Raw genomic sequence first — 71,261 nt, forward strand, 5'->3', positions numbered from 1 at the left:
AATAGCATTCTTCAAATCTTCTATATTTTTACTGATTTATTTTTCTGCTTGAACTATAAGCTACTAAGAATGGTGTCTTCAAATCTCCAACTATGATTGCGGATTTATCTTTTTTTTTTCTTTTATTTCTATTAATGTTTGCTTTCTACATCTTGAATATATATTATTCAGTGCATATGAATTTAAGATTGTTATATCTTCTTGTTGAGTTGACCCTTTTATCGATATCAAGTATCCTCTAACTCTAGTAATGTTTTTTGCCATAAATTCTACTTTTTCTGATATTAATATAGCCAAAACAATTTTCCTTTTGTTAGTGTCTGCATGGTGTGGTAGGCAGAATTCTAAATTGGTTCCTAGATTCCCAGCCCCTGGTATACAAGTAGTTCCCAGTTATTCAGTCAAACACTAATCTAGGTGCTTTTGTGAAGGGATTTCACAAATATAATTAAGGTCCCAAATCAGTTGACTGAAAATAGTGCAGTTACCCTCAGTGGCCCAGATCCAATCAGTTGAGACCTTAAAAAGTGTGGGGCTCGTCCTGGTGAGAGAGATTTGGTGTATAAGGGGGACTCAGTGTGAGCGACATTCTTCATTGCTGGTTTTGAAGATAGAGGGGCTGTGTGACAAGGCGTGTAGGCACCCTTTAGGGACTGAGAGAAGTTTGTGACTGACAGCCAACAGGGAAACAGGAGCCTCAGTCCTGCAACTTCAAGGAACTGAATTTTGCTAACAAGTTGACTTCACTTGGAGTTGCTGTTTCCTCAGCCTTCAGACAAGAATTGACCCGTTGACTCCTTGATTTCAGCCTTTGAGACCTGAGCAGAGAACCCAGCCATGCCATGCTTGGACTTCTGAGCCACAGAGCTGTGGGCTAATAAATAGTTGTTGTTTTAAGCTGCTGTTTCCATTAATGTGTTATGTAGCAGTAGAAAACAAATACACATGCTATATGTCTTTTTCCTATTCTTTTACTTTTAACTTAATCTGTGTCCTTACATTTAAAGTGTATCTCCTGTAAGTAGCATATATTTTGGGTCTTATTTTTATCTAGTCTGATAATCTTTGTATTTTAATTGGTGAGTGTAATGCATTTTCATTTAATGTAATTACTAATATATTTGGCTGTAAGTCTCTCTATTTGTTTTGCCTGTTTCTTCTTTTGTTTCTCCTTTCTTGCTTTTCTTCGAAATAATCAAATATGTTTCATTTTCTCATTTTTCTACCTATTCAGTTTAGTTATACATTCATTTATTATTTTGGTTGTTACTGTGGAGCAGCAGAACTATTTTCATAATAATTCTAAGACATTACCTTTTTCATTCTCATTTTTCTCATGAGTATAGATTGCTGTTTTTCAGAAGCTGCATGGCATGTGATATTGCAAAATATTTAATGCAAAAGAAGATCTCAGAATTCAGCTATCTTCTATTGAGCCATTATTATCAACTGAATTACGTCCCTCCTCAAATTCATATGTTGAGACCCTAACTTCCAGTGCCTGAGAATGTGACTGTTTTAGGAGATAGGGCCTTTAAAGAGGTGATAAGTTAAAATGTGGCTGTTAGGGTGACTCCTAATAACTCTGACTGGTGTCCTTATGAGAAGAGAAATTTGGATGCACAGAGAGTCACCAGCGGTGCGTACACACAAAGGGGCAACCATGTGAAGAGGCAGCAAGAGGGTGGCTACCAGCAAGCCAAGGAGAGGGGCCTCAGGAGAAATCAACCTTGCAGACACCTTGATCTTGGACTTCTGCCCTCCAGAACTGTGAGTAAATAAATTCCTGTTGTTTAAGCCACCTAGTCTGTGGCGTTTTTTTATGGCAGCCCTAGCAAACTAATCCAGTGAGACGTTAAAGAGATTTGCAAAAATTTAAAACAGTACCACTCTTTGCACTAATTTTTCTGTTTTGAAGATTTGTTTTTATTAAAAACGTTTTTCAATATCATATAGTAGTTTAATAGTATTATTTTAATAAATTAATAAACATTAAAAATTTTTCCAATTTTAATTTCAAATACATCAAACATCAATAGATGTAACCTACATAAATAAAAGGTCTTTGGTTTCCTCAATAATTTTTAAAATTGTAATGTTGTCCTGATACTGAAATGTCTGAAAATCATTGCCCTTAAAATTTGTTTGGCTCTCCATTGGAGCACTCTTTTTTTTTTTGGTTCTTTTTTCTTGGAGCACTCTTGAAATTAATATTTCAAAGCAATGAAAAAAACTAATGGTTTAATTCCATTTACTCTTTGCCTTTTGTTCAATTGTTGTCAAAGATTTTATTTCTACATGTTTTGAACTCCAAAGGATTTTATTACTATTACTGTTTTCAGCAGTGTTTATTCGTACTTACATATTTACCTATTCCCGTGTTCTTCATTCTTTCCTGACATTCCTTGTTCCAACTGGATCATGTTCCCTTTGCCTGGCTAATTCCTTTGGACATTTATCATAATATTCCAGTAGCTTATCTCAGCTTTTGTCTGAAATATCTTTACTTTGCGTTCATTTAGGAAGGATATTTTCACTGGGATAAGTGTTCTAGTCTGGCATTTGTTTTTCATTGTTGTTGCTGTTTTTTCTTTCCTCACCTAAAATAAAACCTCAGCTTCTGGCTTCCAAAGTTTCTATTAAAAAATCAGCTGTGTTCTGTTCTTGTTTTTATTTTTTCTCCAGCTACTTTTAAATATTTATTTATTTATTTTTGGCTGCGTTGGGTCTTCGTTTCTGTGCGAGGGCTTTCTCTCTAGTTGTGGCAAGCGGAGGCCACTCTTCATCGCGGTGCGCGAGCCTCTCACTATCGCGGCCTCTCCCGTTGCAGAGCACAGGCTCCAGACGCGCAGGCTCAGTAGTTGTGGCTCACGGGCCTAGTTGCTCCGCGGCATGTGGGATCTTCCCAGACCAGGGCTCGAACCCATGTGCCCTGCATTGGCAGGCAGATTCTCAACCGCTGCGCCACCAGGGAAGCCCCTCTCCAGCTACTTTTAAGATTTTATCTTTGCCCTTGGTTTTTGTAAGTTTTAATGTGCCTAGGTGGAGAGGTTTTTTGTTTGTTTTTAAATCATATTTTGAGCGTGTGGAGCTTCTTGAGACTGTGCTGTGATGTCTTTCATCAGTGTGGGGAAACTCTCAGCCACTATTTCTTTAAATATTACCTCTGCCCCATTTCCTCTCTCCCTTATTCTAGGATTCTAATTATCTGTAGATTAGACCTTTCACCATGGTCCAGGTCTCTCTTTAGGTGTTCTGTGTTCCCCATCCCTTTTTTCTCTCTGTGCATCAGACTAGACACTTTCCACTGAATTGCCCTCCCATTAACTAATGCCTATTCTGTTTTCAATCTGCTATTAAACCCACTTTGAATTCTTAATTTTAGTCAGATTTTTTATTTCTGGAATTTTTGTCCTGTCTTTATATGGATTCTAGGTATCTGCTGAAATTCTCCATTCTTTTCTCTTGAATATATTAATAATGTTTATTTTAAAGTCCTGAACAGTTATCTACAGTAGCTGGGTCACTTTTTGGTCTGTTCCTATGTCTGTTGTTTTTCTTGCTATCTGGTCAGCTGATTTTTTTTAGCATGCTTTCTAATATCTCATTTGATGCCAGACATTATAGGTGAAAAAATTCTGGAGATCCTTGGTTTATCTTCCTCTAAAGAGGATCAAGATTTATTTAGCACTATCACAACACTGTTAATCACCTATACTCCAATATAAAATTAAAAGTTTTTTAAAAGTGAACTTATTTACAAAACAGAAACAGACTCACAGACTTAGAGAATGAACTTATGGTTAACAGGGGGGAAGGGTGGGGCAAGGGATAGTTAGGGAGTTTGGGATTGACATGTACACACTGCTATATTTAAAATGGATAACCAACAAGGACCTACTGTATAGCACAGGGAACTCTGCTCAGTATTATGTAACAACCTAAATGGGAAAAGAATTTGAAAAAGAATAGATACATGTATATGTATAACTGAATTTTTGTACATCTGTACTGTACAGATGTACATAACTGTACTTTTTTGTACATCTGCAACTATCACAACACTGTTAATCAACTATACTCCAATATAAAATAAAAAGTTTAAAAAAACAAAGTTTTATTTTAGCAGACAGAGTACTAGTGGAGCACCCTGACCCCATGTGTGATTGGCATTAGGCTGAGTTAAAGCTGGTCTGTTTCAGTTTTGTCCTTTTGTCTGTTTCAGTTTTGTCCAGCATGGTTCTTCTGGAATCTCAGTGGAAACTCCAAGGCGTTTACCAAGCCCCTCTAACTTGCTAGGGCTTGATCTTGAACTGTAATCTCTGTCTTTCCAGTACTAGACAGCTGCTGAGATCTGCTCATCCATTTAACCTCTCAAGTGCTGCTTTCTACAGGGTTTCTCTTACTTTCACCATTCACAGCTTAGAAGTCACCTAAAGGTTTGAGGGGAAATTTTATGCAAGTTGTAGAGCTATCTCCTCTAGGATATCACCCCTTATCTCCCAGCGGCACCCCTAAACTCTGACAGTTTCTGCCTGGAATCCATAAACAGAGGAAATGCCAGGTAAATGTAAGCTCACCTCTTACACTTCATTTCTGTCAAAGATCTCAGTTGAAGTCTGTCAGCTCCTGTTTAGTCACTCAGTGCTGACAACACAAGCACGAATGGAGCAGCCGTGGAGGCATTTGCCCAGCGTCACAGGCTGCCCCTTCCCAAGGCTTATTTACCTGCTGCAACTGCTGTCCGCCTTCCAGCAACACGCTCTTCAGTGCTAAGCCCCCAGTATGGTTACTATCCCACTGGGAGACCAGTCAGATGCTTGGTGGCGAGTTGGCTCCACTGGACCCCTTCCATTCTGGAAGCAACGGCAATTCATGCAACTGAGTCAACCCACACTCTAGGTATTTGCTTGCCTTTCCTGCTTGCCAGACCTCAGACAAAACCACTCACTACCTGGAGATTTATAGAATGTTTGATTCATCCATATGATACCACATCAAACCAAGGAACCTACTGTATAGCAGAGGAGATAGAGGAGTGTGCATATTCTCACGGGATCCACTGGTCATATCACATACCACATCCCCAGAAGCTGCCAGGCTGATAGATGTTGGAGATGGAATGGCCTGTTAAAGGCACACTGTAAGTGCCAGCGTGGAGGCAGTAATTTACAGGGATGGGGCACCATCCTCAGGGTGCAGTTTATGCCTCAAATCAACTACCTTTATATGGTTGTGTTCCTCGTAGATGGAACGTATAGACTGGGCACCAAGGAGTAGAAGCAGGAGAGGCGTGCTTACCTCACTCCCAGTGACTCAATATGTGCTGCTCTTTGCTGCAAGCCTGGGCACTGCAGGCTTAGAGGCTTGATTCCCAAGGCAGAACAGTTCATTCAGGAAACACATCAGTAGTCCTTTTGAGATATAAACTACAGCTGCTGCCAGGGGACCAGCCAGCAACAAGAGGGGTCACCATTGTGACACGGATATTTGGTCCTGATCACTAGGAGGAGGTGGGGCTATTATTACAGTGGGAGAAGGGAGACGTATGTTTGGCACCCAGCTAATTCCCCATAATATTAGAATACCTCTTGGCACTGTCTCACCCATTTAGGTAGTAAATAATGAACCCAGCAGTCTTCACCTGAGAAGCACACGGTGACCAGGGCCTCAGGGATAAGTGTCTGGGTCTGGCCACCGGGAAAGCCACCAAGACCAGTGCAGGTGTTAGCTGAGGTTGAGGAGGGCAACAGTGAATATAATTTGCAGTCCTAAGACCAGCAGCAGGGGGCGAGGAGGCTGTAGTTCTTCCTCCTTGTAAGTTTCTTCCAGGAGAACAGGCCCACCAGAATCCTGGTGTTGCTTCTCCCAAGACTCATATGAAGAAGTGAATCCAGGTGCTGAAATTGTGGGCCACCCCCTCCCCCCTTTCAGAACTGAAGCGTTTACTCTCCGGCCGCTAGAAGTGCTGCTGGCAGGCAGTCCTCAGCTTGAGAGAGTCGCCTTGCCCCAAAGCAGACCCGTTCCTGGGACAGCCCACATCCAATGACTGGTTGACATAGGAGCAAAGACCTGGCCCTTCCGCTTAACTTTGGGACAGTTGTGAATTTGGAGCTCTTCGTGGGGTCAGCTGATGCCTTTACTGAGACTACACAGCAGCTCTCTCCTCTCTCTCCCCAGTCCTGCTTCCTCCTCTTGGGATCCCAAAAGCCTCCATGCAAACGTCCACTCAGACTCAGCTTCCTGGCGAACCCAACCTGGGATAGTCTCCCTCCTGCCTCTCGTATTTCAAAAATCTAGACTCTGCTTATGGAACAGAGCAGCTAAAACTGCTTCTAATTCTTCACTATTATAAACAGAATTTTGATAACCCTACAGGAAAATCATTGCAAACATCCTTAATTGTTTTCCATGGGGTCATAAAAATGGAATTTCTGGGGCAAAGTACACATATTGAAAAAGCCTTTTAATACATGTGCCAAATGCCTTCCAAAAGCTCTGGACTCTCACCAGATGTGTATGAGGGTGCCTCCTGCCCTGACATCTTTGCCAACATTGGGCAATCACGTCCTTTTTAATAATTGCTATTTTGACATTGCCTTCGTTATGTTTGAGAATTTTTGCATCTCATACAAATTGCAAAAGGAGCCTCATTCTTTCCATGTAAAATCACTAGAAGAAGGAAATGAGCTTTCTGAGAACAGCAAAATAACGGAGGAGAGCAGGATCCAAATCTTTGAGAGAGAACTTTCAACTCCTGCCATCCCACCTGCACCAGAAATTTCTCCAAATCCTTCATGTGAGCACAGCACCACACTGTCACTTAAGGTGATATTATCGGCATAGAAAACCCTGATGTTCCACATCCCCAGGCAGTAGATACACCAGGAAACCCAGATATACCCAGAAATGTGAGAAGAGGATTGGTGTGGCAACATCACTGCTCTTTTCCTTTGGTAGGAAACTCCTGGGCAGAGTCTGGACTCGTGTTTCCTGAGGGAAAAGCTGTTGTCTCCCTCACAGTGGCTTTTCTGTGGACCAATGCTCATGGCTTTACAAGGCAGAAGAGAAGGAAGTTACTGTAATCAGGCCAGAGCTTCCAAAATTTATATTTATCACCCACATTGCCCAGAAAAAATCAAAATAAAAAGTTAAATCAACATGCACAAAAGGCTGGGACTTCCCTTGTGGTGCAGTGGTTAAGAATCTGCCTGCCAATGCAGGGGACATGGGTTCGAGCCCTAGTCCGGGAAGAACCCCCATGCTGTGGAGCAGCTAAGCTCATGTGCCACAACTACTGAGCCTGTGCTCTAGAGCCCGCAAGCCACAACTACTGAGCCTGTGTGCCTCAACTACTGAAGCCGGCACACCTAGAGCCCATGCTGCGCAACGAGAGAAGCCACCGCAATGAGAAGCCTGCGCACCGCAATGAAGAGTAGCCCCTGCTCACTGCAATTAGAGAAAGCCCGCACGCAGCAACGAAGACCCAACAAAGCCAAAAAAAATAAGTAAATAAAATTAAAAACATGCACAAAAGGGGGAAAGGTGAGCCATAGTAGAGAGAGAACAGTCAATAAAAACAAATCCAGAAATGATCCAGACTTGGAGTAAGCAGTCAATTGCTATAATTCATATGTTTAAAAAGGTAGAAGGAAAGAGGGTGACAACAGATTTGTTAAAAACATGGGATAGAGTATTTCAAAACAGCATTAAAATCTGCCAAAAATCAAGTGGAAATTTTAGAACTGCAAAATAAAATATTTGAAATTCATTGGATGACTTTAGCAGCAGACTTTGCACAGCAGAAAACAGAACATACTAAACTTGAAAACAAGAAGAAAACAGCTAAACTGAATAACAGAGAGAAATAAGAATAGAAGGAGCAAAAAAGTATAAGAAAGGAGCTTACTTACATGTAATTGCTGTCCAAGAAAGACAGGAGAGAGAGGATGGGCAGATGAAATATTTGCAAAAGTAACATTGAGAACTTTCCAAATTTATTGAAAGATGTCAACTCACAAAGTCAACAAGTTCAGCCATCCCCCAAAAGGTTAATAGAAAGGTCAATATACTTGGCACATAGTGATTTGCTGAAAATAAAAAGACACATTATGTTATCAACTAAAAACTAAGGAAGGTAGAAGAAATAGCAAAGAAATAATATCTTTAAAACATAAAAGAATAAAAAAATTGTCAAGCCAGCATTCTATAGGCAGAGAAAAAATTATTTAAAGGCAGGTGGGTGACATCAGCAAAATGACAGAGTGGGAAGCTCCAAGTTCTCATCCCCTCACAGAAACAGCAAAAACACAAGCAGAACTGCCAGAACCAAATTTGTCAGAGACTCTGGAAAACAGTCAAAGGTTTGCAGCAACCAAGCGAACATTGAATCAAGAAAGGGATGAATTCAAAGCAGTAGGAAAACTTTGTGGCATTTTTACTTGCCCTTGCCCCAACCCATCCCTGGACCACTGAAGTCCCAGGAGCAAAAGCTGGGGAGTTTCTTTGGGAAATTAGGGCATTACAAAGTACTATCTATATGGGGGAGTTTAGAAAGCCTCATGCATGCTGAGAGAAAGACGCACACTCAGAACAGATCTGAGAAGATGCTGAGATTTCACCTCAGGCTCTCCCTAGGCTTAGTGCAACCCTGGCTAAATGTTAAAGGAGGGCCAGCACAGAGCCAATCTGGAAAAAAAAAGGGGGGTTGGGGGTTTGTTGTTATGTTATTGTTGTTGTTTTTAATAAAGTACCTGGAATTCAAGGAAATCTCTGTCAAAAAACTAGCTAAAAACAAACGAAGGAACAGAGACACTTCAGTAACCACAAACAACAAGGAACACAGCCTTTGCAAAAATAATTTGGGAAAGTCACTAAACAAATGGACTGCTACAGCCTTCAACAATCAAGAAAAACAGCAAAACCTGTGAAGGGGGAGAATCTGATTCCTACTCGATGTGAAAAAACCTCCACTTGGTTTTTTGGTAGATTTTCATCCTACCAAATTGATAAAATCTGATATATCCATATGATGGAATATTATTGGGCAATAAAAAGAATGAAGTATTGATACATGCTGCAACATGGATGAACCTTGGAAATATTATGCAAAAACTACAGGACAGTGGTTGAATAGGCTATGCTTACATCCACACCAGGAAGTACTGTGTAGCTGTAAAAAAAAAAAAAAAAAAAAATAGAGAAAGATCTCAATGAGCTGACATGGATTGATTTCCAGGATAAACTGCTGAGGTAAAACGGCAAAGTGCAAAATAGTAATTATAGTGTGCTATCCTTTATCTAAGAAAGAAGGGGGTGTAATAAAATAAACATATACCTGCTCATTTGTGCAAAAGAATGCAGGAAGGATCAACCAGAAACTGAAAAGATTAGTTACCGACAGGGGTAGTTGGGAAGCGGTGGAAAGAAGGGGGCAATGAGTCTGAGTAATAGAGATGACAAGGGAGTGACACAGTTTTTAGTATACCCTTTTATACAGCGCTGGTACTTAGAACTATGGTAATATTTTACAAATGCATAAGTTTAAAGAAAATAATGAAAACTAATCATGAACCTGAAATGGAATATAAAAGTAACAACAGGGGCTTCCCTAGCGGCGCAGTGGTTAAGAATCTGCCTGCCAATGCAGGGCACATGGGTTCAAGCCCTGGTCCAGGAAGATCCCACATGCTGCGGAGCAACTAAGCCCATGCGCCACAACTACTGAGCCTGAGCTTTAGAGCCCGCGAGACACAACTACTGAGCCCGCAAGCCTAGAGCCCGTGCTCCGCAACGAGAGAAGCGACGACGGTGAGAAGCCCACGCACCGCAGCAAAGAGTAGCCCCCACTCACCACAACTAGAGAAAGCCTGCACAACGGAAGACCCAATACAGCTAGAAATAAAAACAAATGAATAAAAGTAACAACCTAACCGTACTACAAATAAATAATATAACCAAAAGTGAAGGCTTGAGGAAGAGAAGAACTAACCTAAATAACTTTGCAAAACAGTATTTTGCCTGTAAAGCTACAGAAAAAAAAAAAACCAAAAACCAAAAAACCCTGTACACATATAAGGTAATCATCTTAGTGAATCTTTTCTTACAGGTGTATGGGTTAGTAATTCTGAAACACACATATATGCACATACATGTATGTATACATATATAAGTGCATATGTTATAGCTAATGAGAGCTACGTTTCTCAGTGTCAAAGAAGCTACAAATAATGAAAAGGGGAATGACAGCCCATTGTAATGATCACATCTAACAACTAGATCTTGATTTCCAAACACCATTCTCTGCAAAAACAGGAAACAGAGCTCCTTGGCGAAATAGTTGATTCCAGGGCTGCTGCAGGGAAACTACAAGATAAGCCTGGAACATCTTGTGCCAGAAACTAAGGAAGTGCTAAAAACAGGATGGCAGATGTCAAAAGGACACATGAGCCAACCTGAAGGAGTTTGTAATAGCCAAAGCTGGGAAATTTTCAGAAACAATATTTTTTGAATGATGTTCTATGGGTTAAACCTATAAAATTAAAAAACATCCATGAATCTGTATTGATGCAAAGAAATAATTGAATATATAATACATAAGTAAACGGAAGAGAAGAACCAGTTCTTTCTCATAGAAGGATTATGTTGATAAATGTAGATGGAAAAGGCGAAAAAGAAAATGACCCTGAGGCAAACACTGCAGTCATAGTTGTTGCAGTCAGGATGGATGCTGAAATTAGTGGGTGCAAGGTTGACGAGAAACAGGATATTTGCATAGCCTGAAAGCGTTTACCCCCGAATATTTATTAATTACCAAGGGGGAAATGGTAGCATACAGTGGAGGACCACGGCAGAAAGCGTGTTAACTAAATGATTTAAGTTAGCATCCGCAGTAACAAGACCCACTGACAACGCGAACTTCCCGAAACCGGTGCTGAGAACGTCGTTTTGTTGGGGCCGGGGGAGGATGTGACGGGAAAGGGTTGGATTAAAAGTGACATATACGTCGGAACGCCACTACAGTGTTTACTGATGCACATTTGGGTGATAAAACTCTAAACAAAAGCAAAGAAGCTCTTTCCGTAGACGTCGGGGTTGGCTGCAGGTGGAGGCGGAAGGCAGATGTTAGGCTCTGCGGGGGCTGGCAGGTCTGGTGGTGGCAAGGGTTTGTGATCCTTCTATTAAATATCTTAGTTTTGTGCCTTTTTCTGTAGCTGCTGTACTTTACAGCAAAGAAGCTTTAACAAACACAGATGGACACTTGTGTATACCTGGGAGGAAGGAAATCTAGAAAGAAATACATCAAAATGCTTTACAGCGGGTGGTGGGATTATTGATTTTAATTTTTCTTACACTCTTCTATAATGTTCGAATGTTCAAAACTGAGCTTTATTAGGGGGCGGGGGAGTCGGGGGGTGGCGGGGGTGGACACATGAGCATCTATTTTTCTGCTAACTTCCGAAGTCACCTCCCAGGTGTGCCCGCAGAGTCCTGGTTTGGTTTCCCCCTTTAACCATGCCGGGGGCGGGAACTCGGTCCTGCACACCCCCTCACCCCGCTTCGCCGGCCCGGGTTCAGGTTTTGCAGCCGCTCCCCCGCCCCGACCCGACGTAGCCGGGTCGGGGCGGAGGTTCCGGGGCTCGCACAGCCGCGCCATCCGCCCGCCTCTCGTTCCTTTTCAGTTTGACCTGAAGTTCACTCGAAAAGCGAAAGATTTATACGGTGAAGCGACCTAGATGCGCGGGAAGAAAGAGCCTTAAAGGATCAAAAGTAAAGTGGCTTCCGTGACCTCGTGGCGCAATGGCAGCGCGTCTGACTCCAGATCAGAAGGTTGCGTGTTCAAGTCACGTCGGGGTCACAGTTACCCCTTTTCCCCCCAAACTAACTGGGGACTTTGGGCCGCTTGGGATTTCATCCTACGGCTCTATTCGGGCCTCCGTGCTCCCTATTCCTCCGCACCGAGTTTCAGAGGACGAGCCTTAGAATTTCTGTTCCGTCATTTTCGTATCTGACGGGGGTGATTTGGGAAACTCCGGGAAGCGTGAAGCCAACCGGCCAATGCCACTTCTCCTTGTCACCCAAAAAGCTACTTTAAAAGAGAGACCAACAGCACAGTAGAAGACAGGATGAAACAGTTATTGGAAAATGAAATGTAAATTATTTTTAAACATATGAAAATAACTTCTTTCATAATAAGAGAAACGCAACTTAGAATTCAATGAATTATTTTTAACCTGTGAGATTGTCTAACCTATGATCAAAAAGCTTACATTAAATCGCATTGCTCACATCCTTAAAGCTACAAAGAACAGGACCAGAGGAAATTAAAATAATTATAAAAGAATACTTTTCAGCCAGTTTAGAGAAGTTTTCAAGTATATTTTTCAATATTGCTTCTGTTCCTTTTGCTCTAGACTTTTTCCAGGAATGCATTCACCCTTCCATATGGTGGATAATTGCCACCAATGGATGGATAATCATGCTTCTGTATCCTCTGCATCTATAATCTTCTCTCAAAACGTTTCCTGTTTTCATATTTTCTCTGCCCTTTGGGTGGTCTTCTCAGGCGTGTCCACCATCTGGGATTCCATATTCTGCAACTTAAGAGAGCCCTGTGATCCTACCATATTGTCATTTCAGTTTCCAGGGTGTCCCCTGTCTTATTCTCCTCTCTTTTAAACTCAGTCAGTTGCCCCATGAGGCTTTTCACACCTCATTTCAAAGAAGCCACATCTTGGAGGAAGCCTCTTACTGTTTCTCTGAAGAAAACAAAATTAAAAATCCTGAAACTTTCCATCATTTTCAGTGGTATGCTTTTCTTCTGTCAGGAGCTACTCTCTTTTTCTAGTTCTGCAAAATTAAAAAGACAAAAACAAAAACAAACAAACAACGACAACAACTTGCTTTTCTCTCTTACTCATACTGTGAAATTACTCTTGCTGATCCTTTAAAATCTGTTCAGACTCAGTGTGAAGCAACAGATGGGGCTGTGCTAACGCTTGGCCCTGCTCTCTGTTCACTGGTGTGGGTCAGATGCCTTCTCGGATCCACTGGCCGGAGGACAGGCTGGGGCACAGCGCCCACCCCGTTCCCAGTGCTCAGGAAGGTGTCCCCTAGGGCTTTGTTGCAGTGACATTTTCTCCTCTCCTGTGAGGTTCCCTTGCTACTGTGAGCCAGTGAAAGCAGTACTTAACCCTAGAGATCCCACATTTCAGCGTGAGTTTCAACTTACATGTCTTAAGTGGATCTTACCTCCTTAGCTAAGGCAGAAAACAACACCTTTCTATTCACTTAAATCTCCTAAAAGTAACATTTTAATTTAATGCCAAACAAATACTCTGAATTCCCTTAGATTCTTCTTCTTTCAAGAATTTTACATTCAATCTAGTTTGCAGATATTCTAGCCTAAGAATTTGTTCTAAGCAAACCTTATTAATTTTAAAGTTTTAATGGTGTCCTTAAAGTTTCTTATGTGAATTGATAAAATTCTCTTTTCATGTATTCATAAGTCAAATTGTAAAAGGTTGTAAAATTGTCAGATAATATTTTACCATACAATCTCATCTTTATTATAAGAGCAGATTTTCAGTCATCAGTTTTAACTCTCAGCTCATTTATTTCAGATGAATAAGCACTTGTCCCCTCAACATTGAGAAAACAAAGGCAGCATACATTTTTAGAAAAACCGGGGCAAGGGTATTTTTTGTGGGTAAAGTATCACTTCTTAGACAGAAAAAGTAGGGATGAAGAGGAAGAAAAAGAAAAATTGCCTTAGACTTAATTTCAAAGGTTTATTCCACCTGCACCAATGCATCAGATATTTTTAAATTTTAAAATTTCCTAGAGATTATTCTGTTCTATTAATCTAGTTGTACATTCCTGCTTCACACCAAGCTGGCTGTATTGCTTTATTTTAAAAGGAAGGTAAAACTTAAAGACAGCACAGACTTGCCACCGATACAGTATTTGATAAATTCTTTTGGCCCATTGTCTCTCCCATTGAGGATGCTTCCTTACCTCAAGCCAGATAGGCCCTGGGACACTGCCCCTGGCCCGAGAGATGCTCTCCTGCAGAGGCTGAGCCAACTTCATGGTCTCCAAGGAATTTGGATTGGAAGCAAATGGGACCTGCTGTTTGTTTCAGAGGGTGTTCTGAACATGTACAAGGTGAGCTGAGATCATACGATGACTTTGTTTCCTATCATCCCTTAAAAAGATATTCAGTTTCTCTCTTTTGTTTTTGTTTTTGTTTTGATGGTTAAAACAATTTGGGTTTATTGTTTTTGCTAAACAATACTAAAAAATTTTCATTTTGAAGGCAGGGCTTGAATTATTTAATTTTGATCCATTTATTTAATTAAAAAAAGAAAAAAAGGAAGGGGAAACAGATCATGGCCAAGAAAAAAAAAAAAAGTAGTTAGGGACTTCCCTTGTGGTCCAGTGGTTAAGACTCCACGCTGCCACTGCAGGGGACACAGTTTTGATCCCTGGTCGCGGAACTAAGATCCAGAATGCCTCATGGTGTGGCAGAAAAACAGGGAACAGAGGGAAAGGAGAGGGGGAGATTTTATTTAACAAAGAAAAAAGAAAAAAAAATAGTCGTTAACTCCCCACCCCTGAAGCTCTAGCCAGTCACATGAGCATCACCCACTTCCCATGATGCCATGATGCCTGATATTCACATGGTAGCACACTCTACCCCACTGGACTGCCTTGAAGGCACAGGGGCAGTAGTTGCCAGTTTAGCAAAGATATTCAGTTTCTAGTTCTCCTTCTCATAGATGAGGGAGCCAAAAGGGGGTGAAGAGAGTGAGGGGCAATTCCATGACTTTTCTGGTCACTTTGTGATAAGAAACACTCCCCCAGGCTGTGAATATGACAAGCATCCTATGTAATAGTCAAGTTTCTGAACATGAATTAAAGTTGGGGTCCCTTCCCTCCTGGTCTTGCACTTCTAGTTTCCATCCACGGCTTGCTAACGGGTGTCTCTGACCCCATCTGAGTCAGAGCAGGGGAGGAAGGATAAACAAGGGTGGAGGGAATGTCTCCACATCAGTAGGTCAGTAGTGTAGTCAGCAGGCGTCCTACTCTCTGGGACTTTGGTGGAATTTTGAGAGACTCCCTCAGTGCTGAGGATCCTTCTGAATTGCACTTAGCCCTGGTGAAGATACTATTTCAGCCGGTTGCTCTCTATTGGGGCAGCATTTAGGACTCTCTTCTAGGAGATGTGATCAGCCCTCCAGGCAGCTATTGTGGATAGCAGCTAAGAGGAACTCCCCTCAACCCCCCACCCCATGCACATGGATCATTTCTAGACCATGGGAAGAATTCATGCATCTTTTGTCCCCAAATTTGTGCTTTGAAAAGTGTGCAGACACCTCTTCCAACTCACCATGAGCAGCTAGTCTGGCCAGCTCTTGCCCCTTAGGTTTCTTGAGCCAAGATATACATCAGGCCACTGAGTCCCCAAACCCCAGGGGGACACATATCAAGCTGTCCAGGTGGCCTGTTAAAACCTCTCACTATGTTTGAACTATGGGACAAGCAATCTCCCCACCATCTTTCCTCTGTGAAGCTCTTTCCAAAACTTCAGAAATCCTCTTCAACCCTTTCTAGGAGCCCTTTGATACTCAGTATAGGTGAGGGGCTTAACAATCCCCTAACAGTTTCTCAGCCAGTACTTTTTTTTTTTTTTTTTTTCCAATTCTGCCTGGTGGCCTGCCTCACAGCTCGCTTCAGGTATCTGATATCTGCTGTCTTAGATTCTTAGCAGAAACCCCCATTTTAACATTTGTTGCACTTAAGCAATGGAAGGGAAGGATGGGGGTGGGCGTGGGGACAGCCCTATTATCCGCACAGGATTGAGGTTGCCCAGGGGTCCTGCCTGCCACACTGCTCTGGGACGGCTCTCCCAGGGTCCTAACTTGTCCACCGCCTCCAACTGTCTCCCGTCTGTCCCTGTGCGGTCAGCACGCCAGGGCCGGCTCCCTCCCCCTGCCTCCAGACTCAAGCTCTGGTCGGGGGGATGTGGACACTTTCTCTTAGGGCGCCTCCTGCCAGGACAGAGGCCGCTGTCCAGACCTCGGTGCTGAAGCACCTCGGTGCTTAAGTTCTCTCCGCCCTTGAAGGAAGTGGAGCTGATCTCGGAGACGCAACAGTGAGTGGTGGCGTGAAGGGAGATCTTAATTCCCTGCCCAGGAACTGAACCTGGGGAGCCTGGATGAAAGCCAGGAATCCTAGCCACCACACCCCCTGGCTCTTGCCCCCAGTGAAAAACGCATTTCTCACGGAGGCAAAACTGTAAAAACAGGTACAAAGTTTATTATTAGAGACATAGCACAACAACAAGTGGGAGAGCTCACAGAGAAATGATTTGTTTAGTTAAGACAGAAGCAAGGCAGAGATGCACACACGGAGAGAAAGGGTGTGGGCGTCCCCCCCAATGAGGAGGAGCGCAGTAGAGAGGCGGTTAAGTCACTTCTATAGAGCAGCTCTTCCGGGTCTCTGTTTACCTCTGGCCAATTATCTGGTTTCTTTTTCCACGCCTGCCCTGCCCTAGGACCCTCTCCAACATGCGTGTGCAACTTTTTTCCAAGATGGATTACAGCCCAGAGACATATGGGACGGCCTTAGCATCACCTATTTTGGGGTGGTGCCCCTTCCTTTTTGACCCCCGAGGAGCCTTTCTGCCCATGTGCAATATCTCCCTTGCCCCAAGGATGGGAAATGTATGACCTCTTGATCTTTTAACAGGGTTTAGTCCCACTCTGTCCCTGCCATAAAAATGTCCATTGTCTGGTTATTTACCCTATTTCTATTGCTGGTTTTTATATCGAGGTGCAGATCTCGAAATATAGACAGGAGTCTGGTCATAAATATGTAGTCCTGGCGTCTGTTTGTCTCTTGCTTAAGGAAATGTAAACAGAGGGCTGGTAATGAATGTCCTGCTGGAGCCCATCTTCTTCTCACCCCAGGAGGTGTGAACAGGAGGCCAGTTGTAAATGTCTAGCCTGGAGCCCATCTGTCTCCTGCCTCAGAGCCTCAGCCTGCAGCAGCCTCCTTCTCCCCGCGGCCCGCCCTCCAGACCCGGCCACGCGGGCTCAATAATGCACTGCCTCAGAGCTTCCGACCATGGACCACCAGGGCTTTGAACCGTCAGCATCTCCGCAGGAGGTCCAGTCTTCCCTAAGGAGGCCTGGAGAGGGCCGGTGGCTTGGCAGATACTCGCAGGTGAGAACGGGAGGAAATCCCAGTCCAATTCCCCAGAATAGGTAGGAAGGCACGCACCTTGGACGTCTTCACCACCGGCTCAGGCCTTTCCTGTGAGTTGTGAGTGGGGGGCTGGCCCCACGGGAGCTCCTCGCACTTTCTAGGGACACAACCCTTTCCAAAGGCCTCAAGAATATCCCTAAATTCCTCGCATGCACATTCCATGCAGTAAAGACACCTCCACATCTAGTCTGGGTGACTCCCAGCTGCGTGGACATTCACACCCCTTGTCCCCAAGCCCAGGCAGGGAGATGCACACAGACATCCCTAATGAAGGGCATCCTTGAGGGAGTAGATGGCAAGCTTGCCCTGGAAGCTTTGCAGAATCTGATAGCAGTGATGTTGGGGAGCATGAAGAAGGGGCAGCGGCCAGTTCAGAAAAGAAGGGCCGATGGGAACCCAGAATGAGCAGCCAGGTGGGCTCTGGTGGCCACGACCCAGGCTCCACTGGACTCACCAGCTCCACAGCCCAGGACCTCCCACCTCCTTAAGCAGTGTAAGGGATCAGTGTGGAAGCAGGTCAGAGAGGTAGACCGGGTCATGTTCAAGGGAAAGGGGTTTGAGAGGGCATCCCAGGGAGACTGCACCTGGCCCTCAGGAACCTGGGCAAGGGTCCTGTCCTGGCAGCCCTGGAGTCTCACGGGGGGCCTTGCCCAGCTCCAACCACTGCTAGTGGCTCTCCAGTTGGAGGCTCCGCCTGGTGTAGAGAGCGGTGCTTCGCAGGCCTCAGGACTGTTGAAGCATCCCAAGATGGTTGGTAAGATAGAGTATCTGCTGACTGCTGATGGGTGTAGCCAGACCCATGCAGCCTGCAGCCTTCTTTTTCCAGCAGACCAGCTGGGATGGGAAGAGGCACTTCAGGAGTCCTAAGTAAGGGAGGCTGACACTAGCCTTCAACGGGCTAAAAGCTAATTCAAGTCTTCACCTCATCTATGGGGACCATGTTCAGGACGCATAGGGGTATAAAAGGGGGCAAGTCCTTTGTGGAAAAACACCTTGATCTTCATCCATTTCCAGATGGTTATTTGAAATATATGATTTTTTTACACCCTAACATAGAACACATTGATGGTACATTTAACAACGTTTTTAAATTTAATTGTTTTTGTTGTTTTTCCCCCTAGCTTCACTGAGGTATAATTGACAAATCATTTAGCAAATTTTTATTTTTATTTTTATTTTTTTTTAATTTTTATTTTTTTATTTATTTATTTATTTTTGGCTGTGTTGGGTCTTCGTTTCTGTGTGAGGGCTTTCTCTAGTTGCGGCAAGTGGGGGCCCCTCTTCATCGCGGTGCGCGGGCCTCTCACTGTTGCGGCCTCTCTTGTTGTGGAGCACAGGCTCCAGACGCGCAGGCTCAGTAGTTGTGGCTCACAGGCCTAGTTGCTCCGCGGCATGTGGGATCTTCCCAGACCAGGACTCGAACCCGTGTCCCCTACATCGGCAGGCAGATTCTCAACCACTGCGCCACCAAGGAAGCCCAGCAAATTTTTAAATAGCAATTTTAGTTACATGCTTGGCCATCGTTACTCAGCAATATAATAGCTCTGAATAATCATAAAATTTAAATAAAATTAACATACAGTAGTAACTCCATCACTGTTTTGTTTCATTTTCCTTGGTTTATGAGAGTCTTACTCTTAGGGTTTAGTTGTTAGGGTAATGGGAATATGGGCAGAATATCTAGAATTGTATTCAATATTGTGATTTAGCTGATGAAAGCAGTAGGAACTCAGGCGAAGACAGACGAGAAACACTCATTCTGACACCAGGTAACATTCAATCTGCTTTGCAGAATTCTTCACTCCCAAATGCAGACAATGGCCCTTGGAATCTCTGATCATATATTCTTTGATGTGTTGTCTTCTTGTGATCACTACACTTGAGAAGAAACATCGTGGGAACTGGATAAGATTTTGTCTTTCTTTTTATGCGGAGTCAACCAGGACAGATATGGATGTATTTTTCTTCCACAGCTCAGAACCATGTTGCAGAAAGAGATAGTTGAGACTAACAGGGAGACTGCCCACCTGAAACACAGGTATGGGATTTTGACATTTTTTTTTCAGGGTGTTTGAAATTTTTAAGGCTAACTTGTTTAGTATCTAGTAAAGGGCTTTGTTTTGTAATTTTTATTCAAGTCATTCTGTCTATATTCAGGAGAATTGGAAATAATTTTTTAGATGACAAGGCTACAAGAGAAATGCTGGATTAAGAAACTAAATCCGGAAAGACACCTCCCCACCCTTCAAGAGGCTGGGAGACTGTGAAGAGCACCACTTTCTTTTCTGGGAAAAATCCACAAAAATTGCTCTCTGGTCCAATGAGCATCATTGTTATGCTGGAAACAAGCCCAAGGATTTACTACAGGGAAAATTGTCTCACAGTGGTGACCAGACACCAGACTGGCTCTTTGGGCCTGTCCCCTGGGAGCTGCGGAGTGTGCCCCCTGTCCTAACAGTGAAAACAGCCCCACACACACCCTGCTGGGCTCAGGGTTACTCTTTTTTTTTTTTTTTTGCTGCAAAAAGCTTTATTGTTTCCCTTTGGTCCAAGGCTTGGGAGAGGGCTCCAGGGTGGTTAAAAAGCTGCCTAGTGGCTGCAGAGAGAGGCTTCACGCAGAAGCCCTGACACCAGAGGAGTTCCTCAAAGACCGCTGGGCTCCAGAGCCTCCTAGTGGTGCTTGAGGCTGAGCCTTTGGAAGAGATACTGGCTTAGCCCAGCCTGGGGACCAGCCAGCCTATGGAGGTTAGTCAGGTGGTCGCCCACCTTCTTGATGAGTTTCACCTGCTCATCTAGGAAGTGGCTCTCCAGGAAGTCACAGAGGTGGAGATCTGCGTGGGTGGGACCCAGGGCATGTAGATCCATAAGGGCCTGGTTTGGGTTCTCCATGAGAATGGTGGCTTCCATAGCATCCTGGGTTTCACCCCACTCATCTCGAGATGGCTTCTGCACGTCCTGGAAGAGGGCGAGGCCGCCGCACTGGTTTTGCATTTTCTAGACACGCTCTGCGCCCTCGCACTTCTCCTTGGCCAATTCGCGGAAAAAGTGGCCTATGCCCTCCAGAGGCACCTCATCGCGGTCGAAATAGAAGCCCAGAGGGAGGTATGTGTAGGAGGCCCGCAGATGCAGGTTGACCAGGCGGTTGACAGCGGCTTCCATCTCGATGGAATAATTCTGACAAATCTGGGAGCTCATGGTTGATCGGTAATAAGGAGTTAAGCTCAAAAAATGGTGTTGGCTGGTCCCAGTGGCCAAGGATAGCTTGAGTGGCTGATTCTGAAGATTGCGACTGGAAAAAATGTTGGAGGGTGGTCGGAAGCTGGAGCAAGGGGCGTCCCTGTGTCTGTTCCATCCAAACACCGTTGAAGCAAGAGACAGATCTGCGGGGACCGCTGAGTGCACAGCTCAGGGTTACTCTTTACGAAGGGACTTGAGTAAGTGTGCCTCCCGGCTTGCAGTAAACTGTTTGAAAGGTTCTTTTTCCTTTATCTGAAAAATCTAACACAGATGTTTTACGAAGTGGGCTGTCTACCCAGAATAATGAAGAAAAGTTTCTTAATTAGTCTTTGGGCATAAACAGCCCACTGCAGTCACGATGGGGTCCTTCAAGAGAGAAAACTGAAATTAATGAACAATTATTTAAGATTGTCACTGGGTCGTGAGAAATTGCCAAACATGTCAATTATCTCAAGTGAAAATGAGATAAGGTAAGAAGCATATTTTTAAAATGTTATTGATGAGCTTGCTTCCAGTAAAGCCAGGAGAGTAGACATATAAGTTTTCCTTTGGTATAAACTAAACATGATGTTTAACACCCCTACTTTCCAATTTTTCAATGTTTTCAAGTGGTTTAACGTTACAGGGAAATCGAAACATTAAAAAATTAATAAAAGCACGTCCAGGGGAGCGCTTGTTTCCCCTCCCACTTCCAGCTCATATTGGGCTCGAAGGGACCAAGATTCTGTCCGTCCCTTCACCCCCGTCTGCGTTTCTTTCTCTGAATTTTATAAAATACTCCCTCACGTTATGAGTACGACGTTCAAACGCCTCAATGAGCGCTATTGTTGTAAAATAGGTCCTGGTACCATGAGAAAGTAAAGAACGAAATACACAGGGGAACTCTAGAAAACGAAAGCTTCTGCAGAAGAAGCCCGGAAGCGCGTTCTTATCTTTTTCCTCCTGGTGGACCAGACGCCGCATTCGCGGCCGGAACACGCATGCGCTCCATGCATGTTCGCGCGCCCTCTTGTGGCCAGAGGTGGGCAGCGCACAGAGGCCGGCCGCCTGCTGAATCACTGGAATTGAATTTTCAGTTTCATCTAAATTACCTAAATTTGTGGGCGTACATTGTTCATAGCACTCTCTTATAATACTTTTCATTTATGTAAAGTCCTCAGCAATGTCTCCACTTTCCATTCTAATTTGATTATATTGTGGTTTTCCTCTGTCTTGGTCAGTAAAGGTAAAGGTTAACCTCAACCTCCGGATCATCCAAGGCTTTATCCCACTGGATTGTATAGACTGAGCACCAGCCTGCCGAGACGCCTTGTTCTGTTAATTGTCCTCATCGCTCTCAGAAGGTAAAGCGCTCCCTCCCCTCTCCCACCCCCCTTCCACTCTGGCCTTACTGCTCACTGAGGACGACTTGTCTCCGAGGTTCAGTGAGCCGAGTTCTGCAATGAACCCCTACCGTCGGCCCCCCCAGAGCTTCTCAGTGATGCTGGTGATCCCTCCCACCAGCACATTCTGTATCTCAACGGAGGGTCTTCCCGGCCTTCCAAAGAAGCAGAGCTGGTACATTTTCTAGCCCTACATCCTCTGCTGCTCTGGATTGCCCACTTCTCTGAGCCTAGCAATTCTGGCATCTCTGCTCAGCAAAGAGCCATCTATTTCTCCAAGCCGCCAAAAGCCCTTCTTGCAGTGTGTTAGCACCACCTCCTGGCATCCTCAGCAGAGCGTGTAAACACTTATCACAGAAGTGTGCTCCTTTCCAGTAAACTCTCCAGCACTCAGCTATATGTTCTACACTCCGTGGTCCAGCATCCTCGGGATCCAGACCCGTACTCTCCTGGTTCCTACAGACACAGATTGGCCAGGCCCACAGCAACTGAATCTTCCTCCCTTATCAAACCCAGCGTTTCCCTGGTCGGGTTTTGTAGACACTTGACCCTAGTTATTGGTCTAGTTATCAGGAGGGGAGGAAAGAGTAGACTGTGAAAGGGGCACCAGTTTTATCACAAAGTAGAGGCCTTGTCTGCATCATCTTCAAACAAGACTGGGAGGCGTGGGTCACATTTGCAGTCCCAGAGGGACTGGTGTTTAAAGGTGTTTGCCCACATCAACCTGAATGTCCCCATCCCAAGTCTCAGGGTTTCCTCCTTTCCAAACAAGGTCCTGACCTTGACATAGCAAACTTTCTGGGATTGAGAATTCAGCTTATCTGAAGTTATGCTACTCTTACATTTTTGCCAACAGGCTTCAAGAAGCCCTCTGATCTTCACACTTTCCCTTTACTTGGTGATTAACCACCCCCCGCCTGTCCTTGTCGATGGCTCCCAGTAATAGCCACTCAATTCCACAGTCTGGAAAATTGCTACCTCCCCCAAACTCCTAAAGATCTAAGATGCAGCACCCACCAGCGGTTCCCTCCCATCAATATCCCATCTTGGTTCAACACCAGGGACAGTTTTAATGATTGTGCCACTACAGCCTGACATGTGCTATCAGTAGTCTATCAATCACAAGTGATAGGGTCCTCATTGCCAGCAAGCGGACAGGTGATGTCTCACGCAAATCCCATCTTAGAGTCTGCCTTCCTAGGACCACGACTGGTACCACTTGTCATAGGGTAAGATTCCATGGAAGCAGACTCTGAGATGGAAATTGCGTGCAGAGGTGTTATTGGATCGTGTTCTCTAGAAAAACACCTATTAAAAAGTGATACCTGGAGGGAAGAGTGGGCGGAGGAAAGAGTTGAACTGCTGTACAATTGCAACAGAGGCCTCATTTGATCCTACAGGGAACTCAAACTAGGATGGCCCTTTGAGAGATTGCAAGCTGAGGCAAGGGGGCAAGGTCTTTGAACCCCTGCAGCGAGTACCACTGGAAGTGGACTGCCTCTGGGGAGAACGTGTGACCTGAGAGAGGCAGCTCCCTTCAGCCAGGACAATTCCCAGGGAGGTATTCCCACACTGGCAGCTGGAGGAATGGGTGCCCCAGCCCTGAAGGGGGACCCTGGCAGCCCATCACAGTGTGCCCTCTCGGGTGTACTAAAGTTTCCAGGTTCAGCTGTTGATTTCTATTTTGCTCTCTGCAGTTATATCAGTTATTGCTTGGCATCTTTTGAGGCATTATTTTTAGAGATATATATTTATGATAGATATATCTTCTCTGTCAAGTTTTATAACTTTTATAAGTAGATGTCATGCTTATCTTTTCCTAATGATTTTTTAAGATTCTATTTTGTCAGACATTAGGCTTATGACTTGCATCAGTCAGGGTTCAGCCAGAGAAGCAGAACCAGTAGGTCATACATACTAGGAGGTTTTTTTTTTTTTTTTGCAAGGAATTGGCTTACTCAATTGTGGAGGCTGATTAGGCAAGTTCAAAATCTGTAGGGCAGTCTGTCAGGAAGGGCAGGCTAGACGCTTTGCCCAGAGTTTCTTCTTCATCTAGGAAGCCTCAATTCTGCTTTGAAGGCCTTTCAACTGATTCATTCAGACCCACCCAACTTATTTCAGATAATCTCCTTTACTTAGTTCATCTGAGTTTATGGGCTTTAGCCACACCTACAAAATACGTTTACAACACCACCTAGGTTAGGGTTTGATTCAACAGTGGGAGACTTAGCCTTGCCAAGTTGACACATCAAAGATCATCAAACTACCCAACTTTCTTGTTGTTCAGATTTGCCTGGTGTGGTAATATTAAGACTCTCTGACACCCCACCCATCATGAGATGGGGTCTACATCAGACTCCACTTGATTCTGCACAGACATATGACTGCTTTGACCAATAGTACAATGGAAGTGATGCTTTGTGACTTCCGAGGTTACATCATAGTCAGCTTTGGAGCTTCTCTCTTGTTCACTAGAACACCTGCTCTTGAAGCCCAGAGCCGCCATCTCAGCTGCCGGCTGAGTCCTTCATGCCGAAAAGGCCACATATAGGCACTCTGGCCATATCCAAGCTGAGCTCATCTTTGAGCCATCTCAGCCAGAAGAGGAGGCATGTGAGTAAAGAAGACATCTTGGAGATGGACCCTCCCTGCCATCAAATCATCTCAACTGAGGTTCCAGACACAGTGGAGCAGAGAAAAGCCACACCCACTGTTCCCCTTCCAGATTCCTGACCCACAGAATCCAGGAGCATAATAAAATGCTTGTTCTTTAACTCCATCAAAGAGTTTTGCCAACATTATCTAATGTTGGTTTGCCAACACAGCATTAGATAATGGGACCCCCTGAATGTTTTTCTGTCCTCGTATTTTCAAGCATTTTATGTAGGCTGTGAGTCTTTCATAAACAACATGACGCTGAATGTTGTTCTTTTTTCCGATCTGAGAGTCTCAGAATCAGATTCCTGCGGAGGGACTCGGAGCCTTTAAGAGTGAATGGTTATGAGCAGTAAAGCCCAAACCAGCACTTCGGGTCTTTCTGCCTTAAGACCCACATCTTCCCTGTCCATCCTTCCTCCGTGAACTCTGCCACCAGGTTTTCTCTGGTTGATTAGCGCGGGGCTCCAACCGTCCCCCGCCCAATCCGCATTCCCTTCCCCCAGATGCTGTAGCTCCCCGACCTTCCTCCCAGTCGTCTACCAGACCTGACTCTGCCCAAGGAAACTTGAAAGTTCCCTCAGAACCCCTGCGGCTAACAATCAAGCCCCAGCAATGGGCGGAGGAGGTTGCCATGGAGACGGGTCCATGGTCCGCAGCTCGGGCGGGGAGGGCCGGGCGCGGCTTCCGATTGGCTCCGAGGGGGCGCGGCGTCCTTCCTGCGCACATGCGCGGTGGCGCCGAGGCGAGGTCACGGCGGAGCCGGGGCGCGGTGGGTTCCGGGCCGGGCTTCCCAGGACCGGGTGCACGGGTGGCTCCGGCCGAGGCGCCGTGCTCTACGGGACGGACGCGGCGGGGCCGAGGCCCCTCCGCAGCGCGGGACCGAGCCCGCCACGCAGGCGCCGCGCCCGCCGCCATTGTTGCCCGGGGCTTCTCGGGCCGCTCGGCTGCGCGTACGCCGGTCCGGCCACAGGTCAGGATGCGGGCGGCCTGCGGGGTCGGGGCTGCGGGGCAGTCCCCCCCGCGCAGCGGCCCGCGGGCCTCAGACTGTGGAGTTAGGGGGACCTCGCGGGGTGGGGAGGCGAGGGGTGCCTCTGCTCCGTAGGCCTGGTGCGCAGCCGGCTTTGGGGGACACGACGGGGTTGAGGGGGGCTCAGAGCTGGAGCCCGTGGACAGGTGGTGTCGGTTCTCCTCCAGGTCAGGCCTGCGGTGAGGTTTTCTGCGGGAATCCTGGTTTCCAATGTATTCCTTAGGAATTGTGTCCTGTAGACGCTCTTCACGGGCTTCAGGTTACACCAGTCTGCTTCTTTCCTGTGCCCAGCCCTCTGGTAGTGAAGGGCTGGAACAGACTGGCATTGATATGCAGAGCGGGTAAACGGCTCGCCCTTTTTCCCCTGACCGTTCCCTTGGGAACCTTGAGCTGTTTAAGGAGAAGTTCTCCTCCCAGTTTTTTCTAAGTAACAGATTTGCTGTTTTTGAGAGGCACTTCAGTCATTACAGCTTCTGTAACATCAGTGACTATAATACTGAAGCTTTTTTTTTTTTCTGTAAAAAAATGTTTGTTTCAACAAGTTAGAAATTTGATCTGTCTTTTTGCTTTGCTTCTATCACCACCCTTTTATGGCAGTCCCAACCCGTGCCCAGGGCAGGTTGCATCTATTTTACAAGTCTAAGGATATCAGGGAGGTAGAGCACGGCAGACTCTCTGTGTTTATTTGTACACTCTGGGTCGCCTGCCTATTACTGTTTGTGCGTATGGCAGAGGCCACCAGGAATTCCTGACCTTGTGTCTGTTCTTGTGTTTCAGGGTCTCTTAGCCATCCCTACAAGTTCTGGGCTCAGAGTTTGTAAGGAAGACTGCTAACTCTACCTTGCCTCTGTCCTGCCCCTGGCTGCAGCAGCCCTTGGTAAATGTCTTTGTGGTTCTAGCATGCGACTTCAAGCATTTGGCTCACTCCTGGAGAAATAAAGGCTGTTGCCAGGTTGACTCTCCTGTGTGTAGACATGTTCTCCCCGAGCAAGAGGACGACCAGTTCGTCACGTGCCCAAGTCCTTCTAACGTGGAAGCCGGACAAGGCTCAGAGTGGACCCCGCAATGCTGAGAAGGAAACCCTCGCCTCAAGACTCCTGCGTGACGCTGAGACCTGTCGGCAGAATTTTAGGAATTTTCCATACCCAGACCTGGCTGGTCCTCGAAAGGCATTGAATCAGCTCCGAGAGCTCTGCCTTAAGTGGCTGAGACCCGAGATTCACTCAAAGGAACAAATCCTGGAGCTGCTGGTCCTGGAGCAATTCCTGAGCATCCTGCCTGGGGAGGTTAGGACTTGGGTGAAGTCCCAGTACCCGAAGAGCAGCGAGGAAGTGGTGACTCTGGTGGAGGATTTGACTCAGATTCTAGAGGAAGAAGGTAAGGCTTGTAAGGGCAGAGAGAGGAGGAGTCCTGGGTGGTCCGAGAAGACAGCCATCACGTCAGAGAGCAGCCCTCTGAGGTGATTAGGAAAACAGAGGTCAGGGAGTGAGTGAGAACAGGCTTCGCTGAGCCCCGTCCTACCTGGCATTCCTCTTCCAACTGCTCGGAACCCAACACACGTTCTGTAAACCCAGAGGACATATCATAAACAGTGGCCAGACACAACCAAATTACCCCCATGTGCGCCCTCAGGAAGTTTCGCTGCAGAGGTTTGAACCATTCTGCCAATAAATCATTTGCTTTGTGAATTGGGTTTTATGGTAACATACTTCCAAATATGTAGAAAAGTGTCCAGAGAATATTTCTTTACTAAGTAAAAAGACAACTCACAAAATTTCTATCATGCAAAGGTTTAGTAGAAAACTGTGAATTTGGTACATATTCTGAAGCATCCCAGAGCAGACTTGTTTTTGAAGCCTGCTCAAAAACAGGATAAGTTTCAGGATAAGTCATTGCCCCTTTCCTCTGGTTCTGTGAAGCAGGGGCGCTGTTTTTGGTTTCCTTCTGATTCCTCGCTTTAAGAAAATATAGGCTTCTATTGGTGAAGAGTTTCCTAGGCTATTCAAACAGGACTGATCTCCACCACGGTCTCTTTCTCTTCCCTAGCTGCTCCTCAGAACTCCACCCTTTCCCAAGAGACCCCAGAGGAAGACCCCAAAGGAAGACAAGCTTTCCAGGCAGGGTGGCTCAATGACTTCGTGACCAAAGTGAGTGTCAGTTTCTTCTGTGATTTTAAAATGCCTTCCTAGTGTGTGAGGACATTTTCTAACCTGGCCCTCTACCTTCTGTGACCCCAGAAGTCCTATGAAGGACCTAAGCCTCAGGTTTTCTCCTTAAGTCACCGTGGCCTGTTAAGGTAGGTGAATGCGTTGTATAGGAAATGGGATCCATTGCTTCCCTTGATATCCCTTTCCTCACTTTTTTACTTTAAAGCAGCGGTAGTGCATAGAGGTTAAGGGATTCACCTCCACAGCCACATGGATCTAGATTTGGTTACTGGTTCTGCCACAACCTGTGATTTGGGGCAAGACACTTAATCACTCATAGCCTGAGTTACTAAGCTCTAATGAATAGAATATTCCTCTTAGATCGTGACAGTTAAATATTATGAGACCTGTTAGCCTGGATTACAGTAAGTGATCAAGAAGGTCACAGGAAGATTAGACAATAGTTATTATTTGTCTTTGTTAACAAGTAATTAAAGGCCATGTATTGTATGATGTTACTGTTTATTACGAATCTGTGTTATTTTAAGGAAGAGCAGCTCAGGCCATCTTAAGAGAAAGGTTTACTGTAAAATATACTGTAAAATATACATGGTCTGAAATTGGTAACCGGAGTAAATTATTATTTATAGATAATATGAATGTTTACCCAAAAAACCTAAGAAAATCAAGGGAAAAACTGTTAGAAACAATAACAGAGAATTTGAGTAAAGTGACCACGACAGAAAATGGCATACAAAAATTAATCACTTTCTTAAATATACATAAAAATCAGATAGATGCTAAAATGAAATAAAGGGTTCCATTCACAGTATTATCCCCACATTTAAGATAACTATGACTAAGCATAGTATAAGCTTTGCAGTCCTGTGTTATTCTGTAGATATGATGAAGCCTTGAAGATTGTAAAACTGCCAGCTCTCCCTAAATTATACACTTATATGTGATTTGAAAAATCCCAATATAGTTTTTTAAAGAAACTTACAGTTTATTTGAAAAACATGAGAGTAAGCAAGAATTTTTTTTTTTTTTTTTTTTTTTTAAACGAAGGAAGAGCAGAGAGATGCTAACTTCACCAGACTGTGAAATGTATCTCCAGGTACAGTAGTTCAGTGTGGTTATTGGTACCAGTTTTATTTTAGAAAGGAAGAAGTGGTGGTCCCTGGTGGTCCAGTGGATAAGAATCTGCCTTCCAATGCAGGGGACGTGGTTTCCATCCCTGGTTGGGGAACTAAGATCCCACATGCCATGGAGCAGCTAAGCCCACATACCGCAGCTACAGAGCCCACGCTCTCTGGAGCCCAAACACCACAACTAGAGAGCCCACACGTCACAACTACTGAGTCTGTGCGCCACAACTAGAGAGAAGCCCGCACGCCACAACAAAGAGGTCACGCACTGCAACGAAAGATCTGCGTACCACAACTAAGTCCCAACGCAGCCAAAAATAGATAGATAGATAGATAGGAGGGAAAAAGGAAGGGCTCTGCATTCCATCATAGAGCACACAAAATATCTTAAAATGTCAAACTGTAACACATTTAATTTATTTGTAAGGCAATGCTTGAAAGTCAAACCATTCTCTCTGTGTCATCTACGTTTAAATCCTTTTATTCTTTAAGATGGAGCCACCAACGCATGCACCGAAACTGATGTATTCTACTTTGTTTTCAGACTTCCCCTCAGGCCATTCAGGTCTGCTTATCCATACATTGGGTAAAGGTATTGACTAGGTAATTTTTAGGGTCCTACCAACGCTCAAGACTCTGTGGTTTCCCCCACCACACACGCACCTGTGCTGTCGCCGTCCCCTTCCTCCTAGTTCCTGAACCAAGTTGAGTCACGTTTGATGTTTCAGGAATCCATGACATTCACAGATGTGGCCGTGGATATCACCCGGGAGGACTGGGAGCGCATGCGTCCTGTGCAGAAGGAGCTGTACAAGACGGTGACGCTGCAGAACTACTGGAACATGGTTTCTCTGGGTGAGCGTCGTCTGCGCCCGGCCCTCCTCCCTGCATACGTGCCCGAGTCTTTCTCCCCTCAGCTGTCAAAAATGGTCGGGCCCAGAGGGGAGCGTGCTTGTCCGTTCAGGCACAGAAATGGCAAAGTTCTGCTCCCTTTTCCCAAAGGAAAGGTTTCTAAGTGAAGGGTCATCAGGAGGTACGACACACAGCCTCCCAGGGCCACCACCCGACGCCGCGCCCTGCCCAGCGCCTCCTTCCCCATGATCTCCAGCCGTGCATCCTCCAGGGTGCAGGAAGTTTTTGTCCCAGCTCCGAAAAGGACAGTGACCTCATTCATGAGGTCATGTCCGTGAACCATTCTTTTCCTGTAGAGATCTGTCCTCATGGGTAAGAAGTCAGGCAGTAAAACTTGAACAACTGTTTATCTCCAGGGTAAAACTCACTCTGTTCCTCCTGAACAGGACTTACAGTGTACAGACCAACCGTGATTCCCATATTGGAAGAACCATGGATGGTGATAAAAGAAATTTTAGAAGGCCCTAGTCCAGGTGAGAGAACCACCAGCCGATGAGATGCTTTGTGCTTCAGAGCCTGTACTATCCTAAGTGTGGTGAGATGTGTTTTTACATGTGGCCAAGTCACTTTGCACGAAGACATCCCACGCTGTTGAGAACACTGGGCTGCTTGGCGTTGCTTCCTTACAGAGGCCATCTTTGGAAGAGATTTTCCCGGTATCATTTTTTCAACCGCCCCCAACCCCCCTCTTATTTTGTGCTTCTCCATGACCCCTGGGTTCCCTCTCTTAGAGTTTTGTCTGGGGCTTTCCGTGTGTTCCCTCCCTCTATTTTTAAGCATGCATGAATGTCCCCTAAAATCTCAAATTTCAAACCTTCTCACCTTCTTTTTGAGTTTCTCTTATTCTGTTTATTGACGAAACCCTGTAGCCCCCTGCCTCCACTCTCCTCATTCCTTTCTTTTTTATGTTCTAATTATTGAAAAAGATAACATGTTTGCAAGATCAAAAATTGTAAAAATATATAAAGCCAGATCTATGCAGACAGAAGTCCCCACCTATTTGCCGCATTCATCCGGTTCCTGCATCTGTGTCGTCACCTGTGGCTCGACACCTAGAGGTCACGTGACTGTTCTATTCCCTGATGACCTTCCAGTTAAGGTTCTCAGCATCCACTGTGGATCCTTGCTTTATTACATTGCTGGTTGCAAAATGGTGATTTTCTAATTCCACCATCTCCTCTAAATGATTAATCTGAAAAGAATACCTGTCCCTCCCACCCCATTTTTATGTGTATATCTCACTATGGACTAGTGGAATTTTTAAAAATTCAATGTATTGTTAGTCCATTAATTCCAGTTTGGAGGGGCGGGTATTTGTTTTTGATGCTCAATTGTCCCAAATTTCGGCGATGGGAGCCTTTCAGATCAAGTCCTTTTGAGACGTCCCCATTAGTCTTTGAGCGTTTCCTTGCTTTCTGGCAGAGAATGGTCTGGGCTCACTTCATGCCTACCTTAGACCTGGAATTTCTCTAAGGAACAGTGGTTCATCTTAGTGGGGATTAGTGATGAGAGGCCAGCATCTGGGCAGTGAGTGCGCTCACTACTCTGGGTACCATTGCTTCTAGATTTGTTCAGTAGATAGAGCTGTGAAGTGTGTGTGTGTGTGTGTGTGTGTGTGTGTGTGTGTGTGTGTGTGTGTAGGTTTTTTGAATCCTGAGTTCATACTGGTGACCTTAATTCAAATCTAGCACCACAAGGGCAGTCTATCTTGTGCCTCCCCATATCTGTTTTCTACTTCCTTTCCCACAGAATGAGTCATCTGGTTCCCAATATCAGTATATCTGCTCATTTGCTCTATCATATAATCACACAAAAATGGTTTCAGAAGTATATCATTATCTCTCAGAAAACAAACTGCTCAGGTAACGTTCAAAATTCCTTCATGTCCTTAGAATATATTCCACTAAAGATATAGAGGATACTGGGTTCAAAGGTACTTGAATTCTTCCTTTCTGGTTATCTTAACAGTTTGATACACAGTTAAACTTGTTTGATTACATTTGTGTTCAAGTTTAGTATTCTCTTGTTTCTTGATTCTTTTTTATTTAATTTTACATTTTTGAGTATGTAAAAACATTAACGCAGTTCAGAAGTCAAAACTATAGAAAGGTGTACACTCCCATCCCTTCTGCCCTGTTCCCGTCCACTTCCTGTAGGTTATAGGGCTCACTTATCTCTCATTTATCCTTCCTGTGTTTCTCTTTGCAGAGATAAATTATAAATATAGTCTTAGCTCTCCTTTTGTATACAAAAGAAGTACACTGTACTCTTTTGCATTTTGCTTTCCTATTCCCTTTTTTTTTTTTTAATTTAAGCCACTGCCTTCTAGTATGTCTACCAGTATTGATGCTGGAATCCAGCATTAACAGCAAATTAAACAATAAACAAATTAAACAAAAAAATATAATACGCTACTTTAGAGTGAATTGCTTAACTTTTTTAAAAAAGTTAACTTTATCTGGTCATCTGGTATTTTGAGGGTCCTACTACTTGAAAAGCTAATTCTTCTCATAATTTATGGCCTATTTGCTTTAGTTGGCAGAATGACCCAAAATATACACTGAATTCTTTAGGGAGTGAGTTCAGCACACACTCGACACTGAGAAAACCCGTGGCAAGATGGAGCTAGGCCTTTGCTGGAGTCAGGACCGTCTTATGGGAGGTGCTGCCCATCTGGGACCACTTGAGGTTTTTAGGTGATTCAGGTTGAATTAAGGCTGTAAACCCACAAGAGGGGCAGTTTATGATTATGTATTTTGGGGGGAGATTTTGCTCCCACCAAAGAGCACAAAACTGAGAAAGGCAAGGTCCTCTTTTCCTTCTGTAGAGGTGAGGTGTTTGGGTTTTGTTTGTTTTTCTAGCCTGTCCTTATACAGGGTGTAGCACAGAGTGTGCAGACTCCTGCCAGCTGCCCCAGGTTGGCTGCAGGCTTTGTCTTCTGGCCCCCGAGCCCCTTGCACCTTCAAGGGGAAGCTGAAGGTCATCAGCAGGATGGAGGAGTGTCTCAGGAAGCCAGCTTCAACTTTCGCTGACTTCTGGTCTTCCTGCTCTCACTTGATTTTTGGCTTTGAGGATTTCACTTTCTTATCAGCTCAGAGACGTATAAGTTGAACCTTTGGTTAGGGCATCTCATCAGTCATACCTGAGGGAATGGAAACTTCGATGATTCACAAATCGAGCAGTAGTGTTGGCTGTTCCTGTCTCAGAACTTTATGGTCTTTACATCATACAGGACCCAGCCATTCTTTCAGGTTCAGCCCAAACCAGATCTCCCCTAAAAGTGTTCCTTCATTACCTGGTCAACACTGATCTCTTCTGCTAGAAATATTACACCACTGTAATCAGTCCTTTCCAGTTTGTTATATACACATATTTAAGCCCTGCTTAATGATCTTAATTTCTGAATTACCAGTAAACTGACTGGTTTAAAAATGTATGCTTATAGTAGTGATTTTTTTCATGGCCATCATTCAGACTTGTTACTTTAAACCTGTTAATTATAACTTTAGTACTTCCTTCTCAGGTGTATGGAACAGTCTGTCACAGACTGATTCTGATTACATAGGCACTAAACTCAGCTTCTGGACTATCTCATTGTTTTTGTGTATATACACACCTATCCATGCAGTCCATTCTAGTTCTAATGAGTTTTCATGCTAGTTACGGTATTCTTTTTTTCATTTAACATTACTCTTAAGCATTTTCTAGTGTCTAATTTTTGTATTTGAATCAAGATAATAAAAGTAGTTTGTAAATTCAAGCAGCACAAGGAAGCATAATGAAGTATGTGTCTCCCTCCCCTCACCTAGCTATGTACACAGACCTGCCGGGAGTGCTGATCTCAGGGGAGAAGGCCCTGGTTTTGGGGTTGGAAGGGTTGGAGACACACATCTTTACACAGATGGAATCTTTCTGTGTGTACCGTTTTATCCCTCTCTCTCTCTTATTTTCACTTAATATTTCCTGCACACCTTTTCATATCGATGTACCTATTTTTATCAGTTATCAGTATTCCATTATCTCCTATTCTAACTAGTCCTTTACTGATGGATGAGTCTATTGAATGTATATATTTGTAAAGTTATTATACTTTGATCTGCATTTTAGAAAGTTTCTGGACTATCCAGCACCATTTTTGCTATATTATAAACTCCGTATTTCATTATATTTCATATATATAATTCTTAACATTTGCAAGTTATATGTTTCTTATCTGATTTCAAAGGAGAAAGGTATTGCAACTTAAATTTGTTTTAAACCATCATAATAGAAACATAATAGGCATCAACAAATGTGTATTTGATGGCTTTGCAGTCAGGTTTGGGGGTCCAGGTCTGTGTGTGTGTGTGTGTGTGTGTGTGTGTGTGTGTGTGTACGCTTTCATTTGAGTTCACCTTTTTACAACAAGGTATTGTCATTTATTTTACCAATTCCATTCAGTGGCCTTTATATCCAGAGTCTTGGGCCATTTTCTGAAGAAAATGTAAAAGAAGCATAAGCCATTTCCAGAGTTTGCATCTGAGTTGGAAATACAAGAAACACACAAAACTGTGAAATAATAATATAAAGCCAAGTTCTGCCATGGGCCCAATATTTTATTAGGTTGTACCGTATGAAACTGCTGATATTCAGCCAGATTGACCTACAAAAAAGGCAGTTTCATATCATTCAACCTAATCTGTACTTTAGGATTCTAAGAAGGAGGAGAGAAACATGAGCTGGGCCATAAGCATCTTTTTCAGTAGGTGGAGAAGGTGTCATAAGAGAAGCCTGGAGTCTGGAATTAGTGGCACCTTTAGAAGATTATAAGGACATAGTTCTAAGTTATGTGGATAACTTTGAACTTTAAGCTGAATATGAGTTGTGATAGAGGAGGGAGTACAGTAGAAAAGGCTAGATTATTTGGGGTCTGAGTACTGAGTGGAGGTATTTTAACTTTTCTTTCTTTAACTTTTATCCTTTAAGCCGCTGATCCTGAAACTTCAGTGTGATTCAAACCTCCTGGAGGGCTCAGCCCCACCCCCGTTTTCTGACTCAGTATGTCTGGGAGGGGCCCAGTCACTTGACATATTTCAGGTGACAGTGATGCTCACGCCACTGGTCTGGGGATTGTACCCCTGAGAACCATGGCTTCAGGCTGTAAGAGTTACTAGACGTATTAAAACACGGAACACACACCGTGAAACTGCCTCCAGAATATTACGTACAGTGTGCAGGGTAGATTGGAAGGAGGGGTGGTGACAGTCAGCCTGCTTTATGACCCATTATGTAAATTACAGCTTATATGATTATAAATGTTTGTGTAATAAAAGTCATCCCAGGTCGTCCCACAGTTTATCGTCTGTTTTCACTTCTTAGCTCTGTCGCCTGACCTAACCTATTCTATTAACTCCACGCCCATGTTGAATAGGGAGGAGCCTCTCCTTCTTCAACAATTTAGTCCTGTTTTCTGCCCTTTTATTCTCCTTTCCTGAGCATTAAGGACCATGTTATGAGGTTGTCAGAGCCATAGTCTTTTTAGGCATTTTATTTATGTTCATTATTTTGTTTCTGCTTTGGCAGTTTCCTTTCTCCAAATAGAGGAAGACTTTTTATGTACTTTTTTAATTTCAGGATGGGAAACAGAAGCCCAAGAGGGTACTCCAGTGGAAAATGTTTCTAAACTCACAAAGGATGGAACCAAGACCATCAAGCTGGAAGAACCCTATGACTATGATGACAGATTGGAAGGGCAAGCAACAGAGACCTTCAGGAGAATTCCCACCAATGAGAGAGATTTTGGTTTGAAGTCAGTCCTTTCAGAAGAAGATGATCGTGCAGAAGACTATAAATATGATATATATAAAAGTAATTTTGAAAAGCATTCAAACCTAATGATACAGTTTGATACCCAATCAGATGATAAAACTTCTGTGTACGACGAAGGCAAGGCCACCTTCAGTCATGTCTCTTACGGTATCGTACACAGGAAAATATATCCCGGAGAGAAGCCTTATAAGTGTAATGTGTGTGGGAAGAAGTTCAGAAAGTACCCATCCCTCATCAAACACCAAAGTAGCCATGCCAAAGAGAAGTCTTATGAATGTGAAGAATGTGGGAAAGAGTTTAGACACGTCTCATCCCTCATTGCACATCAGAGGATGCACACTGGAGAGAAGCCCTACGAATGCCACCAGTGCGGGAAAGCCTTCAGCCAACGCGCACACCTCACCATCCACCAGCGGATCCACACGGGAGAGAAACCCTACAAGTGCGACGACTGCGGGAAAGACTTCAGCCAGCGCGCACACCTCACCATCCACCAGAGGACACACACGGGAGAGAAACCCTACAAGTGCTTGGAGTGTGGCAAAACCTTCAGCCACAGTTCATCGCTGATTAATCACCAGAGAGTTCATACCGGAGAAAAACCTTACATATGCAACGAGTGTGGGAAAACGTTCAGCCAGAGCACACACCTCCTTCAGCATCAAAAGATACACACAGGAAAGAAACCATATAAATGCAATGAGTGTTGGAAAGTGTTCAGTCAGAGCACTTACCTTATCCGACATCAGAGGATTCATTCTGGAGAGAAGTGTTATAAATGCAACGAATGTGGAAAAGCCTTCGCTCACTCCTCCACTCTTATTCAGCATCAGACCACTCACACTGGAGAGAAATCCTATATATGCAATATATGTGGGAAAGCCTTCAGCCAGAGTGCAAACCTTACCCAACATCACAGAACACATACCGGAGAGAAACCCTATAAGTGCAGTGTGTGTGGGAAGGCCTTCAGCCAGAGTGTACACCTTACTCAACACCAGAGGATTCACAACGGAGAAAAACCCTTTAAATGCAATATATGTGGGAAAGCATATAGACAGGGTGCAAATCTTACTCAGCATCAAAGGATCCATACCGGAGAGAAACCCTACAAATGCAATGAATGTGGGAAAGCGTTTATTTATTCGTCATCACTTAATCAGCATCAGAGAACTCATACTGGTGAAAGACCCTATAAGTGTAACGAATGTGACAAAGATTTTAGCCAGAGAACATGCCTTATTCAGCACCAGAGAATTCACACAGGAGAGAAGCCCTATGCATGCCGTATATGTGGTAAAACCTTCACCCAGAGTACAAACCTCATTCAGCATCAGCGTGTTCATACAGGTGCCAAACATCGTAATTAATGCATATGGGAGACTTCATTTAGGTTATAAAACTTAACCATTTAAAATTCTATTTTGTATTTTGTGTTAAAAACATTATTCAAGAGAAGTGCAATATGGGTTAGATTATCACTCAGCAGAAGTATCAGAATTAGTGACGTGGATATAACCTATTTAAATGTACTGTGAAATTTAAGAAGAAAACATTCACTTCTTAACCTTTATTTGATACCAGTTTAATTCATTCCAGAAAGAAACCCTAGGAAAGTAAGAGTACTCAAAAACCTGTAACTCATCAACTCTTACCATGTTTCAAGTATTTCTTAAGGAGGCCTTACGAATGTAACTTGGGAAAGCTTCCATCCAGTAGAGCTTTCACACCAGAGAGTAATCCTGGGGTAACAGAAAAAAAGCTGCTTTCAGGCCTTTAGTTCTTCTCAGCTTTGAAGCCTTAAATATGTAAAGGTCCCTTCCCCCTTTTTACTTCCCTTTTCCTATTATGCCATAACTGCCATGTGGAGCCAGTAGGTTTGCAAAAAAAAAAAAAAAAAGTTGAAAGTATCCTAACGATTTCTATGTGACCACAGTTTAGTTACGCTTTCCTTTAAATACTGAAACATTAAAGAGAAGCTTAATGAAAGATGATCTGTTAGGAGAAACTAATGTGTCTATAATCCTTAGACATGTGTACAAATTTACAGGCAAAGATTAAACCCCCAAGCTTAATATTTAAAACATATTAGCCTTAGTTTCACTAGCTTTTGACAACTGTCATTCAGAAGGAAAAAAACAAGAATACAATTCTTTTTTTTTTTTTCCACCTGACTCCAAAATTCATACCTTAAAGTTCCCCTGTGACTTACTGTAGAAAGTCTGTTTCTTCCTTTGAAACACGTTTCTTGAGTGCCTACTGTGCTCAGGGCCCAAACATCCTAACTGGATTCTTCCAGGGCTTAAATGCCGAAAACCACAGCTGATTTAAGCAATAGAAAGCTTTCTAAAGTAATGAAAGATAAAGTCAAGGACATGATCTTAACCAGTACGTTATGGAATGAACCTAAGAAACCTGCTAAAATGGGTTGCCAGATGCAACCCCGTTATCTTAAGGAAGTAATGAAAGCAGCTATTTAAATAGTATGAGGAAAAAATAGTGGAAAATAGGTTTGAGTTCAGTGCAGAAAGTGGGTCAGGGGGAAAAATTGAAGACGTAGGGGTGAGGAAAGAGAATACAGAGGCAACTGTTACAACTGAAGTGTTGCTGGACTTGGTTTACCTAAGAAAATGAGTGACTACTTGAATAAAAAAGCAAAATTCAGCCTGTTTATAAGAAGAAACTGAAATGACTGATTTCAAAAGGATAATTGAAATGGGTACTTCTTGTACGTGTAAGTAAAATAGGGATTACTCTTAAAATAACAGGGAAAGTTTCATTGGAAAAAGCATTGATGCAGAAACTATCATTGATGCAGTAATCATTCAACAATAATAACTGAGTTTGTGGGGTCCCAAACAGCATAAAAGGAAAACTGGTAGAAACGCAAATAGAAACGGGTGAAAATGCTATTGTATTTACTATCCACAGCATTGCACTCAGAATTTAAGACCACGTCCTGAGAGCTGACCTTTCCTCTTGCTCTTGTTTCTTTCTTCAGTGCCTTGCATATGGTAGGTGGTCAAGTTATGTTGGTTGAATTAATGAATAAATAAGTAGTCAAGTTAGACTTGAGTAATAAGGTAGAAGTAACTGATATGGAGTGAAATTGGCAAAATTTTAAATAATTCTTGGTGCATACATGCAAAGAAATATTTAACAAATATTGGTCATTTGTTAGTGACAGGAACTACTTAAAAATGAAGAATGAGAATCCCCAAATCTTAACAATGGGGATATTCCTAAAAAATCATGGGACATCTTTGCACAGGAAGTTTTCCTGAGCTAGGTGAGGAAAACCTGATATAAATTCTGGTGTCATAAATACCAATTTAAGCATGTGTTGACCATGCAGCTTCATTTGGACGTTGGAAAAACCTGGTTGGCCGGTGGGGGGGGGGGGGGGGCGGGGGGGGCAGTGGCGAAGGACCTGGGGTACCAGCATCTTCAAGTCTTTTTTGTTGAGTGTTTTCTTCAAGAAGTTGCTTTCCCCTTGTCCTCCTAATAGTTAACCTTGATGTCACGGAATCATCCTTCACGAAGTGCAGATTTTCTCCAGGTTGCATAATACTCAAATTATGCTTATGCCATAGTTATCATGTTAAAAAATAACCATTGTATTTAAGATGCAATTTTTATAATAGCACTTCATACCTTACGCGACGCTGTTTTCTCCTGGAATGAATATGTGGAATGTTACAGTCCATAGCGCCTTTCTTTGCATTAATTTGTATTTCTTACCTTCGTGTGTTTTATGTAAATAATGCATTTATAAGGTCTTCCACTGAAACACTGAGGCAGTTGATGCTCTTATAAAATAACAATAATAATAGTAATAGTGGAGAATCCGAGATCTTTGTGTTTTTCCCACTTTTACAGTTGTCTGATCCACGCTTTGAAGTTTTTTTTTTTAACAGGTAGTCTTATTTTCCACAACTTTTTATTATGAAAATGTGCAAATATACAGAAAAGTTTAATAATAAAACAAATTGTATATCCACCTAGATTTAAAAATTAACATTTTGCCATATTTTTTACTGAATAGTTTGAAAGTAACTTACAGACATTTCACCTCTAAACACTTTATCTTGTTCCTGTAGTTTCTGTAAATTTGCAGTTAGGGCCAAAGGCTTGGTGTATTCAGGTTACAAATTTTTGACATTAACACCTCACAGATGTATTTAATATTGCATCACAACAAAAGTCTCATTAATATCTGGTTGACTCACTGTCTGTGATGCAGAATTTGATCACCACATCTTCCCAACGTAAGGTATGTTTTTGCTGTTGCAGTTAATAGATAACCTGTGCACTGACACCAGCAGTGCATGGATAGCCCGTTTACCAACAACCTTTTATCTGGTGGTTTTGGGATTCAATGATGATGATCCTTGCCAGAATCAGTCATTTCGTCAAGATTTGCAAAATGGCGATTTTCTTTATTTTTTTTGGTCGCGCCACGTGGCATGCGGAATCTTAGTTCCCGACCAGGGATCAAACCCGCGACCCCTGCAGTGGAAGCGAGGAGTCTTAACCACTGAACCATCAGGGAATTCCCCCTGCAAAATGGCAATTTTCTATCATTCTTTTTACAGTTACTGACTGGCATTCTTTAAGGAAGAGCTTTCCTTCGTCAGCTGGGAATGCACGTAGGGTCATGCTCAAGTCTTTCCTTAAATTACCAGTTTTCAGAGTCAGGAGTCACTGGCAGTGATGACAAGTGATTCAGTGTGTCACAATTATGATCATTGTTTCTGATGCTCTCATTATCCCAGATTTGGCCAGTTAGAGCCCTTCAAGTAGCCCTTTTGTCCTTTGACGTTACCCCTCCAATCTCTGGGCACTTAGTGGCCTTTTTTTTTTTATAAATGTATTTATTTATTTTTGGCTGCGTTGGGTCTTCGTTGCTGTGCGCGGGCTTTCTCTAGTTGCGACAAGGGGGCTACTCTTTGTTGCGATGCGCGGGCTTATAGCGGTGGCTTCTCTTGTTGCAGAGCTCAGGCTCTAGGTGCGCGGGCTCAGTAGTTGTGGCACGTGGGCTCAGTAGTTGTGGCTCGCGGGCTGTAGAGCACAGGCTCAGTAGTTGTGGCGCACCGGCTTAGTTGCTCCACGGCACGTGGGATCTTCCTGGACCAGGGTTTGAATCCGTGTCCCCTGCATTGGCAGGCGGATTCTTAACCACTGTGCCACCAGGGAAGTCCTGGGCACTTAATGGCCTTTTGACAAAGCCATCTCAGGTTCACCTTGCACTTTAAATACCCCAGGTATGACATGAGCCATTTCTCCAGGAATCCCTGGCTCTTTTTAATAGGCAGCAATTTAGAAACCAGATCTGGGCAGTGGGCAGGCTCACTGCTACTGGGCGCGCTTAGCAAGTGGGCTGAGCCCTTCCAACCATTGAGTCTGCATAAAGGCAACTCTGCCCTCAGTTTCATCAGTTACATAATATCTATGTAATGGGAGACATAAGTACCTCCTGGACAAAGGACTCTGGGAGCAAACAAGTCTTGTTGAGCAAACTAAACTGGAGAGAACACAAGTGTTACGCTTACTAGGAAAGCAGCAAACTTAACCACAAGAGGTCTTTTGCCAAGGCCGTCAGCAGCGTGTTTCCAGAGGACGGGAGCTTGTCAGTCAACCTGGCAAGTGGGTTAAGTAGAGGGCAGTTAAGAGCAACGAAGTGAAGGACACCAACTGTGTTGTGTTTTAACTATGAAGTGTCTTGTTGATTTACTGTGTTGATAAGCTAATCACACTCCTTTCCCATCACATTTCCTTAAGGCAGGTTTCTGATCTAAATTTGAATTCTGAGGGTCTATTTCATGCAAAGTACTAGTTTTTCTTGCTAAACTTTTATTTGGTCTTTGAAACTTAAAGCCATTAGTTTTCACTCGACACTCTATCTTCGGGTATGAATTCACTTGCATGTGCCTGTAAATGTACTTCCAGCCCTCTATTTTCGTTACTCTCCTCATGGCACTCTATTTCACTATAATTATCCCACCTCAGAACACTATAACCATTGAATATGGCAAGCATGTGCACTGCGGTGATATGTATACATGTGTGTGTAAGCCTGTCAGCAGCATTGAGTCTGCTGTGTGGACAGGGAAAGTGAAGCCCAGGATGCTGACCTGAGGTCACGTACACATAGTGACAGAACAAGGGTTGGAACCCATGGCTCCAGCACTTAGTTGAGTTCTTCCTGTAAAATATTGTTAAGTGAAAACTCAGAACACAGAAAGTATGTACCTAATTATGTATTTTGATGAGATTAGAGCATTGAAAGTTTTTTGTCTCCCTTCCCGTGGAGTTTTTTAAATTCAAATCTTTATATGAGAAGAGCCCAAAAAAACGATGCACTCCCCTCCCCCTTCCAATTCTGGTCTCCCACCCAGATCTTTTCCCCACTCGGCAACCATCTGGTCAATGACCACCTGGACCATCGGGTTTGGGCTTTACCCCTCCATGTTCCAGTTCATTCTTCTCTATCCCAACAGCCACTACCTCATTTCAGGCCTTTCATCAGCTCTTGTTTATCTTGTAGCCAGCCAGGTAAGTGTTCACCCTACCCCAGATCTTGCACCTCTCACTGTATCTGCCACATTTGCCAAAGTGAAGACATCTAACCAGGACCACCACATGCAGCTGTGCAGGTTGAGGAGTGCATGTGACTGTGTCACCATTTGCTGAAAAACCCTCAGCATCTCACCATCAGCAGCACTGGCTCTCACTCTTAGCTGAACGTTAGAATGACCTGAGCAGCTGATTGACTTCATTTGGGATGGGGCCTGGATCTCAGCATTTCACTGCCCAGGTGATCCTAATGTTCCAAAGCGGAGCAAGGGCAGAAGCAGCGAAGCCAGTGAGGAAGGTGTGTTTACAAGTGATTCAGAGGAGAACTCGTGGTCGCAGTAGAGGTGCTGAGAAGTGACCCAGCGCTGGGTGTGTTTTGCAGGTAGAGTACAGGACTTGCTGATGAGTTGGACTGGGGTGTGAGGCAGAGAGGAGTCAAGGACGGCTGTCTTTGCTCCCAAGAGGAGAGACTGGCGTATTCATTTCTGTATCTCCTACACCAAGCACAGTGCCGGGCACATGGCCCTCAATAAATGTTTGATGAATGCATCTCTGCAGGAACCTCTGCACAATAAACAAGATTGCTTCCTCAGAAAAAAAAAATCATTTTACATGTCCGTCCAGAACTGCAAAGGGTCTGGGATTTTACTTGACTTCCAAGATAATAAACTAGCCTGTTATTTTCATGGGTGCTGGCACAAGACATGCGACTCCTGGGTCAAAGACAAAGAACTTTATTACTCATGGCAAGAGCAGTAGCCAGACTTCACATCCGAGCCAGTTACCCTTGCCTTCCCTCATCCCCACCCCAATCACAGGAGGGTGACCGGTGGGCCTAGCTGGAGGGACTGCATCACAGGAAAGCAACATCTGGGGAAATCACTCCTTTTATAGTGAACGGCAAGCAAGCATGCTCTGTCCTGGGACGCGCTGCTCGCTGTAAACACAAGCCTGGGAAGTGGCGCAGGTGAAGATACCAGTACAAACGTGTAGGGATACTCAGGGCCGTGGCCTTACTGCCTCTCCCAAGAATGCCCTTTGTAGTGTATACGACTGGAAACCTCCCACTGAGAAGGGGGTCGTTCTTGCCTACAGGTAAGAAGAGAGGAAGCAAAATGAAGTTGCCGGTTCCAAGCCTACGGACTAGAGGTCTTTTCCTGAAGAAAAATCTTAGGTCACACTAGATCAGACCTACACCCAGAAGTTGAAAAGTAATGATCTCACTACACTGTACACTGATTTAAAACTGCACCTGGAATACTTGATCTCATTTTTGAGCATCATGCTTTACACTAGAGTGTAATACATCACATGAAACTTAAATGGTTGAAAAAAATTAGACTATCTCGACACATGAAATTCAAATTTCAGCGTCAATAAATAGTTTTATTGGAACACAGACACACTTATTCCTCTAAATATTGTCTATGGCTGCTTTCCTGACAAAGTCGTGGACCATCAAAAGATCTGAACTATTTACCATCTGACTCTTCACAGAACAAATCAGCCGACTCTGCGTCTGCACAACAGGGTGCGGGCTGAGGTCTACCGGCTAAGCGAACACCAGGCGAATTAGCAAAAGGAGCAACACTCGGGGTGTGCAGAGGAGCAACACTCGGGGTGTGCAGAGGAGGGCGAGAGCGCTAGGACAGAAAAGTCAACCGGGAGGGCCCCGGAGCACGGAAGCGAAGGGGTACAGACGCGCACAACCGGCAGTCCGGGCTAACACAGGAGGGGCGGCCGGCTGCCCACGAAGCGAGAAGCCAGGCCTGCTGAGACCCCCGCCCGAGCCATGCCGCCCCTGCCGACCACTCCCCGCCTGGCGCCCACGAGCCTCGTCCCCCTCCGAGCGGAGGCCCGCGGGTCGTCAGAGGTCCTCCCTCCCCGGAGCGGCCGGGGTCACGGACTCGCTTTCCAGTCTTGCGGAAGGAGACGTGGGTGAACTCGGCACCCTCTCCTCTAGTTATTCAGCCGTTCACTCAGTACACAAGCGGGGAGGTGGCTCCGCGGCACTGCGCCCTGCTCCCACTCTGACTGAGAAACTCTCAGTAAGCCCCTCCGCCCGATGCCCACCTTCCGCACGCCCCGAGCGGGGTAAGTCCACCCAGAGACGGGGGACCCTCGCCCGCTCCGGACGGCCCGCCATCAGGCTGAGGGGAGAGAACGGCCAGAGACCGCGCTCACCCTCTACAGGGAGGGGCTCGGACCAGAGCCGCCCCCCCCGGGACCACGGCCGCGGAGCCCTCGGGACGCACAGCGCGGCCGCCCCGACAGCCCCCGAGAACACCCAGCTTCCGGCCTGCAGACGATTCTCGGATGCTGGGCGGGGCCAGGCGCGCGGGCGTTCCTGGGAAATGCGGGCGGCACCTCCCTGCGCAGGCGCACCGCCTGTCGTCGTGGCTCCTCCCGTCGCCGCCTATTCCTCTGCGCGGCGCGAGAGCACCTGGTGGCGCGCTGCGGCCAGGCAGGCAGGGCTGGAGGGAGCGGGGGCGTCCCCGGGGCGGCCTGGCCGCGCACCCCGACACCTCCTGCGAGCTGCCGCCTGAGCTCTGCCCTCAGGGGCGGAGGAGATTGTTGGTGCGGATATTCAAACAGCCCCTTCTAGCCGCTCCCATCGCCTCCCTCCAAGAGTGCAGCAGCCGCTCTGGTCTCCAGAGGTGACCCTCACGTACCTGTCCACCTGCTTGGACAGTCAGCCGGTCTCGCTTCCAACACTCACCGCCCCTTATCTGGAACCAGATCTCAGCATCATATTATTTTACCTGTAAACATTTCAGTGTACTTTTTTTTTTAAGCAGGTTTTTTTTTAAAATTTATTTATTTATTTATTTTTGGCTGCGTTGGGTCTTCGTTGCTGCCCGCAGGCTTTCTCGGCGAGCGGGTAGGCTTCTCATTGCGCTGGCTTCTCTTGTTGCAGAGCAGGGGCTCTAGGCGCTCAGGCTTCAGTAGTTGTGGCACGTGGGCTCTGGAGCGCGGGCTCAGTAGTTGTGGCGCACGGGCTTAGCTGTTCCGCGGCATGTGGGATCTTCCTGGACCAGGGCTCGAACCCGTGTCCCCTGCATTGGCAGGCGGATGCTTAACCACTGCGCCACCAGGGAAACCCCCCGCCCCCCCCCCCCCCACAGCATCTTTTAAAGTTATATTCCCTTTGCATTATTTTAATTAGAAATCTCAATCCTATTAAAAAGTAAAGTGAAGTACTGAAGTACATAACCAACACCAATGTTCACTCTGTCTTGTCCATTCTTAACCTGCCTCATTTGTCTGATTTCTTATTTTGTTGTTAAGAAATAAAACATTTGAAGTAGGCTCTCTCTTCCCACTGATTGCAGGCTGGCAGCCAATTTGACTCCTCTTAAAATTGTGGGGGGACTAGTGAGGCCCAAGACAAGAGAACTTAAGGCTGCAGGATTGTCCAGTTGTCACCGACCCTCCCGAGTCGGGTCCCAACAAGGGTCTTCCTGCCCGGTGTCATTCGAGCCAATAGGAGACCAGGCTGGGGTGAGAAGCAAAGGAACGCTTTACTCTCCGATCAGAAGGTGGCGAGGACAAGCGCTCCCGACAAGTCGAACAGGCCATGGTGGGGCTGCTTTATAGGGTCTCGGGGGCGGGGAGGGGGCGGGGTTCTGGGCGGGCGGCCCGAGAGCTCAGTGTCGGGCGCAGCGTCTCTGCGCACGGCCCGCCGCCGCCATCTTGGACTGAGTGTCGTGCGCAGCGCTTCTGCGCACGGCCCCGAGCTGAGGTGCAGGTGCAGCCGTTTCCCGCCGGGAACTCCAGGCTGAAGGGCCGGGTGCGAGCCCTGTGCCCGCGGCCCCCTGTGAGCGAGAGAGACTGGACTCAGCACAGAGGAGAAGAAAGGTTAGACTTTGTTTTATTACCCAGATTCTATGTTTATCTCCCGGAATTGTTCGTGGGCTTTGCGGGTGGCACGAAGCGTGGAGGGTGGTAGAAGCATCCCCTTGTCGACAATGAACAATCTGTGATAGGAATGGGAAAGAGGTTTATCTGAGCCAACCTGAGGACTGTGGCCCAGGAGACGGCCTCTCAGTAGCTCTGCGGATCTGCTCTGGAGAGGCAGGGCTTTCAGCGCGGTTTTAAATCTTGTCAGAACAAAGGTCAAACGAGTCAGGGATACACTCCTTCAAGGTTTCCAAAAAGACCGGCTCGGACGCGGCGGGACAGTATGGCCTTGGCGCCTGGGAGGGCAGTGTTTTCATCGACGGGGTCCCAGGGAGGGCGGCATCTCATCTTTATTGTTAACACGGACGTTCCTTACTTCTGGTCAGTGTGCCCTTTTCTTTAATGGTTAAAGCAGGCGTACGATGCATGTCATAGGCCACACGCAGGCTGTTCTAGTTAACATGGAATTCGAGTTAACTCATGTATAAGCGGAATAACTTCCCCACACCTGAGTATGCGAAAACTTCTTCCCTAGTCTTCTCACCAAAGAAGAGTGGGGTCAGGAAGAGGCGTTTTTCTCTTAAGGATGGTGACGAACTTCTAAGCAGGATATTGGCTGCAATTAAGAGGAAAGGAGTGACCTGGGGTCTTAGACCATGGCTGCTCCCCGCTGACTCAAAGTGTTGAAAAGAACCATCCAGAGAACCTCCTTCTAGGGGCTGCAGGAGAGGCAGCCTGTGACTCAAAGGAGAGTCCGGTCAGAAGTGTGAAGTCAGTCTTTAGTGCTGGGCAACAGCTTCCCGGCAGCACGCTGTTGGCAGCAGGACTGAAGGCAGGTGTCCACAGGTGACAGATGTTGCCCGCAGTGTGACCGGGCTGACCCCAGTTCCCTCTCATCTTCCTTATCCACCCGTGTCATGCCAGGCTCCAGCCCCTGCGCCACCAGCACCGCGGCCCACACTCAGCAAAGGGAGAATTAGCTCTGCATTTGTAGTTCCTACAGATTTCAGCCCAACATGCCAACCGGATACTTTACAAGTACTTTTAAAAAAAACAACCCTCCACGGACATCTCAAGCGAGCAGAGACCCTCCACCCACCCCAGCAAGCCCGATCCTTTGAGGATGTCCCCGGGGAGGAGGGCCAGTCACTGCCCAGCTGGGAAGGGCTCCTGGCTCTCTAGAATCTAATTCCTCTGGAGTTCTTTGCATCCCTGCCTCACCTGTGTGTCCTTAAAAATGTCATTCTTAAAGTTTATTCCACCTTTCTGTGTGCTGTCGTGGGCGCGCTGGTCTGTTGCAACCTTGTACATCAGACCAGAAGCCGTGCAAGAGCCATTATTATGTGAAAAGGTGAATCTTGGAAGCAGAGGACTTGAGAGTGGGCAGGAAGCCAACTACAGGGAAATAGCGGCATTTCCAGGCGCGCTGGTTTGAGTCTTTCGATCGTGCGTTTAAAGTGAGGCAAACTTCACACAACGGTGTAATCTTTCTTTGAAACAAGCAGTCATTTAAATGTAGGCCTGGAGAAGGAGGCCACCTGAGCTCATCTAAAATGTGGGTTTTATAGTTAAATAAGGCTTTTGTGAGGAAGTTGGGGGCATTGCAAGGAAGTAAGTGTCGTGACCAGCTTGCCAGTAGGTGTCGTGGATGGAGCGCTCCCAGAGGTCCAAGGGTCTGAGCATCGCAGGTTCTTGCAAGCTGACATACCCGTGGGGGGAGAGAATGGGGCTCTGAAATGGAATATTCCAGAGGGAGCAGGTTCCTGGTGGTGGTGGGGCCTGTGGGGTGCAGCCTCAGCATGAGGGCTCATGGGGGCGGCGAGGAGATATTCCAACGGCAGTGTGTCTGGGTGGGGGTCAGTTATCCTGTGGACGCACGCGCTGAGCAGGAAGCTAAGACTTGGGGTGGAGAGGGGGTTTGTGGGCAGAGGTCTTCAGTAAAGAGGCCGGAGGTGGGTGACCAGCAGGTTTGCAGGAAACGAAAACACAGTGAGCATGAAGCTGTCTCCTGGGTGCCGTGAGGTTTAAAGGAAAATAAAGCAAATAATTGAAATCTGGTTAAGCCTTCTAATCATGCTGTCCTGTGCTCTATGTATTTTTCTCATGAAGATAAGAGAAATGGAGAGTCTAGGACATATTTACGTGCAATGAAGGTAGATATTGGCCATCTTTCACATATCGGAGATCTTAAGCTTGTAAGAAAGTGAAGAGAATGTTTAAAATGTAATTTTTTGTATTGTGAAAATGGTTATATCCTGGAGAATTAGAGTGGAATCGCCGTTTCACCAATCACTCCTCATCTAAGAGAAAAGCGTACCTTTAAGTCTGTAGAAATCTTTTTAGCAAGTTAAGCACAGGGCATTCTGGGAAGATGTCTCTGACAACTTTAAAAAGTAAAAAGCAAATAAAAATCAGTGGTGTTCAAAGGAGCGGCTTTGCTCAAGTCTTTTACACTGAGTGGGTAAAAATCCCACAGCTCTAATGCTGCTGCTAAATTGTAAAAGACAGTAGGGAATATAGTTCATTTTATTATTGATTTAGAAATTAATTTTACCTCATTTCCAGGGTTTGAGAGTATTGTTACTGAACGGACTTGGGTCCGCTCGCCCACCGCACAGCAAAGCCAATTTGCTGGCACCGGGTTTTGGTGAAGGAAGGTCCAGTGTTTAGTTGCAGGGCACCAAGCAAGGAGTCTGGGTGGCTCGTGCTCAAAAGACCCAAACTCCCAGGTGGCTCTCAGGGAAGGGTTTTTTTTTTATTTATTTATTTATTTTATTTATTTATGGCTGTGTTGGGTCTTCGTTTCTGTGCGAGGGCTTTCTCTAGTTGTGGCAAGTGGGGGCCACTCTTCATCACGGTGCACGGGCCTCTCACTATCGCGGCCTCTCTTGTTGCGGAGCACAGGCTCCGGACGCGCAGGCTCAGTAATTGTGGCTCACGGGCCCAGTTGCTCCGCGGCATGTGGGATCTTCCCAGACCAGGGCTCGACCCCGTGTCCCCTGCATTGGCAGGCAGATTCTCAACCACTGCGCCACCAGGGAAGCCCCAGGGAAGGGTTTTTAAAGGCAACATTTGGGGGAAGGCTGCTGGGTGACTTTCTTCTAGTTTGTTGGAGGTGAGATAACAGGGTGGTGTTTCAGGAATTTTAATCATCAACCTTCTGATTCCAACCAGTCTGGGGTCTACGAGCTGGTGGAGAGCATCAACCTGGGGGTGGGGGGTGATCTTAGTTCCTGCAGAATACTCTAAGGTATGCATCAGATTGTTATGTATATCCCTTGGGAGGAACCAGGACTCTGTTTTACCACTGACCTATTGAAGTTACCAGAGTTTTCACACCTGTATTTGGAGGTTTTTCTCTCACCAAGATGTATTTTGGAAATATCCTGGACGGCGCTATTTGCACTGCTGAAGCTGCAAGATTAGGGAAGGACTAATGCGGCCCCATAACATGTGGATGTGAAAACAGCTAGAAGTGGGTTAAGCTCAGACCCAGACAGAGGTCAGCAGAGATGGCCCGAGTGGACTCCTCATTATGTACATGTACTTCCTGAGGAAACTGTGGCCTGAATCCAAGGGGGCTGTTCTGGGAGAGGGTGGTGGTCCTGAGCCCTGAGAGGCTTTCCTAGGAATTGAGCAGGAATGCTGACCCCAATACCGATTGCCTAGCAGAAGAGAAAGTGATCTGAGCAGGGAGTCGTCCACGGGGCCAGTGACAAGCAGATCACGTGCGCGGGCTGTCGATTTTTCCCCAAAAATAGATGCAACTGATCTCCTTGTGCTTCATTTTTAGTTTGTCTCTCTTTCCATTCACTGATTTTCTCTTTGAGTCTGTCCAGTATCAAGCTTATCCCATATGTAGAGTAATTTTAAAAAATTCCAGTGACTCTCTTTCCAAGATTTGAAGATTTCAATTTGTTTCTTTTTAACATCACCTGTTGCTGCTTTATTTCTGATTGCTTTTTAAAAATTTTTCTTGTTCTTTTTTAAAATGGAAGTTATCCCTTTTTGTATCTCTCTGAGCATGCCACGTATACTTATTTTGAAGTCTTTATCAGTCTGTTGCAAAGTGTGAATTTGGAGTGGATTCACCTTCCAATTTTTTATTTTCTTGGAAAGCTTTTTTTTTCTCTCTCTCTCTCTTACCCTGGGCTCATACTTCCCTGCCTAGTGGGTTTTTTAAATAAAAAATTATTAAAATAATAATAAATTAAATAATTTATTTTTAATAAATTATTAATTTATAAATAAATTAAATTAAATTTATTTATTTAAAATAATAAATTCATTCATTCATTTATTTATTTTTGGCTGTGTTGGGTCTTTGTTGCTGCACACCGGCTTTCTCTAGTTGCAGCAAGTGGGGGCTACTCTTCGTTGCGGTGCGTGGGCTTCTCACTGTGGTGGCTTCTCTTGTTGTGCAGCACGGGCTCTAGGCATGCATGCTTCAGTAGTTGCAGCACGCAGGCTCAGTAGTTGTGGCTCGCGGGCTCTAGAATGCAGGCTCAGTAGTTGTGGCGCATGGGCTTAGTTGCTCCGCCCTGCCTAGTGGTTTTATGGTTGCTTGCACCTGACCCCTGGCTAAGCCATAGTCCTACAATGACATTTTAGGCCTCCCCTGTCCCACGGTGGTTTCAGAGTCACGCCGAACCAGGAAGTATACCAACTGGAGGCTTGGTTGTGAGGCTCATCTCTGTGTCCCTACCTCTCCAGTCTCACGGTCTAGGAAATGCCATCTCCCCAGGTGGCGATCAGCAATAGTTGTTTATTTTTTCCCAACTTCCTTTCATGACCTACTCTGCCTCTCACTTCCAGCGGTGAGCCTTGTGTGGAACATTTTTAGCTCTCTTTATCCCATAGGATCAAACTTACAGTCAGTTCTGCTGACTTCTGGTCAGAGCACAGCACGCCCCAGGCTGCCGTCTGCTCTGTTGTGCATTTCTGCAAAGGGAGTATTTATCTCTTTTCTGCTGGATCTTTTCTATCTTCAGATACTCATCTTATCCTTGAGTTTATCTAGGTATACATATCTAGGTTTTCTATTTCAATATTTTATCTGTCACTGCTGTATGTTTGGAACAGAGAAGGTACATCAAAGCATGAACTCTCCGTCTTATCCCTGGCCTTTCTTCTCTGCCCCAAGTCTTTACATCCAGTGGCTACTAAGCAAGGGAATTTTTGTGTCTATTGATGCAGTGATGTATATGGGTATGAGCTGACCACAATTTACCAAATAATCAGCTTTGATGAGACAGATGGGGAAAGTTCATTGCAGGTAGATTATTTCTGAATGATTTAGTAAATTATGAACCAACTCTCTCTTTCATGCCTGAACCACTAAAAGAGAGGTTGGATTACAAAATCTGAGAGATCTGTTCCGGATTCAAATGACCTCTTATCCATATTAAGTCATCACTTAAGAGGAATACACAACAACCAGGTTGTTTTTGAGAGTTGAATCAGTGAATTTGTAATTACCACACTTGAGTATGAGCTCATTAGCCGGTCTCATCCTAGGATGTATAACACCAGAGGACATGTTACAGCCTCATGACAGAATATCCAAGCCTGTGAAGGACTGGGGTAAAGCTGGACACATCTAACCTCGGTGACCACCTACAAGCAGGATGCCTCTTATTTAGGAAGGTCCTTTCCCTCAACCCAAGGCAGGTCCTTCGCCCATCAGAGTGAGGGAGCCCCCCACCCTTCTGGAAGAAAGCAAATATGGGTTTGGGCTCAAAAGCATGGGTTTTGGAATTTGTGAGCCTCAGTCCCAGCTCTGCCACTGGTTGACTATGAAATTGGCAAGTTAACGCCCTCTGCCTTCATTTCCTCATCTGTTGAGAAAGGAATAATAGTTGTCTTCCCTCCCAGAACTACCATGAGCACTAAATGAAATAATGAGTGTAAAGTGCTAGCCTGGAATAGCATGTATGTTCCTCCCAAAATTAATAAACACAGAATCACCATATAATCTAGCAATCTGGGTATATACTCGAAAGAACTGAAAGCAGGGACTCGGACAGGTATTTGTACTTCCACGTTTACAGCAGCATTATTCACAGTAGCCAAGAGGTGGAGCCAACCCAGGTGTCCATCGATAGATGAGTAAATAAACAAAATCTGATCTGTCCACAAAATGCAATATTATCCAGTCTTAAAAAAGGAAGGAAATTTTGACTCATGCTGCAACATGGATGAATCTTGAGGACACATAATGTGAAATAAGCCAGACACGAAAGGACAAATAGTGTATGATTCCACTTATATGAGGTCCCTAAAATGTGGATCTGTCAAATTCATAGAGACAGAAAGTAGAAGGGTGGGTGCCAGGGGCTGGGGGAGGGGGAGTGGGGAGTTAGTGCTTAGTGGGTAGACTTTCAGTTTGGGAAGATGGAAAAGTTCTGGACATGCGTGATAGTTGGTTGCACAACACTGTGAATGCACTTAACACTTCTGAGCTGTACACTTAAAAATGGTGAAGATGGTAAATTTTATGTTATGTGTATCTTACCACAATTTTTTTTTTTTTTTGCTGTAGAAAGGGATTTTATTTTCCACCAACCCTTGCACAGAAATCACAGATACCAGGGTTTTACCCCTCTACTTCCATCTTTGCCCAAATAGCAAAAATACAATCAGGATAATTACTTTTTTTAGACAATCTAATTACAAAGTTGTTTCCCGCCCAGTAACCAACCAAACACATCAGAGGTATCTTATGTTTAGGTTCAAACCAAATAACATGAATTGACTTGAGAAATTCTGTGACTTCTCCTTCTAAACATGTTTACTAGTGTTGCTTCTAAGTCCCCATCACTTATCAGCAGTTTGGATTCCAGACGATATTTTCAGACCTTTCAGTATTCAGCTCACCATCCACAAGACTGTTTCTCCTGTTGGTGGCCTGGTATTTAGATGTGCTGTGATTTCTTCCTTCCTCAGGGCAATTAAGAAACAGTTTCATTTTCACGAGGAGTGAGGGCTTCAGGAAAGTCGTCCCACGTGGCCCCTGGAAATGAAACGTGAATCTGTTCATGGCTGGGGTGGTTCCCATGTTAAATTCGGCCACTGGTGCTCCCCGGGCAGACACCTGGGGGGCAAACATGGCGGCAGGGTAGACCACAGAGGAAGTTCCCTCCACCAGACACAAGTCACAGAGGGCCAGCTCCCTGTCAGCCTCCACCAGGATGGCAGGGTCCAGGTTTTCTCCAAACCACCCCACGTGAGGTCGCAGCAGGCCCACACATCCTGCCTCTTTACACCGGCGAAGTTTCTCCACTGGGATTCTGGCATCTTGAGTTTCAGGTTCTGGAGCCCCTTTTCCTGATAAAACTGGACAAATTGGACTCTTGTAATTCTCAGCCACAACTCCACAAGAGGTACATCAAGTTTTAAATAAGCTACCATGGATTTCCAGAAGGTTCTTGGTGCCAGCCATGTGGTGCAGCTCATTGATGTTCTGGGTGACAACCACAACCCGTTGGCCCTGCCGGTCCAGCCGGGCCTCACACTCGGTGATGGCCAGGTGCCGGGCGTTGGGCTCCTTACTCTGCACCACCTCCCGCCGGTAGTGGTAGAACTCCGACACCTGGGACGGGTTTCAGGCAAAGGCCTGAGGCGTGGCCAGATCCTGAGCTTGCCATTTTCTCCAGTAACCTTCCGCTCCTCTGCAGGTCGGAACCCCACTCTCAGCACTGACGCCAGCCCCTGAAATGATGACTGTGTGCTTGGCTTTTGCAAAAAACTTCCAGAAGCCCGGCCGTATTTGAACTTGGACGAGCTATTGTTAGGCAGATCTTGGTTTGTGCAGAGGCTGGAGAGATCAATCCGCAATACAGCTGGGAAAGTAATTGGCTTGGGACAATCCGGAGAGGTGACATCAGGTTTTCTGTGTCGCACTAATTATTGAGATGGGCTTGTTTCCTGCCTCCCGCCTTGTCTCTCGGGCCGCAGCTGCCCCAGCGCTGTGCCGGGAACACACCGGGCCTCAGGCCTCTGCACATGCGGTCTTACCACAATTTTTAAAACAAGAAGAGCCACGTGACAGCCTCTGCACCTGCTGCATAATTACTGTTCATTGCTTTGTTCGATCATTCATATTGAACAGGCCTTCTCCAGATCCTGTGTTAGGACTGCTGCTCCCAAGGGGAATGAGACACAGGCTCTGCCCTCAGAGCTCGTGGTCGAACAGGGGCGAGGCATCCACACAGTGTGGGGAGTAAAGTGCTCTAAAGTGCCCTGGGTGATAAAGGCCTGTCGATGGCATGAGGGGCACTGGGCAGTGACTGGCCAGCTCTTCTTGAGAGACCAGTGGAAGTCAGGAAGCCTTTCTGGAAGGTGTAACACGTGACCTGAATCCCGACACCCGGCAAAGTGGTCATCGAGCTCTGGAGTTTGCTGGGGAGAGAATCTGGGCAGTGCAGGGCCTGGCATGTCCTGCTGCATTGGTAGCCATGAGGAGGCCGGGGCCAGCAGCAGCCAGGGCTCGAGAAGGAGGCAAGGGCCAGACCCCAGAGGGCTCTGGGCTTGTGAGAACCATCCCTCAGCAACACCAGATTGGTTAGCCTGTTTTTCATTGTTATTTCCAGACTAAATAGCAACTGGTAAAAAGCCAGAAAAGCCTAGTGTTTTCAAGCCTGCTCAGAGAGAGTGCTCCACATGGGTCTGTGAGGCATCGAATGCTTATTCAGACCCAAACTGCTCATCATCCGAAGGAGTGCTTAGCTATTTGCACACAAACCTCAGGCTGACATAAACCTGCTACTTTGTGCAACTCCAGCAGCAGAGAAAACGTCTCTATTCGTTTTTCTCAGCAGTGTTTCAAACTGAGCTTTATTGATTATGACCTTGTATTCATTTCAAATAAAAGACTTATGTAACCAGTTTTATTTAATATTCAAGAGCCTTGCGTATTCCCAGTGAATCAGGAAACTAATACGTTTGTACTGGCAGCTACACACAAGCCTAGGCTCATTGTTGCGGACGACAACGCACAGCCTGAAGCGTGTCCCAGAGTTCTCCGTGGAATGTGAAGGAATCCCCGTCCGCTACAGCCAGAAGACTGTTTCCTGTGAAGTCAGCACAGCACTGCTGGGTCTCTAGGAGATAAAGCATACCATTGACGTCCTCATGCTTTGCTGGATGGCAGCACTTCTGGTTTCCAGCAGGCTGCAAGGAATTCTCACTGATATTCCAGGGCAGCCCATTTCCTGCAAACAGATATGTTCTTAGGGGTCTGCCCTAGTTCACCACGTCCATCCAGAGCAAGAACTCACCAGGGGCTTACAAATATGGCCTCCTGTTAGAGAAGGTATCAAAAAAATCTTATTTCTCGCATCAATTTCAGGGAATCAGCACCAAATAATTCAGAAAGCCTGTTCTTTGCAAACAAGCCAGTGCCATTTTGGGCTTTGTATTGAGTGAAAAGACTTAGAGCATGTCTTTGCATGCTGCCCTGCCTGTGACGGGCATCTGCAGAATCTCCTAACATCGTTCTCATCACGTGCTCAGGAGTCTCGGGGCTGGGGTTCGTATCGTTCACTCCTCTGTGAAACTTCAAGTCGGCACCTCAGCTGATCTGTCTGTCAGCCTCGTGAGCACAGACCAGCAGCCACGCCGTGAGATTCCCGAGTGACAGTGAGAGCAGGTAATTTCACTGCGTTTCCTCCCTGGTTGACAGAGTCTGACATTGCTCTCAGTGTCTAGAGCAGTGATTCTCAATCCGTGGTGACTTTGTGCCCCAGGGGCTTTGGCAATGCGTGGAGGCATTTTTGATGTCATGACTGGGACTAAGGGGGAGTGGGGGGAGGGATGCTACAGCCATCAGGTGAGTAGAGGCCAGGGATGCTGGTGAACATCCTACAATGCACAGGGCAGCCTCCCTCCCACCCTCAAAGAACTGTCCAGTTAAAACATCCAGAGTGTCAAGATTAAGAACACCTGAGTGCCTCCATTTAGTCCTCTCAAAGTCAAACTTTTCTGCCCAACAAAATCTTCTCCCTTTGTAGCAATGGGGGTTATAGCAAGGTGCGAGGCTGGACTACATTTCCCAGCCTCCTTTGCAGTTCAGTGTGGTCGTGTGACCAGTTCTCACCAATAGAATGTGACCTGAAGTGATGTGTGTCCCCTACTGCTGGCAAGATGTAGATGACAGCTAGGCTGTGGTAGCGCCACATGTTGGATCCTGGATCCCTGAATCATCCCATGGGACAGAGCCACCATCAGCTAAAAGCACATGCTGCAGTCTGGCATGTGAATGAGAAATAAACTTCTGTTGTGTTTGAGCCAATAAGCATCTTTGGGTCTGTTTGTCACAGCAGCTTAGCTCATCCCAGCTAAAAACAGACATTCCCCCAAAAGCCCATTTTGGCCCTAGGAGCCTTAGGAAGCTGAGACCTGTGAGTGAGGCAACCATGGCGGGAATCTTTGCCCTGGGATTAGCATGAGGACCCCTCCCCTAACTGTCAAAGCCCACTGCCAGGGACCCTGCTTTGCTCAGCATAACCTCGACTCCAGAACACGTTGTGATATGATTCCCAGCTCTGTGTGACCTCGGCCGCATCGTAAGGATTGGGGCGCTTGAGTTGCCAATGACAGAATTTCAACGGGGACCAGCTTAGGCAACAAAAGGAAGAGGCTGAGGAAACCAAACCACAGTGAAAGCAGCAGGGTGGACCTGCCCCAGAGACGGCTGGAGCAGCGGGGCTCCCCTCCTCCACCTCTCGCCTCCACTGTTCTGAGGGTGTTGGCTTCGTTCTGGATTTCTGTGGTCAAGCCTCTTCACACAGGAGGGAAAAGGCATCTTCATCCTTGAGCACATATCCTCACTTCGAGAAACTCCGGGAAGGACTTGGGTTGAGCATTCCTGCTGTGGCTGGAGTGGGGTGTGCTCGGGGAGCAGTAAGGAACAGGGCTGTCCCCGCATGAACAGTGAACGTACACACATTCTACTCGGTGGAGATCTGCTCGCCTGCCCAGCGACCCATCTTTTCCCCAGCCCTGCTGCTCTGAGCCAGGGGGTCGGGCTGTAGCCTCGGGGAGCACGTCACAGAATTGTTTTCCGCACGGCCTCTACCCCAGCTCCTACCACTGCCAGTGAGTGCTGTCTGAAATGTGACAGGAGAAAATTCTAACTGTGCAAGGTGTGATCAGTCATAAAATACGATGGCACGTGAAGTCTGCTCTGTGACTGAGAGCTGGAAATTTTTCAGCAAGATAAACCGACTACCATCTATCTCACTTAACGCTCTCCTGTTTCTCCTGGCTCATCCTAGTTTATTTCATCCATAGCATTTATTGCATTCTGTGATTACTTGGTTTATCTGTTTACTTGTTTATTGTCCATCCCTCCTATTAGAATGCAAGCCCCCTGAGGGCCGGGATCTTGTCTGTCTTAGTCCCTGCAGTGTCCTCACTGAGCCTGGTGCCTAGCATGGCCCTGGCGTGACGTGTGCAAGAGAGCATTGCTTCTGCCGAAGCTCGGGCGTGTGGGGCTTTGCTGAGGGCTATTCCACTTGTCCTCTGTGTGTGATGACCTAAATGTCTTCAGGCTCTTAATGGAATCTGCTCGTTTGCATCACCCCTTGTAGAAGTTCCTTCAAGTCTCTGAGAACTGAACATGTGTTTTCTCCTAATTTCGAGTGTAATTTCCCACTCCTTTGTAATCCCCTTTTATTTCTTTCACTGATCACCGGGAAGAAGGGGATTTCTGGTACAAACAGAAGAGTCAAAATGAGAAGGGCATGAACCCATGAGACAGTGATCGCCCTTTGGAGATGGTGTTCAGAGTCTCACCTCCCAAGTCGTTCCCATTCGTTCCATAAATATTTATTTCTTGTCAGGGGCTCAGTTCACTCTCTTGAACCCAAATTCCCAAGTCCTTGCGGGGACCTGTCTGCAGCATTTGCCACCATTGACTGCTCTTTCTGGAACTTTCTCCACCCTTGGCTTCCACAACAGTGGTCCAAAACCCTCTTTCTTCCTCCTTTGCTGTCTTCCTCTGACCTCACCTCCAAGTTCTTTTCAGAGGCTCACCCCCGTCCCCTCCAGCATGTTAAACGACGCAGTGCCCACTGATCTGCCCGTCCGCGTCTTCATCCCGACCTCATCACTCACTTGGGTTCAGTCACTTCTAAATGTGGTGCTTCTCGACCTCACATGTCTAGTTAGGTCCTGCGCTCTCTCAATATGCATCTCAGACCCCACGTGTGCGGGACAGAAGTCATTTTCTCCCCACACTCTCACTCCTCTAGGTGCTTCTCTCTCCCTCGGCATTTTCCCGTCCCTCATCCAACTTGTAACCACAGCCTGTCCGTCCTGCGTCCTCAGCGTCCCTCTCTGACCCTGCGTGTCCTGCCTCTGTTCCAGCTGCACCCCTGTTCACACCCGCTCGTGCGGCCTCCTCTCCTCACCTCCAGCCCTGCCCTCCTACTGGCTCCCTCCACACGTGTCCTCCAGAGTACACACAGCACAGCCCTGTCCCAGCGCTCTCTCTGACCTGAGCTCTTCAACCCTTCGATACCCTGAAGGCAGGATTAAGCCCCACGCCCCGGTCACCTAAGGCCCTCCATGGCCAGACCCCTGCCGCCCTTTCCAGCCTCCCCTCCAGCCCTGGCACCCGCTACTCCAACTCTGTGGAACCACTTGCCGGTGCCCCATGTGCCTGGCTACAGCACGCTGCTTCCTCTTTGCAGAAGGCCTCCCCTTAGACAACCTCGAAAATGCCACCGCCTTTAATAACTAGTTTATCGGGACGCCGCCTCAGGGCCGTCTTCCTCCTTCATGACTCTGTCCCCAACCCTGTGTTTATCTCCATCACACGCCCTATTACACTTTGCTTCATTTATGTGACTACAAGTCTGTCTTCCCTGCCAGGCTATAAACTTCACGACACATCGGAGGCTTTCGGTATGTTCCCTGAGTGAATATCAGACACACATAAACTCCATGAAAGGGGCACTTTACTTCGTCACGGCTGTATCCTCAGAGCCTGCTTCGTAGCAGATATTCAACAAATATTTGCTGACCCTGTGAGTGAACACAAATAAAAAATATACACACCAAATGTATATCGTATGCGCATATTCCAGAGGCCGAGGTTCTGGGAGTCTGTGAGTCTGTGGAATTTCTCTTCAAAGCCCAAGGAGGCATCACCACTCCTCCTGTCCCTCAGCGGCCAGCTACCCGCCGAGCAGCCGTGGCCTCCGGCTGACTCACGGGACGGCTTTTTCTTGGGGAGGAGTGGGAGGAGATGAGGGCTAACAAAAATAACCACAGACGCTGGGGGTCATCCAGCCTGTGTCTGTGGCGTGGACGGCAGGAGCGCATCCCAGGCTCCCCCGGGCAGGGCCAGGCCGGTGTCTGTCCCCTCCGGCCCCGGTGGGGCTCAAGCGTGCACGTAGTCCGGGAGTCAGCCAGACTTACGGTCGATGCAGTAAAACAGCCGCTGCTCCTAAGGCACCCGCTGCAGCGTTATGTGCAAACGTTCCTTGTAGGTTGTGAAGGAAACACACACGGGTGGAGTGATGATTAAACGTTAAGTTGATCATTCCCTCTGTGTGTCTTTTTTATTCTTTACAAAGGGCTTTATCTCACTTGATGGTAACATCAACCAGGAAAGAAGGGCAATTTCACAGGTGAAGAAAAGACTCAGAGAATCAGTAACTTGCTTAGAGCCTGATTCTCAAAGTGGTCCAAGGACTGACAGCATCGGCATCACCTGGGAACTTCATCAACATGCAAGTTCTGCGCCCCACTCAGATCTCCTGAATCAGACGCCCTGGCATGAGGCCCACCTGTGCATCGTCACAAGCCCCCTCCAGGTGGCTCAAGTGCATGCCCAAGTTCGGGAAGCCCTGACCTAGAGTTGTGCAGGTGGCAGTTTACAGACCTCGGAGAACCCAAGGATGTCCTTAGGCGCTGTCCTTCGTGGAGCTACTTGCATGTTAGTAGCTAATAGTTTCCTGAGCCTACTTGCTCCAGGAAGCCGTGCACACACCTGTTCCAGCTACGCCTCCCCCTCCCTCCATGCCACTCTCCCCCGGCCCCCACCAGCCTCCTGTGTTCCTCAGACGTGCCCAGCTCTTTTCTGCCCCAGGACCTTCGCACAAACTGTTTCCTCTGCCTGGAGTGCCATCCCTCCTGGCTCCATTCTCCTCACATTGAGTCTCAAGGCAAGCGTTCTCTCCTCAGAAGGACCTCCTCAGGGCACCTCCATGACTCTGTCATATCCCTCTGTTTATTTTCATCACAGCATTTGACACCTTCTGAAGTTTACCTTGTGTGCTGGCTGGGAAGTAAACTCCCTGAGGCAAGGTGCTGTCCTTCTCGTTTACTGTCACATCTCCACAGCCCACCACAGCGCTTAGCACACGGCACACACTCAAACACTGATTGCATAAGTAAACCACAAACTAGAGGCAACTCGGAAGAAGGAAAAGGCAATTTCCTTCTCCTGTGAGAAGGGCCCGTCTAGTCTCTCCTTTGGGGAGCGGGGCAGGGAGAGCAGTTTACGGTTTCTTTGAATATCGGGGGCACCTGATGGAAGCTTCCACGCAGGACTTGGTTCCCAAGGAGAAGCAGATCAATGAGTTAAGCTTCAGTTTCCAGAGAGGGGGGTGGGGAGGGAAGGTGGTTCTAGATGGGATGAGTGGAGTGGTGGGACCCAGGGGAGGGCGTGGCTGCCCTAAGACTGGGAAGGGACAGCGCTTTCTTTTATTACTAATATTTGTGGTTAAAAAAAATACCATGAAATGCGCCTGCTTAACAAATATTTAAGTGTATAGTACAGTGCTGTTACTATACATACATTGTTGTACAGCAAATCTCTTGCACATTTTATCTTGCAGGGCTGAAACTATTATTCATTAAACAACAACTGCTCACTTCCCCCTCTCCCCTCCCCCGGCAACCACTGCTCTACCTCCTGTTTCTATGAGTTTGACCCCTCTAGGTACCTCATATAGGTAGAATCATATAGTATTTGGCTTTGTGTGGCTGGCTTATTTCACTCAGCAGAATGTCCTCAAGATTCATTCATGTTGAAGCACATGACAGGATTTCTTCCTTTTTTAAGGCTGAATAATATTCTACTGCATGTATAGGTTTCATTTACTTTATCCATCCAGCCATTAACAGACATTTAGGTTGTTTCCACCTCCTGGCTATTGTGAATAATGATGATCTGAACATGAGAGTGCAAATATTTCTTTGAGAGCCTGTTTTCGATTCTTTTGGGTAAATACCCTGAAGGGCAATTACTGGGTCATATGATAGCTCTATTTTTAGTTTTTTGAGGGACCTCCATACTGTTCTCCATAGTGGTTGCACCATTTCACATCCCCACCAACAGTGCACGAGGGCTCCAAAGTCTCCACACCCTTGACAACACTTGCCATTTTCTGGTTTTTTTGGCCATTCTAACCATGTTAACAGGTTGAGGTGATATTCCATGGCTTTGATTTGTATTTCTCTGATGATTAGTGATGTTGAGCATTTTTACACACACCTGCTGGTCATTTGTCTTCTTTGGAGAAATGTCTGTTGAAGTCCTTGGAAGGGACAGCTCTTTTTTGTTTTGCTTTGTTTTTAGAAATTTATTTATTTATTTATTTGTTTGTTTGTTTAGGCTGTGTTGGGTCTTCGTTGCTGCACACGGCCTTTCTCTAGTTGCGGCGAGCAGGGCCTACTCTTGGTTGCGGTGTGCGGGCTTCTCATGGCAGTGGCTTCTCTTGTTGCAGAGCAGGGGCTCTAGGCGCGCGGGCTTCAGTAGTTGTGGCACTCAGGCTCAGTAGTTGTGGCTCGCAGGCTCTAGAGCGCAGGCTCAGTAGCTGTGGCGCACGGGCTTAGCTGTTCCGCGGCATGTGGGATCTTCCCGGACCAGGGCCCGAACCCGTGTCCCCTGCATTTGCGGGTGGATTCTCAACCGCTGCGCCACCAGGGGAGCCCCGACGGCTGTGTTTTGGAAGGAAGTTCTGCAAGAGGCGGAGACCCATCGGTGCCCTTACATGGAGCGCTCTGCACTGGGGCCCGCACGCAAGCTAGACAGAGGGTGAGAGGCGGAGACTCACCGGTGCCCTCCTGTATCCAGAGGGGCCACGCAGGCCACAGCAGCTGCTGAGGTGCTGTGGTGCTTACGCCATGTTCTGGACTGTGGAGACCCCTGGGTTCCAGAACAATCTTAAGGCACGCACTGTCCTGAATGTGACAAAACTCCTGTGTCTGTCTAGTTTTGTTTAAATTGTGATAAAATTCACAGAACTTAAAATTTACCATCTTGGCCAGTTTTTTTTTTTTTTTTTTTTAAGTATTTATTTATTTATTTATGGCTGTGTTGAGTCTTCGTTTCTTTGCGAGGGCTTTCTCCAGTTGCGGCAAGCGGGGGCCACTCTTCATCGCGGTGCGCGGGCCTCTCACTATCGCGGCCTCTCTTGTTGCGGAGCACAGGCTCCAGACGCGCAGGCTCAGTAATTGTGCCTCACGGGCCCAGTTGCTCCGCGGCACGTGGGATCTTCCCAGACCAGGGCTCGAACCCGTGTGTCCTGCATTAGCAGGCAGATTCTCAACCACTGCGCCACCGGGGAAGCCCTTGGCCAGTTTTAAGTGTAAAGTTCAGTGGCATTTTAAGTAGATTATGGTGCATCCATCTATAGAACTTTTTCTTTTTGCGGAACTGAAACTCTGTATCCATTACACGCTAATTCTCCCATCCCTCTCCTTCCCGGCCCCTGGAAACTACCCTTCTGCTTTCTGCCTCTATGAAGTGGCCGACTCTAGGGACCTAAGGTGTGTGGAATCATATAGTCTTTTCGTGTCTGGCTTATTTCACTCAGCCTAATGTCCTCAAGGTCCATCCATGCTTTAGCACGTATCAGAATTTCCTTCTTTGTTTTCTTCCAGCTTTACTGAGATATAATTGACATACAGCGCTGTGTAAGTTTAAGGTGGACAGCATAGTGATCTGACTGGCACACATCATGAAATGATTGTCACAGGAAGTTTAATGAGCATTCATCATCTCATAGAGATACAAAATTAAAGAAATAGAAACAAGTTTTCCTGTGACGAGAGCTCTTAGGGTTTACTCTCTGAATAACTTCCCTGTCTAACGCACAGCAGGGTTAATGATCTTGATCATGTTGTGCATGCCATCCCTAGCATTTTGTTTTTTAAATACTGTATGACTCTGTAGCTTTTTGTTTTTTAATTTTTATTTATTTATTTATTTATTCTTGGCTGTGTTGGGTCTTCACTTCTGTGCGAGGGCTTTCTCCAGTTGCGGTGAGCGGGGGCCACTCTTCATCGCGGTGCGCGGGCCTCTCACTATCGTGGCCTCTCTTGTTGCGGGGCACAGGCTCCAGACGCGCAGGCTCAGTAGTTGCGGCCCACGGGCCTAGCTGCTCCGCGGCATGTGGGATCCTCCCAGACCAGGGCTCGAACCCGTGTCCCCTGCATCGGCAGGCAGACTGTCAACCACTGCGCCACCAGGGAAGCCCCCTAGCATTTATTTATCTTATAACTGGAAGTTTGTTCCTTTTGACAGCTTTCATCCAGTTCCCCTTTCCCCCCTCCCCCTGCCTCTGGTTACCACGACTCTGATCTCTTTTTCTATGAGTTTATTTGTTTGTTTTTGAGGTGTAATTGACCTGCAACACTATGTTAGTTCCTGTTCCACAACATAGTCATCAGATATTTCTATACATTTAAAAATGATCACCACAATAAGTCTACTTACCATCTGTCACAATACAGACATTGCATAATTATTGACTCTTTTCCCCACACTGTACATTTCATACCCTTGACTCATTTATTTTGCAACTGAAACTTTGTACCTCTTAATCTCCCTCACCTATATCTCTCCTCCCTCCACCCCCTCCCCTCTGGCAACCACTTGTTTGTTCTCTGTTTCTATGACTCTGCTTCTGTTTTGTTAAAATCTCCTTCTTGTTGAAGGCTGAATAATATTGCATTGTATGTAGAGACCACAGTTTGTTTAGCCGTTCATTCATCAGTGGACACCTGGGTTGCTTCCACCTTTCAACTATTATGAATAATGCTGCTATGGACATGGGTGTATAAATATCTGTTTTAATTCTTTTGGGTATATACTTGGAAGTGGAATGCTGGATCATGTGATAGTTCTATGTTCAATTTTTTGAGGAACCACCATACTTTTTCCCATTATGTTGGCTGCGCCATTTTACATTCCCACCAACAGTGCACAAAGGTTCCAGTTTCTCCACATCCTCCCTGAAACTTCACCTATTTTTTGTTTTTGTTTTTGATAGTAGCTATCCTAATGGGCATAAGGTGGTATCTCATTGTGGCTTTGATCTGCATTTCCCTAATGACTGGTGATGTCGAGCATCTTCTCATTACCCATTCATGCATCTTCTTTGGAGACACATCTATTCAAGTCCTTTGCCCATTTTTAAATCAGGTTGTTTGTTTTTGTAGTCATCTATTAAACTTTCTATCTGCCATTCATGAAGTGTAGTATATGTCATGGATTATGTAAGCCAGTAACACACACGATCTCATTTTATCCTCATAATAACCTTGAAATGCAGGTACAATCAATATTCGCCTTTTATAGAAGAGGCATCAAGGCCCAGAGAGGTTAAACCACCTGCCCAAGGTCACACAGCTGTAAGTGGTTGAGCACAGACTTAGACCAAGCCTGTGTGATTCTAAGCCCTGCCCCGTGACCCTGCAGCTCTCACCATGTGGCAGTTGATAGGGGAGGCTAGAACCAGGCCCCCTCACAAGTCACCTGGGTCTCTCCCCTAAAGCCCGGCATCCTAGGAAGAACCCCAGATTGGGGGTTAGGAGCATGGGATATGCTAGTCTCAGCGCTGAGATGGGAAGCTTCCAGCACAGTCACCCCATTGCACTCGGCCTGTGACAGCGTCAGAGCCAAGGGAGAGTGTGGATGGGAAAGCGCTTTGGAAAATATAACATGTCGGGAAGAAGTGAAGCACAGTCAGGACACAGGAGGCAGGTATGTCTCCTGGCACCTGGGAACCTGGACCATCCCGTGGCCCGTGGCTCAGAGGGTCTGCGGTGGCGGGGGCTTGCTCTCTCCCCAGACACCTACAGGGGCCCGGTGGAGAGGGTGCGGAGCAGGTGCAGCCAGCGCTGGCCTCCACGTGGGACTGGCCTCTGCTCCTCCATCCTGGTCAGGGCTCTTCTCACATCAGCCATGAAAAAGGCACGGGCACAAGCGTGGCAGGCAGAGCAGTGGTCCGCAGCGATGTCCACGCCCTAATCCCCAGAACCACTGAGTATGTTGGCTTCCATGGCAAAGGGGACTTTGCAGATATGACCAAGTGAAGGATCTTGAGATGGGAGATGATGCTGGAACTTCTGGGCAGGGGGCAATGTCATCTCCAGGTCTTTACGAGGGAGGCAGGAGGGTCAGAGAGAGCAGAGATGTGACAACAGAGTCAGAGGTCAGAGTGATGTGATTGCTGAAGGGGAACACGAGCCACGTCACACAGGTGCCTCTAGACGCTGGAAAGGGGCAGGAACAGATTCTCCCCTAGAGCCTGCAGGAGGAGCGCAGCTCTGCCAGCACCTTGATCTTACCCAGTAACACCCATGTCAGACTTCTGACTCCAGAACTGTAACTTAATAAAATTATGTTCTTTTGAGCCACCAAGTTTGTGGGGATGTGTTATAGCGACAGTAGAAAACAAATTCAACAACCCAATTGAAAATGGACAAAAGAGGTGAACAGGCATTTAACGGAAAAGGAGATGCACGGGCCAGTAAGCAGGTGAAGAGCTATCCAGCATCACTGGTTGTCCTAGTTGGCTGCCATAACAAAATGCCATAGACTGGGGGGCTTAGAATGGACATTCCCATTCCCAAAGGGGGAAACAGGAAAGAAGGGGGGGGGGGGTGACAAGTCCCTAGCAAGTCCAAACCCTAATCTATGGTATTTTGTTTGGCAGCCTAAGCTAAGACACCAGTTATTGAGGAAATGCAAATTAAGGCCCCAATGACATTCCACTGGGTTAGCCAAAAAGTTCGTCCGCGTTTTTCCATAAGATGTGACAGAAAACCCCGAACGAACTTTTTGGCCAGCCCAATACTTTAATTGGCAGAGTAATCGGAAAAAATTAATAAGCCTGTCAATAACCAGCATTAGGGAGAAGAGGATGTGGATGGGGGAGGGGTCTCTCATACAGTCTTGAGGGTGGGGCAGTACTTTGGTGGAAAACAACCCCCTGTTAATCCTAAAGCCAAACCTTTCCACTTCTAGAGCTCTACCAGGGGTACGACAAGAACGTCAAAGAATAATCATAAGAGCACTCTTCCCAGTAGCAAAAGGCTGGAAACAACTTGAATGGCCGTCAGCGGGAGGGTGGAGAAATAAACCAAGGTACATTCATACAGTGTACCATGACACACCAACCAAAGGGACAGACTACAGTGACAGGTGGCAACTGGCATGATTCTTACCAACACAGTACTAAGTGAAAACAGTAGCTCTGAAAAAATTACACAGAGCAAGATATTCTTTGATATATCATTATATAGATTGATATATATATATATATAAATTATATATTTATTTATTTATTTGATACCAAACTAAAAATAGATACCCTTTAGGATCACATTAATGCAATACAACTACCTAAAGAACGTGGAAACAGAGAAAATGGGTAAAACAAGAGTCGGGCATGATTTGAAAAGTTAAAATCTGGACAAGGACATGTGGATTCACTAGTCTCTCCAGCTTTGGGTGTGTTTGATGTTTCCATTATATAGAGAAATGTTAAAATAATATAAAGAGAAAGGCCAGGGGGTCAGGGTGATGGGATACAGGGAACCCTACGATGAAATGTCAGCTGTTGTCATAGGTCTGGCTTGGCTTGTTTTGTTTTGGACGGTGAGTTCATGGGCACTTGTTACATAACTAACTAAATAACCAAATTAAAGCAAGTCACGCATGGAGCAACGAAGAAACAATTTGGGAAGTGGAGGGAAATCTTGCAGTCAGCCTTGTGTGCACTTCTCAGTGGCACTGGGCCGATGGATCCCAGGACGGTCCTTCTGGAGCTCCATCTGCAAGGGGAGCCTTGGAACTTGTGGAGTCCTGGCTGCTCGCTCGTTCTCCTGCCCTTGCCAGCCCTTCTCCCCGCCCAGGCCACTTCTCTAAATCCTCTCCAGCAAAGACCTGGGCCAGCTGTCCTGGGGCTTCGAGCTTCCTGATGAGAGCTGGTCCCATGTTTGGGACGTCACAGGTGATCTGCTTGCACTTCGGGACAAACTCAGGGGTTCACATTCATCCCCGGCACAGGGCAGCATTCAGGGGCCCTGAAGAAGGGACCACGTGTGGGAGTAGCTGCTGGGAGAGAAGTAGGCGGGGGTGGGGTGGGGGGAGGGGGAAGCACCCTGCAAGGGGGAGGGGGTCTTCCTTTGAGAAGAAAATGGACTAAGAGACAGGACCCCTGCATCGCGTGTGCCTGTGCACCTATGCGCGTGTGTCTTTAGTGTTTGCTCGGGGCCAGTTCTTCAGGGATGTCTTGAATTCCTCCGAGCCCAGGACTGGCCTGGCCCCTTGGCAACCTTAATGAGCAAAAACTCTTGCTCACTGCTTCCCCACACCCAGCTCTTCCGGCTCTTCTCTAAGTGTGGTCCCCTAACCCTAACCCTGTCTCCCGTCTCCCGCCTGCAGAAGGTTCTGGACGTGCCCGTCCTGCCTGACCTCCCCTCCAGCTGCCTGGCAGCGCCCTCTCCCTCCCCCCTCAGTGGAGGCCCCATCGCACCTCTCTGCACAGGCCCCTGCCCTGCCTTCCTGGCGTTTTAGCAGGTAGTTACTCCCCTAGTTTCTCTTCCATCTGCAAACTTATTTGTGTCTTTCCTCCTCCTTTCCCACATCTGTGCTGGCGTCTCCCTGAGGCTTGTCTGAAGCTCATCCCTCCAGCAATGTTCTGGACCACCTCCCAGCACCTGGGCGGGGGCCTACCTCTCCTGACCTGCTCCCGGCCAAGTCCTCTCCCCGCATGCAAAGATGAGCAGCACCAACAGAACATTTTCTTTTTTTTAAATTTATTTATTTATTTATTTATTCATCTTTGGCTGTGTTGGGTCTTCGTTTCTGTGCGAGGGCTTTCTCTAGTTGTGGCAAGCGGGGGCCACTCTTCATCGCGGTGCGCGGGCCTCTCACTATCGCGGCCTCTCTTGTTGTGGAGCACGGGCTCCAGACGCGCAGGCTCAGTAATTGTGGCTCACGGGCCCAGTTGCTCCGCGGCATGTGGGATCTTCCCAGATCAGGGCTCGAACCCGTGTCCCCTGCATTGGCAGGCAGATTCTCAACCACTGCGCCACCAGGGAAGCCCAAACATAACATTTTCAATCAAAAAATTTTTAATTATGTTGAGCATTTATATTTTCTAAAGCAGTGCAGACCTGGTTTTGAATTCCAGCTCTCAAGGAAGCATTGGCCAAACTCTTTACTTTTTTCTAAACATTGGTTTCTTCTGCTGTAAAAAGGGCTATCAAAACATTTTTGCATGATTATTAAGAAAAGGGTTCAATATTATCAGTGTGAAATGTATTGCAGCAAATCAAAACTACAATGAGGTATCACCTCACACCGGTCAGAATGGCCATCATCAAAAAATCTACAAACAATAAATGCTGGAGAGGGTGTGGAGAAAAGGGAACCCTCTTGCACTGTCGGTGGGAATGTAAATTGATACAGCCACTATGGAGAACAGTATGGAGGTTCCTTAAAAAACTAAAAATAGAACTACCGTACGACCCAGCAATCCCACTACTGGGCATATACCCTGAGAAAACCATAATTCAAAAAGAGTCATGTACCACAATGTTCATTGCAGCTCTGTTTACAATATCCAGGATATGGAAGCAACCTAAGTGTCCATCAACAGATGAATGGATAAAGAAGATGTGGCACATATATACAATGGAATATTACTCAGCCATAAAAAGAAACGAAATTGAGTTATTTGTAGTGAGGTGGATGGACCTAGAGTCTGTCATACAGAGTGAAATATGTCAGAAAGAGAAAACAAATACCGTATGCTAACACATATATATGGAATCTAAAAAAAAAAGAAAATGGTTCTGAAGAACCTAGGGGCAGGATAGGAATAAAGACGCAGACGTAGAGAATGGACTTGAGGACATGGCGAGGGGGAAAGGTAAGCTGGGACAAAGTGAGAGAGTGGCATGGACATATACACACTACCAAATGTAAAATAGATAGCTCGTGGGAAGCAGCCACATAGCACAGGGAGATCAGCTCAGTGCTTTGTGACCCTCTAGAGGGGTGGGATAGGGAGGGTGGGAGGGAGACGCAAGAGGGAGGAGATATGGGGATATATGTATATGTATAGCTGATTCACTTTGTTATACAACAGAAACTAACACACCATTGTAAAGCAATTATACTCCAATAAAAATGCTAAAAAATAAAATTAAAAAAATAAAATAAAATGTATTGCAGCAATAAGAGCTTGAATCGTGGATAAAAATATTTAGTGTTTGATCCATGCATTAGATGTTTTTACATAAGCATTTATATAATCTGAAAGAGCTTTAATTTTCACTAGGCATCTTATACTTCAAATTCTTACAACAGGAGAAGAAACTGAAGTGAGTGTTCAAAGAAAAATCATGATGAGAATTCCGTAATTCCAGGTTTGATGGTGAGAAAAGGCCAGTGCTTCTCATGTTACAAAAATTACCTGCTTAAAAGAGAATGACCGAAAGGATAAATTCCCTCTAAATAAATGATCCATCTCCCTTGTAACAAACCACCAACAAGGAACAGCAGCAGCCTCTCTGCCCCGTGTCCCTCTGGTCACCAGCCCATTCACAAGCAAGTTTCTTGAAAGAATAAGCTACATTAGCGCTCTCAACTTTCTTGCCTGCTTCCCGTTTGCTTCTCAATTGCCTGCAAATGGATTTCCTGAAGGTCATCTGTGTCAACACACCCCACCGGTATATCAGTGCTCTGGTTCCTGAGCGCCTGCTGTGCACAGGGGGCCCACGGGATTTTCATTCAGCAAGTGTTTGCTGAGCTCCTCCCTGATGAGATCACCGGCCACGACAGCGGCATTGGCACAGGCGGTCAGACTTGGAGAAACACGAGATGGACACCTAACCGGCTGGTGGGAGGCAAGGGAAGAAGAGGGATTGGCCAATGAAGGGATGAAGAAGGATGCTTCAGGCAGAAGAACAGCAGCATGTGCCAACGAACAGTAGAAACGAGATACGCAGTCGTATTCACAGGGTGTTGTAGTCACATGGAGGCAGGCATGGGAGGCATTCAGGGAAGGCTTCCTGAGGGAGGTGATACCTAAACTGAGACCTGAGGAAGGACTAGGCATCTGTTAAGGAGGTGAAGGACGACATCCCAGGCACATATGCAGTGTGTGCAAAGGCACAGGAGATGGCATCTTGGGAGTTCCCTGGTGGCCTAGTGGTTAGGATTCTGAGCTTTCACTGCCGTGGCCTGGGTTCAATCCCTGGTCGGGGAACTGAGATCCCGCAAGCCGTGTGGCATGGCCAAAAAAAAAAAAAGGAATATGGCATCTTGGGACAGGTGTAAGTAACACCGGATGATGACAGTGTAGCACCTGGAGAACAGCAATGCATGTTGAGTAGTTTGGGCCGAAAGGGATAGAAGTCACTGAAGGGGGAGAGGTTGTGTGTCTGTGTGCCTGTGTGACTGTGACTGTGTCTCCCCTTTAAGAATGGTGGCTCCTGCTGCTCCACGGAAGATGCGCTAGAAGGGGCAAGACTGGCGGTGGGGAGACAAGCTAGAAAGAAGGCTGTTGTGACGCAATGACTGGGGTGAAAACAACAGTCGTCCACAAGGCCGGGGCTGTACCGTGTAATGTGTATCCAGTAGGATCCGTGATATCAAGTCATATTCACAGCTAGGCTTTCAGGGTAGACAGACCTGAGTGTGAATCCCCACCCCGCCCATTACTAACCTCTCGAAGAGTCCACTTCCTCAGCTGTGAAGTCAGGACAATAGTAAGACCGACCTCACAGCTGCTGAAAGGATGAAAGAGCACTGTACTGGCGAGCACAGAGCCCGAGACGGAGCACGCAGTGAACACACACAGATGAGAGCCGCCGCCCTGGGCACCATCACCTGGCCTCGGGGACCAGACACAGATGCTCAGAGACCTGCACGGTTCAC

The 71,261-nt window shown here is 46.1% G+C and overlaps 1 protein-coding gene, 1 non-coding gene and 2 pseudogenes across 3 annotated transcripts; 2 read left to right on the plus strand and 2 right to left on the minus strand.

Moving 5' to 3' along the window:
• Window positions 1-11,054: 11,054 nt before the first annotated feature.
• LOC132354589 (ferritin light chain-like) lies at window positions 11,055-20,505 on the minus strand (annotated as a pseudogene).
• Window positions 11,786-11,857, plus strand: TRNAW-CCA (transfer RNA tryptophan (anticodon CCA)). Its single transcript has one exon. It is a non-coding gene; the product is annotated as a tRNA-Trp (tRNA).
• Window positions 20,506-25,284: 4,779 nt separating the features above from the next.
• Window positions 25,285-37,010, plus strand: ZNF287 (zinc finger protein 287). Of its 2 annotated transcripts, none has more exons than XM_059906735.1 (6): window positions 25,285-25,317; window positions 26,353-26,952; window positions 27,622-27,722; window positions 29,599-29,725; window positions 30,169-30,255; window positions 35,396-37,010. In XM_059906735.1, exons 2-6 carry the CDS (start codon window positions 26,550-26,552, stop codon window positions 36,958-36,960), a joined length of 2,283 nt encoding a protein of 760 aa, XP_059762718.1. In that variant the 5' UTR covers window positions 25,285-25,317; window positions 26,353-26,549; the 3' UTR covers window positions 36,961-37,010. The 2 variants fall into 2 exon arrangements, with proteins under 2 accessions (XP_059762718.1, XP_059762717.1); XM_059906734.1 differs by lacking the exon at window positions 25,285-25,317 and adding an exon at window positions 25,338-25,518.
• A 16,006-nt stretch (window positions 37,011-53,016) lies between these two features.
• LOC132355426 (NAD-dependent protein deacylase sirtuin-5, mitochondrial-like) lies at window positions 53,017-53,949 on the minus strand (annotated as a pseudogene).
• Window positions 53,950-71,261: the final 17,312 nt, after the last annotated feature.

Source organism: Balaenoptera ricei, chromosome 20 (genome assembly GCF_028023285.1).
Source record: "Balaenoptera ricei isolate mBalRic1 chromosome 20, mBalRic1.hap2, whole genome shotgun sequence".
Taxonomy (NCBI): domain Eukaryota; kingdom Metazoa; phylum Chordata; class Mammalia; order Artiodactyla; family Balaenopteridae; genus Balaenoptera; species Balaenoptera ricei.

Excerpts from the sequence above, each read along its gene's own strand:
- ZNF287 (XM_059906735.1), top strand. The coding sequence starts at position 26,550 with ATGTTCTCCCCGAGCAAGAGGACGACCAGTTCGTCACGTGCCCAAGTC. Across the intron at positions 26,953-27,621 it reads TCAGATTCTAGAGGAAGAAG|CTGCTCCTCAGAACTCCACC; the intron begins GTAAGGCTTGTA and ends TCTCTTCCCTAG. Across the intron at positions 27,723-29,598 it reads TCAATGACTTCGTGACCAAA|GAATCCATGACATTCACAGA; the intron begins GTGAGTGTCAGT and ends TTGATGTTTCAG.